Raw genomic sequence first — 72,089 nt, 5'->3', positions numbered from 1 at the left:
AGACATTCAGGCAACACTAGACATTAAACAAAGTATCCAAAAGTATCTCAGTGCATTTGCCTTTGATGAGGGGTTGCCTGTTCTTGCCTGTAACTTGAAAGCCACAAAACCAGACACCATGTCAACTGAATCAGAAAGTATTGAACATATAGAAGAGTACTGCCCTCAGTATCATGACATTTCTCCCCAGCTGTTTTATCAAAAGGAACTGAACGATTTGGTTCGCGATCTAAGACTTTCAGGAAACAGCAAGCTGAACTCTTGCAGTCGAGGCTCCTACAAGGGAACCTTCTAGTTCCAGGGACAAAAATTTCCTGTTTCAGATCAAGAGGTGCTTCCTTCGTTCAGTATTTCGATATGCAGGATTCATTGTGTGCCACCGTCAGGTGGCTAGCGGAATATGGATGTAGATGCAGATGTAGATGTAGATGTCAATGGTCTGATGATGGAGCTAGGTTTACAACATAATCCACAGTTGTGGTGACTGCTTATTGACACCAGTAAAACCAGTTTGAAAGTAATACTACGACATAATGGAAATGCATTCCCATCGGTACCTTTGGCTTACGCAGTAGACATGAAACAAACTTAAGAAACCATGGCTTTGCTGCTTGAGACAATCAAATATAAGGATCATGAATGGCAGCTTTGCTGTGATTTAAAAGTTGCTGCACTCCTTACAGGTTTACAGGCTGGATTCACGAAATACTGCTGCTTTTTGTGCCTTTGGGGCAGCCGTGACACCAAGAACCACTATACAGTCAAGGAATGGCCTATAAGGAAGTCATATGTTCCTGGAAACGTAAATGGGAACAATACCCCGTTGGTTGAGCCCCTTCATATCAAGTTGGGCCTTATCAAGAGCTTCGTAAAAGCTCTGGATAAAGAAGGTAAGGCCTTCAATCACTTAAAAGAAAAGTTTCCCAAATTAAGTGAGGAAAAGCTGAAGGAGGGTATATTTGTTGGGCCATGTTGTTGTTGTTGTTCTGGTCTTCAGTCCTGAGACTGGTTTGATGCAGCTCTCCATGCTACTGTATCCTGTGCAACCTTCTTCAACTCCCAGTACTTACTGCAACCTACATCCTTCTGAATCTGCTTAGTGTATGCATCTCTTGGTCTCCCTCTACGGTTTTTACCCTCCGCACTCCCCTCCAGTGCTAAATTTGTGATCCCTTGAAGCCTTAGAACATGTCCTACCAACCGGTCCCTTCTTCTTGTTAAATAAGAAAATTTCTGAAAGATCTAACCTTCGATACCAACCTCACAGATATCCAGTTAGCTGCTCGGTCTTATTTTAAAGGAGTTGTGAAGGGCTTTTTGGGTAACAGAAAATACAAAAACTATGTTACCTTTTTGAATGATCTGTTGGACAACTATAAGAACATGGGGTGTAGAATGTCGCTTAAAATTCACTTTTTACATTGTCACGTTGATTTCTTCCAGGAAAATTTGGGAGCCGTAAGGGTTGGGCGTGGTGACACTTTCACCAAGCCATTCTTACCATGGAACACCATTACCAAGGCAACTGTAACCGTTCAATGATAGGTGACTACTGTTAGGGTGTTATTAGCGAGAGTGATGAAATGGCAAACAAAAGAAGAGGTCGTCGTCACGTTTTTCTAATTTTCAAAAACCAAAGACGATTAAAGGTGAAAATATCTTCTGAACTAATTTGGACCTTTCATTGGCACATGCACATATATACTTAAGAAACAGTATTGATTTCAAACGTTTCAGAATGTGTATTTTTGTTTGACTTAATTGTGTCAATTTTCGGTATTACCTTTTTTATTATACTGTGTGTCTAGGAAATGTTGACATCATAGAGAAAACTGATTTTACCAATGTATTCAGCACCCCAAAATTAGGTAAAGGTACCCATTTACAAACCAGATGTAGAAAAAAAGTTTAAATTTCTTAACTTGTGTTATCAGTAATTCTTGTGATGAACTTTTCAACCTTTTTATCATCAGCTAGATTTAATATTTTACTACCTCTACTACAGCTACATGTACATGCATACACCGCAAGCCACCAGACGGTGCGCGGTGGAGGGTACCTTGAGTACCTCTATCGGTTCCCCCTTCTATTCCAGTCTCGCGGAGTTCATGGAAAGAAAGATTGTCGGTATGCCTCATGGTTTCTTCGCGAGATATACGTAGGAGGGAGCAATATACTGCTTGACTTCTTGGTAAAGGATGTTCTAGAACCTGCGACAAAGGCCTGTACCGAGCTTCTGAGCATCTCTCTTGCAGAGTCTTCCACTGGAGTTTATCTATCATCTCCGTAACGCTTGGAATCGCTAACATTTGAATACTAATTGTAGTATTCGCTATAGCAGTAGACTTGTCACATGTTTATATTTCTCAGATTTTATTGCAGAAAACTATAATGGTTTGTTCATTATTAACAGATGTTCTAAATCTTGTATTAATTTGATTAAACACTTTTGGATTTGTAGTTCCTGTATTCAGCTTATCTCCATTTCTGTAGTTAGTTTTCTTTTTATATAGTTGTACCATAGAATTAAGGGTTTTTGTTATATAAATGAGCTTACTAATATTATCAATATTAAAGGCTATTTTACAGTCAACAGAACACACTTTAAAATTATCAAAAAAACTTGATGTTATTTCTTTAATGTCAAATGACTCTTTTTTCGACAGCTTGTCCTGTTCTTCTTGCTCAAATAGTTTACTGATAAATGGAAAATCTTGTTTTCTTCTCTTTCTGTTCAAGTTTTCCAAAGACAACATCATCAAATTTTTAAAAGTAGTATATATTACTATATTTTTCCTACAGTAATCATGAAGTTGGACGAATGTGATCTGGTTCAATAGGTTTGGTATTTAACCACGGGAAAAAATATTAATTTAAGAAACGAAATGATTAAAAAACGTGAGAAAAAGTAGGTAAATTTAAGAAGAATTTTTGGATTGCAAGGCTCACTTAACATTTTGAGATTCTTGTATTACTGTGTAACTGGTAGATTCCGACTTGTGGTCTGGTAATTTTATGTGTTTGATTTTCAGTAGATGTCTTCTCCACACTTACAAACGATTTTGACATATTTTCTACATTTTTGGAGGTATATATTGCATCTACTTAAACGATTGTCCCTAACTGTAGGATTTAAGAAAAACAAACAGAATCTTTAATTTCTTGACAGTTTATACTGTTTTGGATTTTCGTTTTCACACTTACCAGTTTCATTGTTTTTCCAGGTTGACATTAATTTAGTGCGCTCATAGTTCATAACTGATTCTAAATGACCCATATAATATACGTGTGTCATATACTTTCCACATACAGATACAACTCCGCTATGCCTACTTGTTTGATAAATTTTAAGACGTTTTTACATATAGATATGCTGATATTTGTCCTCTGAATAACCATGTGAATGGAAGTCATCAAGTGACTTTTCCACTTCACAATGCTGGCATTTCTTGGACTTAACTGCTTATATTTACTACAAACCATATTTAGTAATAAATAAAAACAGTGTGTACTAAATATAATGGAATATCTAATGTTGTTACAACTGGTAACTCAAAAACCGGGAAATTGTAAATTAAAACAACATAATTATACTATCGAAGAATATGTAGTCAAGAGGCTTAGGCCTGTACAGTAGTATTTGAGGTGAAGTTTCCCAATTCTATTAAGTAAGTTCTGGGAAAGTACGAAGAAAAGGTACAGGCGACTTCCCTCCCTATCACAGTCCATTCCGAGCTATCGCTCTCTGTCTAAGAAACCCACAAAGATGAAAGACGTGGAGGTGGGTTCCTAACTCTTACAGAGACTTACACTCGGAGCGACGAAGATAACGACAGTGTGAACCAGATAAAATAGGAAACAGGCTCCGAGAAACGACAACTCACTACATACAGCACACCCCAAACAAGGAAAAAAAGAAACATTACTTACCATGTGTTCGAATGCGAGTGGAATGAACAGTTGAGAAATGTATGTAACACCAAGTGAGTACAGCTGCGCAGTGTCTCGCCAGTAGGTGGAGAAGGATTCCAGGCGAACCTGCATCTTGGCCTTGAGTGCTGGAAAAGAAAACATACGACATACTAGAGAACTCAATGGATCATATTTCTTGTAGAAGCACCATTTTCACTTTCTGTCTTCACCAGGTTACAGAACGTATTAAAGTAAAAATTTACTTTTTTGAAACAAGATCAATGCACAGTGCCGGAAGTGTTACAAGTTTTAGCATGGACACAATGACTAAACTTTACCAAACTCGTAGCACAGTATTTTTATCACTGTTGGATATATTGATCGAAGCTTCCTCCTTATGCGAACTTACTTTTAGTACTTTCAATACAGAAGCTAATAGGTTCCTATCTATGAAGAATCGTGTGGGTATGTGATGGCTGTTGTGTTTGGCTAACGCTGCTGGAGCTTTTCGGGGGTAGACTGCATCACAGAATGTCAGGAGGATGTGTGCATGCATTTTATCGCCATCTTTCTGACTTCGTACAAACAGTGGGTTGTAGTGCAGTGACTTGAGAACGTGTGACGAGACGTTGGGCCCAGACAACAATGTGCCAAGAAGACCACTGAGCACTGGGAATCGATAAATGGAAACTGCGTTGTGATCGGGAGTTTCTACTTGTCCTTTGCCACTGACACCATGCCACAGACGATAGAAACTAGGTTGGTGTAAAGACAGAGTCAACTGGGACACTGAGGGGCATTATTTGTTGTTCAGCGATGGATTTCGCTTCTGTTTGTGACAGTCACATCGACGCTGCTTTGTCCTTAGACGATCTGGTAAAAGGTCTCAGGAAGTAGTGATTCTCGAGACACATACCGATCTATGTCCTGAAGTCACGGAGAAGGAAGATATTGGATATGTCAATAGGACTTATAACCGATCTTTTACGTTAGGATAAATTTATTTTATTTTTTGTTAGATATTTTCGTTAAACAGCTGAATAAATTGTAATTAGGAATAATTTAATTAAGCAGAGTAGAGAACATAAAGTCAAAGAGATGTTCATTGGGCGGACATTGTCGTAACGTAACGTCTTTGCGTTCTTCGGTTGTTAAAACAAGTCGTTTGTGTTCCGTTCTGCTGTTCGGTCGTGCGTGTATCTGAAAGGAATTAATTCGGGGACTAGAATAAACTTTCACATAATAGTTACGATTCGATGTTCCGACACAAGGGGTTAACGTCAGTGTTAATTTGAATTGTGGGCGACAGGATTAGTTTTGACAGATACGTGAAAACGGACGTAACGAAAGTTGTTCGCATATCATCTTTGAACGTGACTTTTATTTAATTAACGATTGCGGGCTCATTAAAAGCTATTATCTCATGATTAGGATCAATCCCTCTTTCCTCCTAGATAGTGATCATTCATTAACATTTAGGTCATAAGAAAAAGGATTATTAATAAAAGTGATGTTAAATGACAATTACGTGTTATTCCTTTAGTGTGGAACCGACGTAATATCTCTGAAATGACATTGATATATAATTTGTGTTAAATACTGAACAGAGATAGGAAGTAAATTGAAATTAGTGAACATTTGATACTGAGACAATAGAAGTAGAAGCGCTTAAGGTTTCTCTTCTCTAAAATGGCAAAATAGGCACGGACTTTAACTCAATAGTCGACATTATGTATTGCAAAGACATTAGCATTTCATACTTATTTTGACGACGCGTTGTTAAATAAAGGAACGTTGAGTCTCTGTACGAGTAATAAACTTAAATCTAAAAACATAATTAATAAAAGCGAACTCCGCTTTAACAAACTGTATTGCGTGTCGTCATCGGGCAATAACTTCTCAACTCTGGAGACTTGTGTGGTGAAATTAGAAGTCGGGCATATAAAAAAAAACTTAAAAATCCACTCAAGCTACAGTGGAGTCGGCACAACACGCCGTGGGCAGCTATAGACTGGATTCAAATTTGTTCAAGAGAGTCTGAATGTTATCCAGAATATGACAAGAATGGTAAGCACTGTTGTCATAGTGTTCATGTGCATGGAATTAAATAGCATATTCCAGAAGAATAATGCACAATCGGTAACACTGTCTATTACCACCAGTATGTTTCCAGATAGCCGCACAAACATGGTCTGTGACTCCTCCTTGCCGCTGACCAGTTAACCTCTTCTCTAGATTCAGTTCTCTCAGTACTGTAATAGTATAAAGCAAAGCCGTTTTCTAGAATCCTGTACGTCTCATGAAGCGGACTGAAACACTTATCATTACAATTTTTCATTATAACTATTATTATCATTATTATTGTTATCAATAATATCGTTCCTCCGCAGCTGAAAGATTAGTGCGATGGACTGTCATGTGGAGGACCCAGATTCGATTCCCGGTACTCCCATGGATATTTCTCTGGTGGGAGGAGTGCAACTGGGTGCACTCATTCACGTGATGCCAACTGGGAAGCTGCTTGCCCGAGTGGCTGCGGTTCCATATCACGAAAGCTGACAATAGCAAAAAAGCGGAGCACTATCCCATTCTGTTCTACGCCACAACCCATGAAGACACTGGAAGAGGATGACATGGTGGTCGGACGGTACCATGGCCAAGACAGGACCTATTGGAAGGAGTTAATGTTTATGTTATTAGTCTCACTATTATTATGTCTACATCAAAAATTCAATTTTAATGATCATCTCTCATGTTAAATACAAGAGAGGGTCATAACATCCTAACCTTGCTAGTTAAATGCAAGCACACTCTAGAAAGTATTAGTTATTCTTAAGAGACGTAATACAAATACCGTATAACACTGTCTCTAGCGTTTCTCGACAATGGCCACAATTTGGAGACGAAGAGAGTCCATAAGCTGCTTTAGATATGCCATATTGAGCAGAATCCTCTCGATATTGTCCCATAAAACTAAAGTAAGCATGGGAAAAAGCAACCGAAGTTTCTTCCAATATAAGCACTCACCCTCGTTCTGCCAACGGCTTTGTTCAAATGTTCAAATGTGTGTGAAATCATATGGGACTTAACTGCTAAGGTCATCAGTCCCTAAGCTTACACACTACTTAACATAAATTATCCTAAGGACAAACACACACACACCCAAGCCCGAGGGAGGACTCGAACCTCCGCCGGGACCAGTCGCACAGCCCATGACTGCAACGCCATAGACCGCTCGGCTAATTCGGCTTTGTTAAAGAGGGCGCAGGTGAGGACAAATGTTCGGGTCATGGTCTTGCCCCTGGGTTGAGAACGTGTCCCTAAAAGGCGGAAGAATTAGCACTGACGAACGCGAGGAGGATGCAGATCGCAAAGGAAACCACTGCATTAGAGAAATGTAATGTAATCTTCAGGACTTGTGGCCTGTAAGTGAAAAGGTATCATGATAATGTCTCCGCTCGCAAAGATTCAAGAACCGTCGCGCAAGTGCATCTCTGGGAGGGACTTCCCAGAGGACACGTGACCGTGAGAAAAAAATTTAATAACCAATGAAACGAATCGGAGCGTGGAACGGCACATGTCTGAACGTGGTAGGGAAGATAGAAAATCTGAAAAAGGAAATGCAAACGTTCGGCCTAGCTATAGCAGAGTGTGGGAATGGGGCGGGGTGTGGTGGGGGGGGGGGGGGGGGGGGGGGAGACGACGAAGCGAAATGGATATAAAATGAGGATTTAAGGTCATCAAAATATGAGGTAACATCAATTAAAGCAGAAAGTAGTGTGATAGGTCCAGGATTCAGCATAGATAAGAAGGTGGGGCAGAGATTGAGTTTCTGTGAACACCTCAGTGACAGGATTGTTCTCACCAGTATCGACAACAAACCAACACTAATAACCATAGTTCAGGTTATACGCTGAGAAGAGTATAAATAGATGGAGATAGATTTTGAGAATGTTGAACGTGATTTGCAGTTTGTAAAGAGAGATGAAAGTTTGATAATGGTAGATCCGTGGTCTATGGGTAGTATCAGGATTGGTATCGGAAACATCCTCGGACCCGGGTTGCATGGGAGCACCTTGTACCCAGTTACTGTTTGATTTTTGAACAAAAATTATCACCAGTGACCACTTAACAAGTGACCCTCAATCTGACCACGGTCTTGAAAAGAGACTGGAGGAGCAAACAGGCGTTCAGGGCACTCTCTTGATCGTGTGATAATAAACTATCCTTAAAAGGTGGAAGAATCATCTATCATCGGTGGCATGAGAATGCAGATGACAATAAAAACCTCTCCATATAAGGTTTACCCACAAGACATGTGGTTTGTAACTGAAAAGTGGCATGATCATCTGTCCATTGGCAAAAGATTCCAGATGAGTCCTCTTTTCAGATCTCCAGGACCGTCAAGGCGGAGGCGACCATGCGAAAAAGATGTAATAATAAGCGACAAGATAACATTCTATGCGAGAAGTTCGAACGTGGTAGAGAAGCTAGCAAATCTGAAAAGGGAAATGCGTACACAAAGTCTAGATGTAGTAGAGTCGGTGAAGTGAAACGGAAAGAAGATAAGGACTTCTGATCAGACAAATGCATTGCAATATTAAAAGTTACAGAATAAGGTATAAATGGAGAAGAATTCGTTATGAACGAGAAGGTAGGGCGGAAAGGAAGTTACTTGGAATCCTTCAGTAATAGGGCTATTCTTATCAGATTCGACAACAACCCAATGTCGACAACAATAATTCAAGTATACCTGATTATGTTACAAGCAAAAAACGTAGGAGTAGAGGAAGTATAAGAGCACACTGAATGGGTAATTCAGTATGCAAATAGAGAAGAAAATCTAACGAGCATTGTGGATTGGAATGCCGCTGTAGGGGAAGGAAAGTAGAGAAGGTAGGGGGAGAATACGTGCTTGGTAGTAGGAGTGAGAGAAGAGAAACCGATTTCAGGTGGAAATAGAGCATAATATGTTCGAGGATCACAACAGGACGACGTATACTTGGTAAACATCTACAGACACAGAAAGATGCCAGGTGGAGTACATCATGCTCAGATAAATATTCCGAAATCAGATACTGAAGCGTAGGGCATACCCAGGAGCACATGCAGACTCAGGTGAAGATTTATTGACGATGAAGAGTAGACACGGTTTTAGGTAATCCCCTGCAAAAATAAGTGTGGATGGAAGTGGACTACCCAAGTACTGAGAGATGATGCGTTTGAAGTTCGCTAATGATGTGCTCACTGCGATCACGAGTCCCACAGTAGGCAATTGAGATGAAGAGGAGTGGACATCTGTAAAAAGGGAAGTCGAAAATATTGGACAGCAACGTAGATACTAGGAAAGTAACACAGAAGAAACCTTCAGTAGCAGAAGGAATATTGTAAATGACCAACGAAAGCAGGAAGCGCAAAAATGTTCATGGCAAACCAGCTACACAGATACATAAATCTCTTACGAATGAAATGAATAACAAGTGCAGGGTAGACAAGGCCAAGTGGCTGCAGGAAAAATGTGAAGAAATCGAAAAAGAAATGCTCGTCGGAAGGACTGACTCAGCGTGTAGAAAAGTCAAAGCAACCTTTGGGAAGTTATAAGCAGGGGTAGTAACATTTGAAGCCCACAGTTATACGCAGAAGAAAGAGCGGATAAGTGGAAAGAGCACACTGAAGGCCTCTGCGAGGGGTAGGAACTGTCTGGTGGTGAGAGAAAAAGAAATTGGAGGCGATAAGAAAGAGGTAGGGAATACTGTGTTAGAGTCAGAATTTAAAAGAAGACTTTATATCAAATAAGGCAGAAGGGATAGGTTAATATTTCATCATAATTTCTAAAATCATTGGGGAAGTGGCAATCAAACGACTATTCAAATTGGTGTGTAGAACCTATACATACAAGATATCAAACACATAATTCTAATGATAGCGAGAGCAGAGAAGTGAGAGAAGTATCGCATAATGTGGTTAGCTGTTGGCGAAGGCACTCGCGTCGGTCGTTTACTGCCACAGCCCATTAACACCAAATTTCACCGCATTGTCTTAACGGATACCTTCTTCGTACGTCCCACATTGATTTCTTCTGTTATTTCGCTGCGTGTTGCTTGTCTGTTAACACTGACAACTCTACACGAAGACCTCTGCTTTCCATAGTGAAATGAAGGCCGTTGACCACTGTGTTGTATGTGGTGAGACGTAATGTCTGAAGCTTGGTATTCTCAGCACACTCTTGACACTGTGGGTCTCGGAATAATAAATTCACTAACAATTTCTGAGATAGAATGTATCAAGCGTCTAGCTCCAACTACCATTCCGCGTTCAGAGTGTGTTAATTCATGTCTTGCGACCATAATGGCCTTTTCACGTGAATCAACTGAGTAAAAATGACACCTCCGCCAACACACTGCCATTTGTGCCTCGTGTACGCAGCACTACCGCTATCTGCACATGTGCATATAAGTATCGCATGACTTTTGTCATCTCAGAGTATGATGACTGCATAAGGACACCCAGGATCTCAAAATTACGGAAGAAAACTCATGCACCTGTTGTCTTAAGCCTGGAAAGAACAACTGACAGACTTGACAGATAATCTTAAGGCGCCCTGGTAGGCATGACATTTTATGTTATGGGAACGACGTTTAGCAAATTATGATGTACATAGTAGTGGTAATTTTAACGCGCCAACGCATCGCTCGTTTTATGCTTTATGCACTTGGAAATTCAATGGAAAGATTTTGTGTGTAGATGGCACAAGATGTTTGTAATAACCGTTATGAATATCTGAAGATGGTTGCTTAGTCTTAGCAAAACCGGTTATCTACAACAACGTTGTTATAGCGATCTTGGTTAAGAAGTTCTTCTTCTCAGTAATCCCTACAGATCGTCCCCACGAACTCAACCATCTACATAAGATTTTTGAAAGGATGCTACTCAGCGCATTCGTCCGTGCTATTTACAAACAACTCATTTCTCAACAGACAGGTTTTCAAAAAAGTGGTTCAAGTGGCTCTGAGCACTATGGGACTTAACATCTTAGGTCATCAGTCCTCTAGAACTTAGAACTACTTAAACCTAACTAACCTAAGGACATCACACACATCCATGCCCGAGGCAGGATTCGAACCTGCGACCGTATCAGTCCCACGGTTCCGGACTGCAGTGCCTAGAACCGCACGGCCACCGCGGCCGGCAGACAGGTTTTAGAGCAGGCAAAAGTGTCGTTGCACGAGTTCTCAACCTTTCTCGGGACATAGGTAATGGATCTGAAATGCTTCCACTGACCCAAGTGCTACATATGACACTGCCATATGCTATTGCAGAAAATGTTTACACTCAGAAGAGCTGCAAATATACCAGATGGATGTTAAGCTTGTCGCAGAATCATGGGATTTTTGTGGACTTTCGAGGTCAACAACACAGATGGAAAATACATGAAAACTGATTTCCGCGTGTAGACGTGCTGCCTCCATAACTGTTCAATATTTACACTAATCACCAGCCTCTCCCCCACAAAACATAAAGTTTTATCTATGCAGACGACCTTGAACTAAACTTCCAGGGTGGAACCTTCGAAGAGGTAGAACTCGCCCTCAATAGCGCTCTGAAGGAACTTGGTTCATACCGTAGGGATAAATACCTCAGGCCATGTCCATCAGAATCGCAACTTCGGCTTTGAATCCCAGGAATAAAAAAGGCTTCAAGGAAATTACGTGTCTCCTGCCATGAAACCGTCTGCGAACACTCTTTCACGTCAGTGTCCCTAGCGGTAACGCTGGATCGCTGCTCCATCGTCAAGAATAAAGTCAGTGCCAGAATTAACATCTTGAAGAAGTTAAAGGATACAAATTGGGGTGCAAAACCACAACTTCTTAGAACCAGAGCATTGGGTGTGTGTTACTGTGCTGTAGAATACGCGTATTAGGCGTGGTACAGGTCAGCTCATGCCAACATTGTGGAGCCTGCCATCAACGGAGCTTGCTGGTGAACTACCGGTTGCCTGAAACCGACCCCTGCTATCCTGGTATTTCAGCTCCAGGTATTACTCGAGAAGTCGCTGCTGATCTAGAATGACGGAAAGCTGAATGTTTTGAGGCCGATCCACTCTTTATCCATCAACAATCTTATCCTAATCTGAAATCATGGAAAAGTTTCCTTTAGATACCAAAGCCAAAGGAATTACCTCCAGATAATGCAACGTTTTCATTGTGAAAGTCTAAGCTCCAGGGCTGGATGGAGTCACGTGAACATCTTCAAGGCTGGCTACATCAAGGATTCTTAACCGCGTAAGAACTGATACCGGCAGGGCTAATTCATATCATAAAAGTCGTAATAGGACACCAAGTGGGAATATGGCCAACAACAAAGATATTTGTGTCAATGCCTTCTCTGCCAATTTTCATGCTCAAAACAACATTTATTGCTTACCAGTGACATTGCCCTAGGTGTGCCTCAGTTTTGGTGGCATGCTATCTGAATGTACATTTGGTTAATCCCTTTCTTTTGTTAATTTATTTTTTGTAATCAATGTGTGTATGACTGTGATTGTTATATAATCATATATGAATTTAATAGTATATGCAGTATTTAGCATGCTTCTGAAACGAGTAAATAAGAAATAAATCGCTTTTAAGTTACTTGGGTCCTCAATAGCTCTCCTCGCACATCAAATAGCAATGCTAGACTGGATGCAGCCAGCATCTTTGCTGTATGTTGGCATAACGCTAATCTTCGTGCATCTCCTCCTTCTCAGCCATACAGCTCTGGAACGAACTACTCTGTAACCTGCATCTCATCCAAAATCAGCTTGCATCCGAGAGAAGCTAAAAGTATTATCAGTTATCATCTCTTTATCCTCCCTCTCGGCATAACCCAATTGCCTTCCGCCTGTCCAACAGCGAACTAGTATTTCTGCCTTAATGTCAACAGTATCCTTGCTTTCCTCACCACTCTCTTCTCATGTTTTCTTCCTTTCATCTCATCGTATAATCTTATCCTTGCATTTTTCGCTCTTAGCTGACCACATAACCTCTTCTCCACAATGATACTTTCTATAGTGCTGTAATAATTTCACTTTGGGGTCACTACTCACATTCACCAAGAGCATCAAAAGAGACTTACTAAACTGTATGTTAAAATTCCTCGTATTTGTTACTGTGTTATTTATTACTATTACCGTTATTATTATTATTGTTCCAGAATGAGATTTTCACTCTGCAGCGGAGTGTGCGCTGATATGAAACTTCCTGGCAGATTAAAACTGTGTGCCAGACCGAGACTCGAACTCCGGACCTTTGCCTTTCGCGGGAAAGTGCTCTACCAACTGAGCTACCCAAGCACGACTCACGCCCCGTCCTCACAGCTTTACTTCTGCCAGTACCTCGTCTCCTACCTTCCAAACTTTACAGAAGCTCTCCTGCGAACCTTGCAGAACCAGCATATCAGCGCACACTCCGCTGCAGAGTGAAAATCTCATTCCGGAAACATCCTCCAGGCTGTGGCTAAGCCATGTCACGGCAATATCATTTCTTGCAGGACTGCTGGCTCTGCAAGGTTCACAGTAGAGCTTCTGTAAAGTTTGGAAGGTAGGAGACGAGGTACTGGCAGAAGTAAAGCTGTGAGGAGGGGGCGTCAGTTGTGCTTGGGTAGCTCGGTTGGTAGAGCACTTACCCGCGAAAGGCAAAGGTCCCGAGTTCGAGTCTCGGTCCGGCACACAGTTTTAATCTGCCAGGAAGTTTCATTATTATTATTATTATTATTACTGCTCCTATTGCTGTTATTATTACCAGTATCGTTAATGTTATTGTTATTATAACAATGTACAGCTCATGTGCTATGCATGTGGTAATGGCGATCCATCAAAGATGTCTGGTTACTTATGAGTGCCCTAATTGTATCAGGTATAATAAATGCATACAAAAATAAGTAAACAGAATGTGTCAAATTCCGCTATGGTTTTCAATCTACTTTTAACTATTTCAAAAGACAGTGAACGATTTATTATTTTCTTCCAGTTGATAGTGTCGGTTCTTCTGGGGTTTGGTGGAGCCCCGTGCCCTCTGGAGGACACGTGTGCCTGCAGGTCGCGATAAACTTCCAGACAGGGCATCAGGTAGCCCCTATTTGTCATGCTCGCTCCCTCCTCTTCACCCCCCCCCTCTCACATTTCAAACATGGTATTTTCGCTCCCAGCTGTGTCGTGCACTGGGACATATAGGCACCAGTATTACCTTCGAGCTCCAAGCGACCAGTTCTAATTGCGATACACTGTGTATGCAAATCTTACCGCTGTGATGCCTCTGGTGTTGCTATTGGATCTGACCCCTAAGCGGCCGCTAGTAACTGTGGCATGTCAAGTATAGATATCTTACAGTTGTGGTGCATTTGACACACCCATTAGCCTTGCGTCACAAATGGTGGCGCGTGGAGTGGAGGCATCTTACAGCTGTGGTGCATCCGGCACCCACATCAGCTCGGTGCCGCAAGTAGCTACTGCTAATAATCATCATCACGAACGAAAATCTTATAGCTGTGGTGTATCTGGTGCCTCTCTCATTTTGCCATCCCTAGCAGCCACTTCCAAGGTACATTTTGTATGGAAATTTTACAGTTGTGCTGCATCTGGGCCCCGCCTCACTTTGGCAACCCAAGCAGCTGCTACTAATTGTGACACATCGTGTCACAATTAGTGGCTGTTGTGGCACCTCATTCACCTCTCTCAGCTTGGCAACCCAAACGAATCTCCTATTGTGATACGTTGTGCGAAAGTACAGAAGTGATACAACTGGTGTCTCTTTCAGCTCCTTGGTCCAAGGAATCTTTACTAATTATGACACATGATGTATAAATATCTTAGCGTTTTTGTGCATCCAGCGCCATTATTATCATGATCCCCAAGCAGCTGCTACTTATTGTGACACATCATGTATAGAGATCTTGCAACTGTGGCCCGTCTGGTGCCTCTTTCAGCTTCACACAACTACTGGCCACTTCTAACTAGGATACATCCCGTATAGAAACTTTACAGTTGTGGTGCAACCACGGCCCTCTCTTTTGATGACCCGAAACAGCTGCTACTAATTGATACATCACGAGCATCTTACAGTTAAGCATACGGTCCTCTCTCAATTTGGAGCCCCTAGTGCCTGCTTCTAATTGTGGTGCATATTACAGTTCCGCCCCCTCTGGTGCCACTCTCAACTTTGTGGCCCAATTAATCGCTAATAACTTGTAAGGTGTCAAACAAATAACACACCTTACGTTGAATTCCTGAAACAATTCCGGTTAAATCGACTTGTCACACAACTTAGTTATGCGAAATTGTACGGATTTTACGGACAGGCAAATCGTATAAGAAAGTCAGCGTTTCGTGAATATAAGTACTCAACACTCACCACAGTAATTGCACACAAGTAATTTCCCAGCTCCGAGCTACGAGACGCAGTTATGAGGGAAGGAGAATTTTATGACGGCAACGCCCATCCCACGTTCTTTGAAACCTTCGCAGTGGGACATCTAGCGGACACAATGAAACGTCTGAGCCACTGCGCAGGCCGGTGGGAAAAGCTGCCTTTTCTCCTGCTTTTAACGACAACCCTTCGGAAAGCCTTTCTAGAGGAACGTGTTTGGAGATGGCAGATAAACGTCTGGAGAAATCCAACTCAAAACATTGGTGACTCACTATGGCCACCTGTATAAAAACCCGCATGGAAAGAATCTGTGTATATCAGTATTACATAGCAGAAGTCATACTCTGCCCCACGAAAGAAACGATGCCTGTGATAGGCTACAGAAACTCTAGTGGGTGGACTTATAACAAATACGAACGCTGATTGGCCAGAAATAAAACACTTGGACACCACCTTTGATATAGGCAAATTGTATAAAAAAAAATTGGCTTTTTCTCTTGCAGCAAATCGTCTAGTGTTAACTGTTAAGGAGATAGACTGCAAAGTCTCCTAGTACAGAGAATTGCATCGAGCACTGACAGTTAATTCTTGCGAGCAATTTGAGGGCAACGACGTACGCACTATTCCCGCCAACTAGCGTGTACAACGCCAATTAGCTGGGAACAACTAGGAGTCTCGGCTTCATCGAAGACGTAGGAAATGTGACAGACTGGTGTTTAACGGTCGAGAGAGGTTTAGAATAGATTCTCAGGTCCACAGCTCGCGCCGATAGCAGGCACTATGGCCGCCGACAGAAGATAAACACGCGCGCTCACGCTACGCCAGCAAGTGGTATTCAATTGACACTCAAAATTGCGGCCGTCTGCATCTCTTCAATCTTTTTCGTACATTCAACCATGACCTGTAGTTTTCACACACACACACATATATATATATATATATATATATATATATATATATATATATATATATATATATATGTGTGTGTGTGTGTATAAAAACAAAGATGATGTAACTTACCAAACGAAAGCGATGGCAGGTCGATAGACACACAGACAAACACAAACATACACACAAAATTCAAGCTTTCGCAAGGCCTTTACAAATGTCTGCTTGTGTCTGTGTATGTGCAGTTGGATATGGGTGTGTGTGCGAGTGTATACCTGTCCATTTTTCCCCCTAAGGTAAGTCTTTCCGCTCCCGGGATTGGAATGACTCCTTACCCTTTCCCTTAAAACCCACGTACTTTCGTCTTTTCCTCTCCTTCCCTCTTTCCTGATGAAGCAACCGTTGGTTGCGAAAGCTTGAATTTTGTGTGTATGTTTGTGTTGTCTGTGTGTTTATCGACCTGCCAGCGCTTTCGTTTGGTAAGTCACATCATCTTTGTTTTTAGATATATTTTTCCCATGTGGAATGTTTCCCTCTATTATATATATATATATATATATATACACACCGGCCATTTGACCATCATCTTCTGTGCGGATGCACAAACAGTGCCCGAAATCTTACGGGAATCGGCGGTAAAGCCGCATGTAATGAGTATGATGGGCAGGACATTGCCGGCACGGTAGCTCAGCGTGTTCTGTCAGAGGGTTAACTACCCTCTGTAACAAAAAAACTGAGTGAACACATCAATGGAGAACCTAAATGGGTGTCACCGGACGTCCGCCTCGATAAAATACAACGAACACTATAGAACAAAATGAGATTGAAAAAAAATAGTTGGATAGAGCGTCTGCCATGCAAGCAGGAGATCCCGGGTTAGAGTCCCGGTCGGATACACCTTTTCAACTGTCCCCGTTGACTTATGTCAACGCTTGCATGCAGCTAAGGGTATTCACTTCATTGTAATATTCATGATTGTCGCGTTTAATTGAAGCAGAAACGCGAGATATCCGATTTAACGAAAAGAACTGATCAGCCACTTCAGAGTCCTTTATACTCTAATGCTACTGAATTGTTTTAATTGTGTACTTCTTTTTTGACTCCTCTTTGCCGACTACCATCAATTATTTGGTTCTTTTCGTTGTACATTTTTAGCTTAATTGATATGCGTGGTCCCAACTGTATTTAATTCATTTGTATTTTATCGACTCCCAGACACTATGATCCACCATCTTACTATAAAAGAACCATAGAATAGTTAGGAATTTCGCTTCACAGTTGTGAACACCCAATATCAATATTTTACCATCCTGCATGTATTTTTGCTAACAATGCTGTCATGAAGTCATGAGTAAAAATAAATCTTAATAATGGAAATCTAAGAGTATCATTTTTGCTAACATATAGTCACGCCTGAAACAGTACACCAATTTGCTTCACAGGGAGTGAAGTGGAACAGACATTGAGATCATTGTCTGATTACATCACTGTCCGTACTGCTGCACTGTTCTGAACTCTGCGTGGTGAGATGGTGTCTTCCTAACTTGCTGGCCGTAGGTTCAACACAAATTCCTAAAACACTCACGGGACGTCCTTGCGCAGTTGTGGTAGGGAGATAGATCAGAAGCAGTCGCACACATGTTAGAAACTGAATTGGTCTTTTTTGAAAGGGCGTAAGTCACTACTTTGCCTACGTTGCGTTGTATAGTGGTTCATACATAATGAGAGTAGATCTATCATTTGTGTCTGAAAGGGCGTCTGTAACAAATTCGGTTGCCTTGTAACATCGAATTCTAAAATTACATTTGGTTTTAAATGGACATAAGTCACTTACGCACCTTTTTAGCAGTGAACAGTTGGTAATGGTCCAGTGACGTGCAAACTGATGAGGAGCTGACTGCCGAAATCATTTGTCTAATGAGTTTGCGGTATGTTTACTAAGAACAGAGTGTGTGAAAAGGAAGGGGTTTACAGTGACACTGAAGATGAGATAGGAAAACGAAGGACAGGGCAATATCTAATTTTGCTACGAGATCATGAAAATAAAAGTATCACGGTTGAAAGGCTAAGCCTACGGAAATGAAAATGGGAATCCAATTCAGTTTAAACGACCCACCGTTGTGTTACAGGTAAGCTGGTAATTTGGTTGTGCATCATCTACAGATTTGTGGGTTTGAACTGGTACTTGTTATTGTATCAAATTAACCTATATAGTACGTTACCGTCGGTGAACACTGTTGTGTTTTACATCCTTGCTTGCGTATTCTCCTAAACGTAATTACGTTCCCTTGTATTTTCCCAGTGCATGGAAATATGTACAGAACATCTTGGAGAGGACAATTGCATGGACATTTTTACAAAGATTTATGATATTTGAACTCAGAATTACTAACGTCTCTTCTTTCAAGGGCTGATAGATTGCACATTAGTGAAGCGGAGCTGTCCCAAGAAAATATGGACAACCGGTGGTGGTACAATCTTTTAGCTTCACTTACCACGTTTCAGTAGGCAGATCTCGAGAAGAGGAATGTACGAAAGCTTTCCTCGCGGTGTTTGATATCATTGAAAAGCGAAAACGAAGAAAAGGCAACTGAAGCTTGCTGGCGAAACCCCAGAAGACGAGAGAGGTAGATGAGTCCCCCCTCCTCCGTCTGCGATCAAGTGAGGGAGTGTGTTCAGTCCTTTCTCATTTCAATAATCACCCTCTTGTCCTGCAAAAATGTTTAAGATTAGATGTCAAAACGATGTGGAAGTTGTTCTTAGAGAAGCATCCTGATACCAAAACAGATTACTATTTCTATTGAAATTACTTCAAGATAAATTCAATTATCGATATGTGTGTGGCCTCATGCAGACACTACCTGTATGTATGAAAAGTTGAAATCGAATCTTACATCACCTCATCTCAATGATACCGCAAAACGGCAGCTGCGGCAGAACTCATGATACACCAGCGCCGAAGCAGAAAACTTCAGTATCCTCTCACTTACGGAAAACAAGATGAAGCCGAGAGAGAGGTGCATATTTTATCCATAGCATCTGACTATGTTCAAAATATTAGCCTGCCGAACGTACCAGCGTAGTATCTATTTTATTTGAGAAAGATCTCTCAGTGTTTTCTGCATTCACGACATAAAAAGCGGGCCAAACACTTTATATGTCTCCATGAAGCAACCGGTGGATCGGCTGCCAATGAAGTCTGTTCGTTTTTATTTGATTATGTTAAGTCCATCCGCGAAAATATCACAGAGTTTTGACTGTTTTCTGATAATTGCAAGGAACAGAACAAAAACCAGACGCTCTCTAGATTCCTACTTTCACTGACAGATTCTGGATCTTTCAGACTTATTGAGCAGTATATTTCAGTACGAGGACACACCTTTTTACCACACGACCGAGACTTTGGCGTCATTTCAAAGAAGCTTCCGCAAAATGACAGGATATTCACTGTTCATCACGTAGTACAGAACATTCAACAAAGTAGTACAAAACTCGAAAAATTTATAGTTGCGTACGCTGACACATCTGACCCTCTGGACTTTAAAGGCTGGTGAACATAATATTATAGGAAGACGACAATCTCAGAGGAAATAAGGAAAAAGCGAGGATGTGACAGATATAACTTTACAGTGAGTAGTTTCTTTCACTTTGTATATTCGAGTGCCAGAGTTGGGTTCATCAAAGGTTTGACGTGTATCAACAGGTTAGTTGGTCACACATTGTTTATGGCACATCAGCGAGAACCTTCAGACTCTGCCTAACCAGCAGAATGGATGCCAGTCACGTGAAAAGTGTAAAAAATTCAAGACTTAGGAAAGATGTAGCAGTACACTCGAAGTGAGCATATGCAGTTCTATGGGAAACTACTGACATGCAGTTAACGATGATTGACGAACAGTTCATCACTAGTGGAAGGACTTGACTTTTAATTGCATTTTCTAATATTTCTATGTGTTTCCTTCGTAAGTTTAACAGTATTGTGTTTATTTTCCGCGGCTTAAAGTAGTTTTTGTAATACTTAATGCACTAATGTTGCCAAATATCAGCCTTTTTCTGCATCTCCTTTCAATGACATAAAATTTCTTGAAAAGATAGGACATTTCCACATTTTAAATGGACATAACATTGTATGTATTTTTATTCATGTAACTATTAACAATCAATGAACAACAAAGATGTTCTTATTTCCTGGTATTTTTTTCCCACACTTTTAATCTTTCGTTCAGTTGGTTATATTGACTTAACCCCTTCTAAGAAATATCGATTGTTGTGATACCCATATGTACACATCTCACACTTTTGGTGCAACTGGAGCCCTTTGACCCTGTGCATCACAGGCAACCACTACTAATAGTGATACAGAATCTATAAATATGCTACAGATGTGGCGCATCTGCTGTCTCTCTCAGGGGCCGCTTCTAACTGTGATACGTCAGTATATAACTCTTACTTCTGTGGCGCATCATTCAACTTGCCGTCCCTAGTAAACACTTATAAGTGTGATATGTCATGTACAGAAATCTCATATACGTGACGCATCTGCCGCATCTCTCAACATATCGACCCTATTGGCCACATCAAATTGTAATATGTCATGTAATTGTTTTACTATATATATATATATATATATACGAGGGCGGTTCAGAAAGTAACCTCCGATTGGTCAGTGCGGGTTGTGGGGGGAGTAGCGACGCCATCTGTGCGTTCACGCACTCAACAGGTCAGGCGGCATCAAGCCGTGGTCGAGTGAACGTCGTACCTGCGCTAGTTTAGTTTTTGTGGCAGTTTGAAATGTGTGCTGCAATAGAAAACCCCGCCAAATGTGAAGTGCGTGCTGTCATAAGGTTTTTTACAGCCAAAGGATATTCTGCAGCAGCTATTCATCGTGAGCTTTGTGCCGTGTACGGACCAAGAGTTATGTGTGAAGGAGTTGTCCGTGAATGGGTACGATTATTTAAAAGTGGACGAGAAAACGTTCATGATGAAGAGAGGAGTGGTAGACCATCATTGGTGACTGACGAACTCGTTCAGACAGTTGATGCAAAAGTTCGTGAAAATCGACGTTTCTCAATGTCGGAGTTGTCTACTGGTTTTCCACAGATTTCTAAGACTCTCTTGTACGAGACAGTGACAGCAAGATTGGGTTACCGTAAGTTCTGCGCACGATGGGTGCCCAAAATTATTACTGACCACCACAAAACTCAAAGAATGGCCTCTGCATTAGACTTTCTGTCACGTTATGAGGACGAAGGAGAACCATTGTTAAACAGAATCGTGACCGGTGACGAAACTTGGATTAAGTACGTGAACCCTGAACCCTGAGACAAAAGAACAATCAAAGATGTGGGCACATTCAAATTCGCCTACCAAACCAAGAAAATCCTCGCAAGATTTTTCTGCCAGAAAACTGATGGCAACGGTGTTTTGGGATGCCAAAGGGGTGTTGTTGGTTGAATTCATGGAACATGGTACGACCATTAATCAAGACGTGTACTGTGAAACAATAAAAAAGTTACGACGGGCTATACAGAACAAACGCCGTGGTATGCTGACTTCCAGTATCGTTTTTTTGCACGATAACGCCCGTCCTCACTCTGCTCTCAGAACAACGGCCCTTCTTGAGTCCTTCAAGTGGGACGTTATCAACCATCCACCTTACAGCCCAGACCTGGCGCCAAGTGATTATCACCTCTTCATGCATTTGAAGAAATGGCTCGGGTCACAGCGGTTTGATGACGACGAAGAGCTCAAAGATGCGGTCACAGGCTGGCTCCAGGCACAAGCGGGTGATTTTTATGCAGAAGGAATTTCAAAGCTTGTGAAGAGATACGATAAGTGCCTCAATCGCTATGGAGACTATGTAGAAAAATAGTGCAAAGATGTAGTTGTAAGATGTATATATTAAAATATTTTTATTTAACTTGGTGTATTTTTTTAAATCAACCGGAGGGTACTTTCTGAACAGCCCTCGTATACATATATATATATATATATATATATATATATATATATATATATATATATATATATATATATATCGATGTATAATTGGTTTGTTTTGCAAAAACTATTTGTATTTTTACGCTGGGTCTTGCGCAGGGAAAACCATGTTATCGAGCGATAACATTGATAGGCCGTAGTGTTTAGGATCTTTGGTAGTATTAACTCTGCTGCGTGGAGTGTGGCGGAGGGCGGCTGGCTGGAGTAGGGCGGTGGATCAGGTGTGTTGACTGACGCTCCCGCGAGTCGCCGCGCTTCTGGGGTTTGGCAGCATGTAATTGCGCTCGACTTGCTGTGATAGTTTCTGGCACGGTGTCGCGGACAGGAAACATTAGCAGGCATACATCAAGAGCCCGTTTCGCCTGGTAGTGTCAGTGTCGTCGTAACTGCCGTCTACTTCACGTCTGCTGTGCAGCGTGCTACGTTAGTTTAAGTATTAACTGTACTTTTCTTACTTGTCGCTTCTTCTTCCGTGTGTTTTTGCTTTTAGGAAGCTTTAATTGTCGGGTGCTAGTAATAGTGTTCCATATATTTCGTGTTTGTTTTGAATACAGTCAGAGAGAGTCCCTTTAGTCAACCATAGTGTCAGTAGCGCTAGTGTTTGTTTTCGATACAGTCCAGAGACAGGTAGTACTATTTTCATTGTTTTCTACAAGAAGTGTCTAGCAACCACAGTTTTGTCAACTATCAGCTGCCTTTAGTGAATTAGCAGTCTAGTTAAAAGTTGATTAACTCTCTACAGTAAATTGATTTCCTAGGATGGATAGGATGTGTGACTGCTGTGTACGGATGTAGGAGGAGCTGGCCACTGTTCGCTAACAGCTGAACGTGTTGATGGCCGCGGTGAGCCGTCTTCAGGCTGCTGCCTCAGAGTGTAGCAGCAGTGGGGAGTCTGGTGCGTCGCATGGTACACCACAGGTGTTACATGCTACACCCACTGTCCCTGCTGTCGAGACATCTTCGCGGGTACTGGGCGCGGTTAGGCCACCCTCTCCCCCTAGGGGAGTGGCGGGTTCAGTGGCGTTCGCGTCGCATGAGGCGGAGGGTCAATGTGGAAGCTGGCCGTGTGACATCGCCCGCTCTGCCTGTGAGTGGACATGTGGCCGCTCCTTCAGCAAGGTCCGAGCAGGAACACGGGGGGAGGAGTTATTAGTTATTGGGAGCTCCAACGTTAGGCGGGTGGTGGAGCCCCTTAGGGAAATAGCGGAAAGGTCGGGGAAGAAGGCCAGTGTTCACTCTGTGTGTTTGCCGGGGGGGGGGGTCTCATACGAGATGTGGAGGAGGCCTTTCCGGCGGCGATAGAGAGCACTGGGTGCACCCTACTGCAAGTTGTTGCTCATGTCGGCACCAATGACTCCTGAGGTCTGGGTTCAGAGGTCATCCTCAGTTCGTACAGGCGGTTGGCGGAATTGGTGAAGGCGGAAAGCCTCACTCGCAGGGTGGAATCTGAGCTAACTATTTGCGGTATCGTTCTCAGAACCGATCGCGGTCCTCTGGTTTGGAGCCGAGTGGAAGTCTTAAACCAGAGGCTCAGACGATTCTGCGGAGATCTGGGGTGCGAATTTCCCGACCTCCGCTATCGGGTGGAGAAATGTAGGGTCCCCCTTAATAGGTCAGGCGTGCACTACACGCCGGAAGCGGCTACAAGGGTAGCGGAGTACGTGTGGAGTGCACATGTGTGTTTTTTAGGTTAGAGAATTCCCTCCCTAGACCCGACAAGACGCCTCCTGAGACACGGCAAAGTAGGAGTAGGCAAAATGCAACAGGGAATAACAATATTAATGTGCTAATAGTAAACTTCAGGAGCGTCTATAGAAAGGTCCCAGAACTGCTCTCATTATAAACATTCACAATGCCCATATAGTAATAGGGACAGAAAGTTGGCTGAAACCAGGCGTAAACAGTAATGAAATCCTGAACTCAGATTGCAAGGGGGAGGCGTGTTTATAGCAATAAGAAGTGCAATAGTATCGAAGGAGACTGACGGAGATCCAAAATGTGAAATAATTTGGGTGAAGGTCACGGTTAAAGCAGGCTCAGACATGGTAATTGGATGTCTCTATAGGCCCCCTGGCTCATCAGCTGTTGTGGCTGAGCACCTGAAGAATAATTTGGAAAACATTTCGAGTACATTTCCCCACCAATTTATAGTTCTGAGTGGAGATTTTAATTTGCCGGATATAGACTGGGAGACTCAAACGTTCATAGGTGGTGGCAGGGGTAAAGAATCCAGTGAAATTTTTTCAAGTGCTTTATCTGAAAACTACCTTGAGCAGCTAAACAGAGAACCAACTCGTGGCGATAACATATTAGACCTTCTGGTGACAAACAGACCCGAACTATTTGAAACAGTTAACGTAGAACAGGGAATCAGCGATCATAAAGCGGTTACTGCATCGATGATTTCAGCCGGAAATAGAAATATTATAAAAAGTAGTGAAATTTACCTGTTTAGCAAAAGTGACAAAAAGCAGATTACAGAGTACCTGACGGCTCAAGACAAAAGTTTTGTCTCAAGTACAGATACTGTTGAGGATCAATGGGTAAAGTTCAAAACAATTGTACAATATGCGTTAGATGAGTATGTGCCAAGCAAGATCGAAAGAGATGGAAAAGAGCCACCGTGGTACAACAACCGAGTTAGAAAACTGCTGGGGAAGCAAAGGGAACTTCACAGCAAACATAAACCTAGCCAAAGACTTGCAGACAAACAAAAATTACGCGAAGCGAAATGTAGTGTGAGGAGGGTTATGCGGGAGGCGTTCAATGAATTCGAAAGTAAAGTTCTATGTCCTGACTTGGTAGAAAATCCTAAGAAATTTTGGTCTTATGTCAAAGCGGTAGATAGATCTAAACAAAATGTCCAGACACTCTGTCACCAAAATGGTACTGAAACAGAGGATGACAGACTAAAGACCGAAATACTAAATGGCTTTTTCCAAAGCTGTTTCACAGAGGAAGACTGCACTGTAGTTCCTTCTCTTGATTGTCGCACATATGACAAAATGGTAGATATCGAAATAGACGACAGAGGAATAGAGAAACAATTAAAATCGCTCAAAAGAGGAAAGGCTGCTGGACCTGATGGGATACCAGTTCGATTTTACACAGAGTACGCGAAGGAATTTGCCCCCCTTCTTGCAGCGGTGTGCCGTAGGTCTAAGAGCGTAGCGTTCCAAAGGATTGGAAAGGGGCACAGGTCATCCCCGTTTTCAAGAAGGGACGACGAACAGATGTGCAGAACTATAGACCTATATCTCTAACGTCGATCAGTTGTAGAATTTTGGAACACGTATTATGTTCGGGTATAATGACTTTTCTGGAGACTATAAATCTACTCTGTAGGAATCAGCATGGGTTTCGAAAAAGACGGTCGTGTGAAACGCAGCTCGCGCTATTCGTCCACGAGACTAAAAAAAATGGCTCTGAGCGCTATGGGACTTAACTTCTGTGGTCATCAGTCCCCTAGAACTTAGAACTACTTAAACCTAACTAACCTAAGGACATCACACACATCCATGCCCGAGGCAGGATTCGAACCTGCGACCGTAGCAGTCCCGCGGTTCCGGACGGCACGCCTAGAACCACTAGACCACCGCGGCCGGCTCATCCACGAGACTCAGAGGGCCATAGACACGGGTTCACAAGTAGATGCCGTGTTTCTTGACTTCCGCAAGGCGTTCGACACAGTTCCCCACAGTCGTTTAATGAACAAAGTAAGAGCATATGGACTATCAGACCAATTGTGTGATTGGATTGAAGAGTTCCTAGATAACAGAACGCAGCATGTCATTCTCAATGGAGAGAAGTCTTCCGAAGTAAGAGTGATTTCAGGTGTGCCGCAGGGGAGTGTCGTAGGACCGTTGCTATTCACAATATACACAAATGACCTTGTGGATGACATCGGAAGTTCACTGAGGCTTTTTGCACATGATGCTGTGGTACATCGAGAGGCTGTAACAATGGAAAATTGTACTGAAATGCAGGAGGATCTGCAGCGAATTGACGCACGGTGCAGGAAATTCCAATTGAATCTCGATGTAGACAAGTGTAATGTGCTGCGAATACATAGAAAGATGGATCCCTTATCACTTAGGTACAAAATAGCAGGTCAGCAACTGGAAGCAGTTAATTCCATAAATTATCTGGGAGTACGCATTAGGAGTGATTTAAAATGGAAGGATCGTATGAAGTTGATCGTCGGTAAAGCAGATGCCAGACTGAGATTCATTGGAAGAATCCTAACGAAATTCAATCCGAAAACAAAGGAAGTAGGTTACTGTGCGCTTGTTCGCCCACTGCTTGAATACTGCTCAGCAGTGTGGGATCCGTACCGGATAGGGTTGATAGATGAGATAGAGAAGATCCAACAGAGAGCAGCGCGCTTCGTCACAGGATCATTTAGTAATCGCGAAAGCGTTACGGAGATGATAGATAAACTCCAGTGGAAGACTCTGCAGGAGAGACGCTCAGTAGCTCGGTACGGGCTTTTGTTGAAGTTTCGAGAACATACCTTCACCGAAGAGTCAAGCAGTATATTGCTCCCTCCTACGTATATCTCGCGAAGAGACCATGAGGATAAAATCAGAGAGATGAGAGCACACACAGAAGCATACCGACAACCCTTCTTTCCACTAACAATACGAGACTGGAATAGAAGGGAGAACCGATAGTGGTTAAAGGTACCCTCCGCCACACACCGTCACGTGGCTTGCGGAGGATAGATGTAGATGCAGATGTAGATGTAACCGTGTCGAGAAGAAGGCGCGCCAACATCCAGCTTCTGCAACAGCTACGGCCGACAGTAAGTAATTGTCCCCACTTCCTCGATCGGCGACTTCAAACCTTCAATCAACCAACAAGGACGACTGAAAGCACGTGAAGTTTTAGAACTGTATGGCAGACCTCAGCTTTTCAAACTATTCCATTAGCATCACTAAAATATAGCAACTTGGCATGAACCTTTGTTGCTCATTGTCCCAATTGCATTACCAAGCGGGGTCCCTTCCTTTTCTGAAACGAACTTGAGTGTCGTTGAAATTCAAACGCCAGATTAAACTAATATCATTCGATTTCACTGCTTTAATTTCAAAGTTCAGTTAAGGTATTCACAGCTGGCTACAATATTTGGATTACACAAGCACAAATTAAGAGTGCGAGTTTTGTAACCATATTTTAGCTTACCTGTGACTGCAGCTCAGCTTGGTACGTACTAAATTTTACTAATGTTAATTGTTCAGAATCATTTAATTCGAGTTCAAAGTTAAATCTCTTATTTCTAAATTGCGTACATTCAAGTAGCTTTTGAAATGATTGTTGAGGTAGCCCAAGACTAACCTTATATTATTGAATTTCCTAGTGGTTCAGAAACAAAGTTCACTATTAATTTCAGTCACTAAATTAACTTTCAATTTTCCGATTTTATTAATTCTTTTGCTAAATTAAGTTAGAGTGTAGAGAAATGTATTACTTCTGACAAACATTCAGTTTTCACACGACACGTGCCAACCTTCAGTTGCCACGCTTTTAGTGCTAATTATATGTGCGATAACCTTTCTTTTTCAGTTATTATAGTTGTAGTCCACAGGATTGGCGAACGTAATTTTCCACAAATCTCAAATATCTAATTAACGCCAGTTAATTGTTAACGTAACGATCGCACATTTACTTTCTTTACTAACTTGACCCCTTTTCAAAATTAATTTCCATCAGTTTCATTTGCATTTTTCCTTTCATTTAGATGTAACCATTTCCTCCCTCTTTACCGACAGATTAACTTCGGTGACGATTGCTTTTCCCAAATTTCCATTAGGTACACGCGGTTTAATTTTTACTGTCATTAAGGTAGATAAGTGAGGGGGAGGTTAAAACCCCCAAAAACAATCGTTTTTCGTATGAGGTGCATCTTGCTTCCACCTACTGCCAGGTACTCCGTATCAGCGACCTCAGTAGTCATTAGACATCGTGAGATAGCAGAATGGGTCGCTCTGCGGCGCTAACGGACTTCGAACGTGGTCAGGTGAGTGGGTGTCACTTGTGTCATACGTCTGTACGCGAGATTTCCACACTCCTGAACATTCCTAGGTCCACTGTTTCCGAGGTGATAGTAAAGAGGAAACGTGAAGCACAAATTCGTACAGGCCGCCCTCGTCTGCTCGGTGACAGATACAGCCGACAGTTGAAAACGGTCGTAATGTGTAATAGGCAGACATATATATATAGACCATTACACAGGAGTTCTAAATTACATCTGGACCCATTGCAAGTACTACGACAGTTTGGCGGGAGGTGAGAAAACTAGGATTTCATGGTCGAGCAGCTGCTCATGAGCGATACATCACGCCGGTAAATGCCAAGCGACGCCTCGATTGGCGAAAGGAGAGTAAACATTGGACGATTGAGCAGTGGAAAAACGTTGTGTGGAGTGACGAATCACATTACACAATGCGGCGATCCGATGGCAAGTTGCGGGTATATCGAATGCCCAGTGAACTTCATCTGCCAACGTGTGTAGTGCCAATAGTAAAATTCGGAGGCGATGGTGTTATGGTGTGATCGTGTTTTTCATGGAGGGGGCTTGCACCCCTTCTTGTTTTACGTGGCACTATCACAGCACTAACCTACATTGACGTTCTAAGCACGTTCTTGCTTTTCAATGTTGAAAAGCAATTCGGCGATTGCGATTGCCTCTTCCAACACGATCGAGCACCTATTCATAATGTACAGAGTGTGGCGGAGTGGTTACAGGACAATAACATCCCTGTGTTGGACTGGCCTGCACAGAGTCTTGACCTGAATCCTATAGAACACCTTTTAGATGTTTTGGAAGGCCGACTTTGTCCCAGCCCTCACCGACCGACATCGATACGTCTCCTCAATTTTGCTCTCCGTGAAGAATCGAGTGCCATTCGCCAAGAAACCTACCAGCACCTGATTGAACGTATTCCTGCGAGTGTGGAAGCTGTCATCAAGGCTAAGCGTGTGCCAACACCATATTGAATTCCAGCATTGCCGACGGAAGGCGTCAGTAAGTGATTTTCAGTCGGGTGTCTGGATACTTTTGATCACATAGTGTGAATGTGAAACGTCGTAACAGAAATCTTACATATGTTTCGCATCTGACACCTGTCTTAACTTGCACTCTAGTGGCCACTTCTAATTTTGATACGTCATGTAAAGCGATTTTACACCAGCGGCGCATCTAGCGTGTCTCAGCTTGGCACTAAAGTGCGCGTCATTTACGACGGCTGCCGAGTTTAGGTTCGTTCTGCGCATCTGACGTCACAAAACACAGTCAGCCAATGAACAGAGAACGACGTTGCCAGAGCTCGACTGCAGTGCAGAGCATGGACGAGTGTCTTCAGTTTTAGAAACGTTCAGTCATAAATAAAGTAATTGAACAAAAGCAATGTCTTGATAGCAGACTTTCTATAAAAGAAAGTTTGGAAAAATCATTCTTTATGCAAATTGCTTCATATTCTATTAATTAATTAAACCAAACAAGCAATAAGCCTCCTAATTCAGGGGATAGCAAGGAAATTCATTCTCACTAACCGCTTTTTCGCAATAAAGAACAGCAGTAACTGTTTTTTTCCTATCGTACTTCGACGAAAGCCGGCCGAAGTGGCCGTGCGGTTAAAGGCGCTGCAGTCTGGAACCGCAAGACCGCTACGGTCGCAGGTTCGAATCCTGCCTCGGGCATGGATGTTTGTGATGTCCTTAGGTTAGTTAGCTTTAACTCGTTCTAAGTTCTAGGGGACTAATGACCTCAGCAGTTGAGTCCCATAGTGCTCAGAGCCATTTGAACCAAACTTCGACGAAACGTGAGTAATTCATAGTCATACCAACAGTGTTTGTCGGTATTTTGAGTGACTCTTTAAAGTACTCCAGTATTTTTGTTGAATGACGAGCTGCGTTAGCGTAATGGTTAAGGTGGTTGGCTGCTAAACAACAGGTTCTGAGTTCAAGCCTTGTTCGATGCTTAATATTTTCTTTATTTAAAAACAATATCGAAGCGTCTTAATTCATGAATTTTATTCGTTTGAATGTAATTTTTTGAAATTTCTAGTGGCAACTAAAATCGACCATACAGAAAGTACACGCTATGGACTTTCACCCCTGCAAACTCTTCAAAATTTCGTGCAGTGGTTTACTACATTTAATGCTGCACAATAACTGCGCTGAACATCGAAACAAAATTAAGTCATTTATGGGCGGAAGGTATCAGTCAAGAAGATATGTAAAAATCAAATTTTTGGGCCAAATAGTCTTTGCGAAATCGAACGATAAGTGCGTCAAAGCAGTCGGAACACCATGTGTCTGCACAGGCGAACAGTGCAGTGATGACAAAATCACGCACAGCGCGGAATGCGGTGAGCACGTCTCTGTAGCAGCGAAAGGATTAATGCGGCCGTGGTGGCTTTACTTCATGAACTGCGCGCTCCCCCCTAAACGTAAGTTTGCGTACTGTACTATACTATGGCACTGCTTCTCTTGGCGCGTGCGCCGTTTGCAACTCGCAATGCAGCAGTCTCGCTCGTCTGGGCGGGCATGCGCGACCCACCAAGATAAAAGAATTGAACTGTAGTAGGGCCCCACTCTGATTGTGATACGTCATGTACTGAGATGCGTGTCCTGCCTCACTCAACTTGGCGAACCTTGTGGCCGCTTCTAGCAGTGATGTGTCGCGTACACGCATCTTACATGTCTGAAAAATCTGACGCATCCCTCATCTTGCTGCACCTAGTGGACGTAGCTAACAGTGATACATCTTGTACAGATATCTTACATTTGTGGCACCTGTGGCCTGTGGCACTCCTTTCAACTTGCCGTGCCTAGTGACTACATCTAAATGTGATTTGTCATATACAGAAATCTTACATCTGTGGCGCTTCTGGCAGTCCTCTAAACAAGACACAACCAATATCCGCTTGTAATTTCGATGCATCATGTACAGAGCTCTTACCTATTTGCCACATCTGGCACATATCTAAACTAGCCGGCCACAGCAATTTGCTACTAAATGTGAACAGTCATCTATGGAAGTATTGTATCTGTGGCGCATCTGGGTCTTCTCTCAACTTCGAGCCCTATCTCGCTGCTCCTAATTGTGATATGCCATGAATAGAGACCATACAGTTACGGGACATCTGGCAAATCTCTCAATTTGCCAGTACTGGTGGCCGCGTCTAAATGTGATACTTCATATGCAGAGATAGTAGATCTACGGCACATCTGGCAGCTCTCTCAGTTTATCACCACTTTTTGCGGCTTCTGATTGTGATACATAACATACAGGCGTCTTTCTTCTGTGGCGCATCTACCACATATCTAACCTTGCCGACCGTAGCAACCGCTACTAAATGTAATACGTCATGTACAAATATAACGAATTAGTTAGCAGTACAAGAAAGATCGGGAGAATGAGAACAGGCAAACGTTAGTAGAGAGTCGTGCTGCTGTAAAAAGAGCGATGCGCGAAGCATTCAACCACTACCATCGTCATACCTTAGCCAAAGATCTTGCTGAAAACCCAAGGAAATTCTGGTCTTACGTAAAATCTGTAAGCGGGCTGAAGGCTTCCATCCAGTCACTCACTGATCAATCTGGCCTGGCAACGGAAGATAGCAAAACGAAAAATGAAATTTTAAATTTAGCATTTGAGAAATCTTTCACGCAGGAGGATCGTACAAACATACCGCCGTTTGGGTCTCGTTCAGATTCCCGTATGGAGGACGTAGTGATAGACATCCCTGGGGTTGTGAAGCAGCTGAATGGGTTGAAAGTAAATAAATCGCCAAGTCCAATTCGGTTTTACAGAGAGTACTGTACTGCATTGGCTCCTTACTTAGTTTGCATTTATCGCGAATCTCTTGCCCAACGTAAAGTCCCAAGCGACTGGAAAAAAGCGCAGGTGACGCCTGTATATCAGAAGAGTAGAGGGATGTATCCTCAAAATTATAGACCAATATCCTTAACACCTTAACATCGGTTTGTTGCAGGATTCTCAAACATATTCTGTTCGAATATAATGAATTTCCTTGAGACAGAGAAGTTGCTGTCCGTGCATCAGCACGGTTTTAGAAAGCATCGCTCCTGCGAAACGCAACTCGCCCTTTTTTCACATGATCTCTAGCGAACCATGGATGAAGGGTATCAGATGGATGCCATATTCCTTGACTTCCGGAAAGCGTTTGACTCGGTGCCCCACTGCAGACTCCTAACTAAGGTACGAGCATGTGGGATAGGTTCCCAAGTATGTGAGTGGCTCGAAGACTTCTTAAGTAATAGAACCCAGTACGTTGTCGTCGATGGTGAGTGTTCATCGGAGGTGAGGGTATCATGTGGAGTGCCCCAGGAAAGTGTGGTAGGTCCGCTGTTGTTTTCTATCTACATAAATGATCTTTTGGATAGGGTGGATAGCAATATGCGGCTGTTTGCTTATGATGCTGTGGTGTATGGGAAGGTGTCGTCGTTGAGTGACTGTAGGACGATACATGATGACTTGGACAGGATTTGTGATTGTTGTAAAGAATGGCAGCTAACTCTAAACATAGATAAATGTAAATTAATGCAGATTAATAGGAAAAAGAATACTGTAATGTCTGAACACTCCATTAGTAGTGTAGCGCTTGACACAGTCACGTCGATTAAATATTTTGGCGTAACATTGCAGAGCGATATGAAGTGGGACAAGCATGTAATGGCAGTTATGGGGAAGGCGGATTTTGGGAAGATGTGGTTCATCTGTAAAGGAGACCGCTTATAAAACACTAATACGACCTATTCTTGAGTACTGCTCGAGCGTTTGGGATCCCTATCAGGTAGGATTGAGGGAGGACATAGAAGCAATTCAGAGGCGGGCTGCTAGATTTGTTACTGGTAGGTTTGACCACCACGCGAGTGTTACGGAAATACTTCAGGAACTCAGGTGGGAGTCTCTGGAGGAAAGGAGGGGTTCTTTTCGTGAATCGCTACTGAGGAATTTTAGAGAACCAGCATTTGAGGGTGACTGCACTACAATTTTACTGCCGCCAACTTACATTTCGCGGAAAGACCACAAAGATAAGATAGGAGAGATTAGAGCTCGTACAGAGGCATATAGGCAGTCGTTTTTCCCTCGTTAGGTTTGGGAGTGGAACAGGGAGAGAAGATGCTAATTGTGGTACGAGGTACCCTCCGCCACGCACCGTATGGTGGATTGTGGAGTATGTATGTAGATGTAGATGTATTTACATAAAAGAAATTTAATTTCTTTACCGGTTGCTCACACTTTCTTAAGGTTATGCCTATCGCATACTGGTAAAGAAATTACACTTACTTTGGCGACCGAGGGCTGTTATTGCTTTAATTTTATTTTCTAAACGGTCGCCAACCACGCAGCCATGTTCAAAACTTCTAAACATAAATGTCAATACTGTGGCGCATCTGTGTTGTCTGTCAATTTAAAACCTCCAGTGGCCACTTGTAAACTTGATACAACATACACACATCAGAAAAAGTTTTGCATCACCACCGTTCCCAGAACTCCTGAAGACAGACGTAGACTGTGGATATTGTAAAACAGATATAGTACCTTTGATTGTTCAGAGAAGTTACTAAGCCACCCAAAGATGTAAACATCCGTGCTTGAGCAACGCCTGTTAGACTGAGGGGATCTGACAGCGTATCAGTTCCAGTCATTCCACGAGGAAAGAGGTACACGGCTCGTGTCGTGTGTAGTACAACCATGCCTAGACGGTCGATAGCGCTGTTGGATGGCGTCCGCATTGTTACTTTGTGCTAGGAAGGGCTCTCAACAAGGGAAGTGTCCAGGTGTCTCGGAGTGAACCAAAGGATGTTGTTCGGACATGGAGGAGATACAGAGAAACAGGAAATGTCGATGAATGCCTCGCTCAGGTCGCCCAATGGCTACTATTGCAGTGGATGACCCCTACCTACGGATTATGTCTCGGAGGAACCCTAACAGCAACGCCACGATGTTGAGTAATGCTTTTCGTGAAACCACAGGACGTCGTGTTACGACTCAAACAGTGCGCAATAGGCTGCATGATGCGCAACTTCAGTCCCGACGTCCATGGATAGGTCCATCTTTGTAACCAAGACACCATGCAGCGCGGTACAGATGGTCCCAACAACATACCGAATGGACCGCTCGGTGTTGGCATCACGTTCTCTTCACCGATGGTTGTCATCGAAGGCGCCGTAACGGCTGTACGATACGTGATTGCCATCCTCCGACCGATAGTGCAACCATATCGGCAGCATATTGGCGAGGAATTCGTCTTCATGGACAACAATTCGCACCCCCATCGTGCACATGTTGTGAATGATTCCCTTCAGGATAACGACATCGTTCGACTAGAGTGGCCAGCATGTTCTCCAGACATGAAAACTATCGAACATGCCTGGGATCGATTCAAAAGGGCTGTTAATGGACGACGTGACCCACCAACCACTGAGGAATCTACGTCGAATCTCCGTTGAGGAGTGGGACAATCAGGACCAACAGTGCCTTGATCAACTTGTGGATAGTACGCCACGACGAATACAGCGATGCATCAATGCAAGGGAACATGCTACTGGATGTTAGAGGCACCGGTGTATACAGCATTCTGGGCTACCACTTCTGAAGGTCTCGCTGTACGTTGGTACAAAATGCAATGTGTATTTTTCATGAGCAATAAAAATGGCGGAAATGATGTTTATGTTGATCACTTTTCCAATTTTCTGTACAGGTTCCGACACTCTCGGAACCGAGGTGATACAAAACTTTTTTGTGTGTAGATAGAACTCTTGCATCTGTGCCGTATCTGGCACCTCTCTCAACTTCGCACCTCAAGTGGTCATTTCTGATTGCAATTTGTTTTGTACAGAAATGTAACACCTGCCTCTTCTCTCGAACCTGTGTCAATCTGACAAACTCTAGTAGCCGCTTCCAATTATGTTATATCACATACAGAAATCTTACATCTGTAGCCACTACCAATTGTGATGCGTCTCGAACGTAAATCTTACATCTGTGGTTCATCTGGCACATCCCTCAAATTGCCAAAATTAGTGGCAACTTCTGTGATACATTATCTACAGTGATCTTGCATCTGTGTCGCATGTGGCGCGTCTGTATACATGCCATGCGTAGTGGCTGCTTCTAATTGTGATACCTCACGAACGGATATCTTGATCTGGGGCACCTCTGGTTCCTCTCACAACTTGGCAACCTAAGTGGCTCCTTCTAATTATGATACGTCACAAGCAGAGATCACACATGTCTACCATATCTGGCATCTAATAAGAATATGTCACATGCAGTGATCTTTCATCTCAGGAGCATCTGCTGCATTTATCAACTTGCCGCACCTAGTGGCCACTTCTAACAGAGATACATCTTGTACAGAGATCTTACATCTGTGGTACATCTGACACATCCATCAAATTGCCGCGCGTAGTGGCCGCCTCTGAATGTGGTATGTGAAACACAGGAATCTTATATCTGGCGTGCTTCAGTCACCTCTCTGAACTTGGGGCAACCAGTGTCCGCTTCTAATTGTAATACATCATGTACAGGCATCTGGCATCTGTGACACGTCTAGCGTATCTCTCAACTTGCCGACTCTAGTGAGCACATCTCATTGTAAAACTTCTCTTGCAGAGATCTAGGATCTACAGTGCATCTGGTACCTCCCTCATGTTGACACCACTAGTGGCCGCTTTTTACTACGTTTCGTCATCTACAGAAATCTTATAGCTTTGACTTGGATGTCTCCCTTTCTTGTTGGCATCCCAAGCAGCAATTTGTATTGCTTGGGTCTTAAACTGGTCCTTAGTGCTGTCTAGATTATATCAGGGTTTCAAATATTTAATATAATCATGCTGAGTATCCCATTAACACTTTCATCTCCCGATACAACTGCTATTTTACAAGGCTGTATTTATACGTTTCCAGCTTGAGAAATACTTTGGTGTCATATTGCACCTCAACTGGTGTACTAAACCACACGATATATTTCGCACAGAAAACCTATGGTAGTGCCCCCTGAAAAATAGCAGGCAATATCACCACCGTCTGGTAACTCCATGTAATCTAGTGATAGACTTCAGCTGGATTTGGTGCACCTGTAGAAACTGATAACCTCTCCGCCTTCCAGAAAATAGATGAGATCTAGAGGCGGTTTAATGTACTGTATGTCAGCGTGGTTTCATGGGATGTTAATAGTTTGGTGTCTGATATGCTAATACGATGCTTCAACTGAAATTTGTTCCCAGTGTTCACGTTCATTATGAGGCTTATCAGACTCCATAAGTGTAATCTGGTTGCCAGCACATACTGATTTTTCTTGTAATTTTGTTATTATTTGTTCTAAGTTTGTTGCTTCCTATGTACAGGTTGAGGCATATAAAAGTGTCCCAGAGAACAAGTTCAAGGGCGCAAGGAAATACAGCAGAGGAGAGGAAATACAGTGCTAACTACACTATAGAAAAGGTTGAAAGTGACGATCATTCAAGTCTTGGCTCTTTTCGGCCATGGTCATTGTACGGTCTGCCATCGGGTTCCCCTAAATGTCAGGCAGCAGGCATAACAGCCACGCTATGAGGGAAACAAACCAACAGCCAAACAGGCGAAGACATCAGGTAAACACGCCGAAGATTCCAGTCGATTAATAGGAACCTTTCCTTGCAGAGGTCGCCGGGACACATCCGGCCACGGATTCCTACGCCGGGTTTCTATTGGCTCCAGCTCACTATATAGGCCCAGCCGGTCGAAGGCAGACCAGTCCCCACCCTCACCTACCTTGGCCTCACCATTGACCGTCACCTCACCTGGATACATCTCCCCTCCATCCAATCCAAAGCCCACAACCGCCTCCGACTCCTCAAACTCCTCTCTGGCCGGACATGGGGGTTGCACCCCTCTACCATCCTCCATACCTACAAATCCTTCATCCGTCCCATCCTCTGTTATGCCAGTCCTGCCTGGATATCTGCCCCCCCAAATTCTATCAGTCCCTCCAGATCCTTGAGCGTCATGCACTCCGCCTCGCCTTCCGTATCCGCCTCCCGTCCCCCACGCAGATCCTCTATGACCTCATTCCTTTCCCCCATCTGCTCCTATTCCTCGAACATATCTGCATACTCTACACCTCCCGCCGTCTTGAACCCCCTCACCCCCTGGTTGCTCCTCTCCTCTCCCATCCCTGCCCCCTGCCACGTCTTCACCGTCGTGTCCCCCCTACCCTCCATCTCTACACCCTCCATCTCCTTTCCCAAGGTGGCTTCCGTCAACTCCCCCTCCCGGATGATGCCCTCTCTCCCTCCATTTATCCTTCCTATCAACTCTGATCCTCAATCCCCCTCCTTTCCTCTGTCCTTTCCCTGGGCTCCCTCTTCCCCCCCCCCCTTCTGTCCTGTTTTCTCCCCACTACACCTCTCCTTACCTCCCTTCTCCCCCCCAGTCCTTTTGTATTCCCGTCCTCTACCTACCCCACTCCCTGTCGTGCCTGCCCCCCACCCCTCTTATGGGTCCTCATCCTCCTTCAGCTCCTTTCCCGGCTCCCCCCTTTGCTTTTACTCTCCTTTCCCCTCTTTTTTGTTTTCCCATCTTCTGTCCAGTTTCCCCCCACCTGCTCTCGACTGTGGTGTCACATTTGCCAACTTTTTAGTGCAGTGTTCCAGTGACTATTCAGTGTTGTTTGTCTTTCTCATGTTGCCAACAGAAACCATGCTGTCGCTAGGTGTGAATTTTATGTCCTTTGCGAACAGAATCCTGACTGTCGCCGTGTTTTTTTAATTGTCTATTGCTTTCCCTGTCTGCTTCGTATGTATTTTTATTAGCGTCATCATCCCTGTGTTGGTGTTTTAAGTTCCACGATTTCTTTTCGCCTTGTTACTCTCTAAGTCTCCGATTTTATCGCCTGTTTTTTATTATTTGTTCTCTTGATCTTTGTCACAAAATCTGTCGGCTGAAGAGCGGCATACTAAGCTGCTGCCAGCCCGCCCCCTTCGGGGGGAATTGAAATTCAATAAATGACAAAAAAAAAAGGCAGACCAGTCTTCGTCCGCTGCTAATGGCAACCGCTATAGCAGAGTCTCCGAGAAGATATCACACAAGCCGCTGTGCTGCACCGCCGATCGAAGTACCAGCCGACCGAGAGGAGCCACATCTCCGGCTAGATCGACGGACGTCTACATCTATTGTACAGCCAGCTATCGTATTGTAGAAGAACTTACGTTCAATAAACTGTTGGAGAATATAACAGTCAGCAAATTGGTGAAGGCGGATCGAAGCTGGATTGCTGGAATTGCTGCAGTCCCATCCGGAATGGTCTGTTGCAGTTCTTGAAGAAGGGCTGTTGCGATACACCTTAGGCTTGAGGGTTCCCCACACAAAGTAATGGCACACTGACAGATCCCGTGACCTAGGTGGCCAGCTACGGCAGCGACTCTGTCAGGCGTGAACACTGTGTAAATGTGAAACTTCTTGGCAGATTAAAACTGTGTGCCCGACCGAGACTCGAATTCGGGACCTTTGCCTTTCGCGGGCAAGTGCTCTACCAACTGAGCTACCGAAGCACGACTCACGCCCGGTACTCACAGCTTCAGTTCTCCCAGTACCTCGTCTCCTACCTTCCAAACTTTACAGAAGCTCTCCTGTGAACCTTGCAGAACTAGCACTCCTGAAAGGATATTGCGGAGACATGGGTAGCCACAGCCTGGGGGATGTTTCCAGAATGAGATTTTCTGGCAGAAGTAAAGCTGTGAGTACCGGGCGTGAGTCGTGCATCGGTAGCGCACTTGGTAGAGCACTTGCCCGCGAAAGGCAAAGGTCCCGAGTTCGAGTCTCGGTCGGGCACACAGTTTTAATCTGCCAGGAAGTTTCATATCAGCGCACACTCCGCTGCAGAGTGAAAATCTCATTCTGGAAACTGTGTAAATGTGCTCCGAGGTTCGGCCGATTGCATGGGCAGTTGCTCCATCCTGTTGGAGGTAACTGGAGGTCTTTCCCTCCTCCGTTAATGCTCCCACAAACGGCTCCAAAATGTGGGCTATGTAACGCGCAGAAGCCAGCGTCTGAAGAAAAAAGACGGGACCAATAATGCGGCGTGCAGACACTGCACACCAAACCCCAACCTTCTGATCGTGCAGTGGTATTCTCCACTGCCCAGAACCTTTGATTCCGTGAGTTGACATAACAAATCAGGTAAAACAAGGCTTCATCAGACATAAAAGAACAGATTCATGCCCAAGCCATTAATTGTCTTCCCAGTGAACACCCACTCATAAAACGGGAGGCGCTGAGGAGCATCTGCTGCTTTTGATGCATCAACAACAGGACTCGGTAGGGATGCACGTGCAGGTGCATGTGGAGTATTCGCCCGCATGATCGATGTGATATGGTGGTGTTTTGCGAGAGGCGTCGGGTTGATTTGGTAGGACCCTGAAGCATTTTCTGGTAAACCGCAGCCACATGTTCTCGTGTGCGGGCATGTTTCGCAACGAATTTTGACTTGTTCGAAAGAGATCCTGTCTGACTCCATTTTCGGACTAATAGTTCCACGGGCACTCTTTACCAGCACTTTGACACCACTGAACTCCACGGCAAACAACTGGCCACACCGTTTCTACGACTTTGCTGTCACGTAACTTCCTACAGCGCATAGCCGCTGCTCCACTGTGAGTACCGGAGCCCTCTTTGCACTGCTCCACTTACAATGACACAGCTCGCACTATGCTCGAATCGGTGCGGATTACTTGGCGAGAAACACGTGGCATGCGTGTCACAGCGAGTTGTTAAATGCGTACATTCACGTCCAGTCGCACCCACTCGTCCAGGCCGCTTTTATTTGCTCCATCCTGTATTTGATTACGAAACCGTTGTCGGCTCCGAAACAGTCCATAATCGACTAGAAATCTACTCAGAAGGAATCAGCTTGGGGTTTGGAAAAAGACGGTCGTGTCAAACCCAGTCTCCACGAGACTCAGAGGGCCATAGTCACGGGTTCCCAGGTAGTTGCCGTGTTTCTTGCCTTCCGCAAGGCGTTCGGTACAGTTCCCCACAGTCGTTTAATGAACAAAGGAAGAGCATATGGACTATCAGACCAATTGTGTGATTGGATTGAAGAGTTCCTAGATAACAAAACGCAGCATGTCATTCTCAATGGAGAGAAGTCTTCCGAAGTACGAGTGATTTCAGGTGTGCCGCAGGGGAGTGTCGTAGCACCGTTGCTATTCACAATATACATAAATGACCTTGTGGATGACATGGGAAGTTCACTGAGGCTTTTTGCGGACGATGCTGTGGCATATCGAGAGGTTGTAACAATGGAAAATTGTACTGAAATGCAGGAGGATCTGCAGCGAATTGACGCATGGTGCAGGGAATGGCAATTGAATCTTAATGTAGACATGTGTAATGTGCTGCGTATACATAAAAAGATAGCTCCCTTATCACTTAGCTACAAAATAGCAGGTCAGCAACTGGAAGCAGTTAATCCCATAAATTATCTGAGAGTACGCATTAGGAGTGATTTAAAATGGACGGATCGTATAAAGTTGATCGTCGGTAAAGCAGATGCCAGACTGAGATTCAGTGGAAGAATCCTAACGAAATGCAATCCGAAAACAAAGGAAGTAGGTTACAGTACGCTTGTTCGCCCACTGCTTGAATACTGCTCAGCAGTGTGGGATCCGTAACAGATAGGATGGATAGAAGAAATAGAGAAGATCCAACGGAGAGCAGCGCGCTTCGTTACAGGATCATTTAGTAATCGCAAAATCGTTACGGAGATGATAGATACACTCCAGTGGAAGACTCTGCAGGAGAGACGCTCAGTAGCTCGGTACGGGCTTTTGTTGAAGTTTCGAGAACATACCTTCACGGAAGAGTCAAGCAGTATATTGCTCCCTCCGACGTATATCTCGCGAAGAGACCATGAGGATAAAATCAGAGAGATTAGAGCCCACACAGAGGCGCACCGACGTCTTTCTTTCCACGAACAACAAGAGACTGGAATAGAAGGGAGAACCGATAGAGGTACTCAAGCTACCCTCCACCACACACCGTCAGGTGGCTTGCAGAGTATAGATGTTGATGTAGATGTAGATGTAGACTTGCTTATTACCTTAAACAAGATTTTCTTAGTAGCATACTATGGTACACTTTATTTGACATCAAAGTATTTCCATTTAACATAGTTACCCGTTCTGTTGGATGCGTCCGCCCAAAAATGGATGTATTGATAGTCATCACATCTTCTGCTGGCGACTATGGCAGTTGTGATGCGCTGAACGGCGTTCACTAACTGGGAGAGGACAGGACGCCGTACATGATCAGCTGTCAGCGATTCCGCGTTCCACTCCGTGTCGTTCAACCTGTTTTTTCAAAAAAAAAAAGAAAAAAAATACGCTTAGTTGATGTAAAAATTATACTCTGAAACTTTTTTGTAGTTTATAGAACGGAATAGTGAAAGCTAAACTCAGTTTACCGCTTCCGAAAATTTTTATGTTTTTCTTTGACAGGGGTGCGCGGGTCGTTAACAGATGATCCAAGATATTAGATAGAGTTATTATGACGTAAATTGTGATTGGTATTCTAGACTTCTGAAATTGGTTGCTGTTAAAATACAATAATACCTATGCAAATATTTCTGTTATTGGTAAGTCAGATAAACACTCCTGGAAATGGAAAAAAGAACACATTGACACCGGTGTGTCAGACCCGCCATACTTGCTCCGGACACTGCGAGAGGGCTGTACAAGCAATGTTCACACGCACGGCACAGCGGACACACCAGCAACCGCGGTGTTGGCCGTCGAATGGCGCTAGCTGCGCAGCATTTGTGCACCGCCGCCGTCAGTGTCAGCCAGTTTGCCGTGGCATACGGAGCTCCATCGCAGTCTTTAACACTGGTAGCATGCCGCGACAGCGTGGACGTGAACCGTATGTGCAGTTGACGGACTTTGAGCGAGGGCGTATAGTGGGCATGCGGGAGGCCGGGTGGACGTACCGCCGAATTGCTCAACACGTGGGGCGTGAGGTCTCCACAGTACATCGATGTTGTCGCCAGTGGTCGGCGGAAGGTGCACGTGCCCGTCGACCTGGGACCGGACCGCAGCGACGCACGGATGCACGCCAAGACCGTAGGATCCTACGCAGTGCCGTAGGGGACCGCACCGCCACTTCCCAGCAAATTAGGGACACTGTTGCTCCTGGGGTAACGGCGAGGACCATTCGCAACCGTCTCCATGAAGCTGGGCTACGGTCCCGCACACCGTTAGGCCGTCTTCCGCTCACGCCCCAACATCGTGCAGCCCGCCTCCAGTGGTGTCGTGACAGGCGTGAATGGAGTTACGAATGGAGACGTGTCGTCTTCAGCGATGAGAGTCGCTTCTGCCTTGGTGCCAATGATGGTCGTATGCGTGTTTGGCGCCGTGCAGGTGAGCGCCACAATCACGACTGCATACGACCGAGGCACACAAGGCCAACACCCGGCATCATGGTGTGGGGAGCGATCTCCTACACTGGCCGTACACCACTGGTGATCGTCGAGGGGACACTGAATAGTGCACGGTACATCCAAACCGTCATCGAACCCATCGTTCTACCATTCCTAGACCGGCAAGGGAACTTGCTGTTCCAACAGGACAATGCACGTCCGCATGTATCCCGTGCCACCCAACGTGCTCTAGAAGGTGTAAGTCAACTACCCTGGCCAGCAAGATCTCCGGATCTGTCCCCCACTGAGCATGTTTGGGACTGGATGAAGCGTCGTCTCACGCGGTCTGCACGTCCAGCACGAACGCTGGTCCAACTGAGGCGCCAGGTGGAAATGGCATGGCAAGCCGTTCCACAGGACTACATCCAGCATCTCTACGATCGTCTCCATGGGAGAATAGCAGCCTGCATTGCTGCGAAAGGTGGATATACACTGTACTAGTGCCGACATTGTGCATGCTCTGTTGCCTGTGTCTATGTGCCTGTGGTTCTGTCAGTGTGATCATGTGATGTATCTGACCCCAGGAATGTGTCAATAAAGTTTCCCCTTCCTGGGACAATGAATTCACGGTGTTCTTATTTCAATTTCCAGGAGTGTATATTGTTAGTTCTTTAAATTGTTCTACTGTTGTAATCGAACTTAGGTAACGCACAGGTTTAGTTTTTTTAGTAACTGTTAACATTTTACCATGAGTGAGAAGTGTGGGCTTTATCGTAGGTTTGTGAGTAGTGGGTTACGGTGAGATATTTGTTCAAGGCATTTTCATTGGGGGGATTGCAGTGGGGAAGCCACTGGGAATTCTCGCGAGACCCTCTTCTTAAAATGCAGAAGTTGGAGCAGAAATAAGCTGATAAAGGGGCAGGAGCGTAAGATGTGAGCCCTTCAGGTGGAGTTTCAAAATGTAAAGGAGGAACTAGATAAGTTGAAGAGGGTAAGGGCGCTGGGGCATGGGGACTGACAGTTGGTAAGAAGGCAGCTAAGAGGAGGACATATTAAGGCAGTTCTGCTTTGCATGTAACCAAAAGATTTTACCAACTGTCAGAGTTTAATGGAGAGGAGCCTGTGGTAGATGTAGGTGTAGGAATCATGCAGAAGTCCTCAGTTGCAAATTCTACCGGAAAAAGAAGGTTCCGCTGCTAGGTAGTTCGCATGGTAGAGATGTGGGCTAGAAGTTGTAGGAAGTGTTGTGGGACTCAAGTCCAGTATTGTGAAGCATAGAACAGGATTGGCTCAGGTGACTGTTAACGTGAGAGAATTATGTAGGAGTTTTACGAAAGAGGATCAGGCACTGAACGTGGGTAGAGCTGGAAATAGTCTTCTTGCGACTGTTTCAGCGTCATGATCGGCCTCATCTTAACGCTACTGCTAGGCATGTTGACATGGGGCTTGACAAGGCGCTGGTGACGGGGAGCATGGCTCACATTGCAGTCGTGCGTATTGAGTCTAGCACTAGATCGCGTTTCACTAGGCATTGTCTGCATCTTAATAGGCATGGAGAGGGGAGGCTGGAAAAACTTACAGGTGACAATGTAGTGGGTGGTCGGACCACTCACGTGAAAGTTCCTGTAGTAGTTGGTGGCTTTAAAGCTGCACCTTTTTTTTAGAGTGAAGTTAGCTGATATCCTTACTTAAAGGAAGTCCCTCCAACAAAGGAACCATCTTCAAGGGAGGTCAAGTATCCAAGTAGTGAAGGCATTAGCATGTTTCATCAAAATATAGGAGTTATTAGAGATAAAGTTAGTGGAATGTTTATAGATGTTGACTCTGACACTATTAGTATATTGGAGCACCAATTAAATAATTTGGCAATTCACAGGCTTCCTTTACCAGGATACAAATTAGCTGGCTGCTTTTATGGAGGTTTTTTTGGGAGTGGGAAAAGGGCCACGTACGTAAAAAACAGTATTCAATTTGAGCCTGTAGACGTATCATGGCACTGCAATAAACAGGTATTTGTATGTTCTGCGTGGGAAGCTGAATTTTGTGGAACTAAACTTCTAATTGTTGTTGTTTGTAGATCCCTTAACTCTGACTTCAAAACATTTCTGATGAAGCTAGAGAGGACTCTTGGTTCAATTTATAGGAAGTACCAAAAATTTGTTACACATTGTGACTTCAATATTAACTTTGTATGTGACTGTGCAAGAAAAAGGACGCTAGTAGATCTCCTAAATTCATATGATCTGATGCACATTGTATTTTTCCAAACCAGGGTGAAGGGGAATAGTAGCACACCCATAGACAGTATTTATATTGCTTCTTCATTATTAGATGGACATTCTGTTAGTTAAAGGGTGAATTACCTTTCAAACCATCGCGCACAAATTTTAACACTAAAATGCTTTTGTACTCAAACAAATGTTATTTATAATTACAAGCTAATCCAATGGCAACACAGTGTCTTTTAAACCTCGTTAAGATACGTGTGTGGCAGGATTTTTATAGCGCCAATAACATAGATGACAAATATTTACCACATTTCTTATGCTCTTTGGAAGTTGCTTTCCATTAGAACGTTCTAAACATGGTACTAGCAGTAAAAGGAAGACTAGATGACTAACTAATGGGATAAGGATATCATGTAGAACAAAGTTTGAATTATATCAAAATGTTAGAAGTAGTCACAATCGAACTACAGTAGCCCATTACAAACAATATTGTAAGGTACTAAAAATGTTATTAGGAACGTCAAGAGTATGTGGTATGCAAATAGAATAGCTGATTCACAGGATAAAATTAAAACGATATGGTCCATTGCTAAGGAAGTGTCTGGTCAGCAGCACAAGGTCGACGATATTTTCAGTTCGTAGTAAAAGTATTTCTGTTACTGATAAGTCAGATATATGTACAGCATTCAACAATCACTTTCTTAGCATTGCTAGTGAATTAAATAAAAACTTAGTTTCCACAAGGGATCATAGAACTCTCCTGGAAAATGCCTTTCCGAGACTGATGTCTGAAATATTTCTCTGTGATACTGCAAGGGGGAGACTGAGTCAATACTTTTGTCGCTGAAGACTAAGGACTCTCATGGATGTGATGGAACAACTAGCAGAATATTAAAGTACTGTGCTGCACATGTTAGCTCTGTAATTAGCCAAATTTGTAATTTTTGCTTTAAGAATAGCCAATTTCCAAAACTATTAAAGTACTCAGTAGCATAGCCGCGCGGTTTAATGCGTTGCTTCCCGAGCAGGAAGGTGTGCCAGTCAAATGGTTCAAATGGCTCTGAGCACTATGCGACTTAACTTCTAAGGTCATCAGTCACCTAGAACATAAAACTAATTAAACATCACGAATCTGCCAGGCGGATTGGTGTCGAGGTCTGGCCAGCCTGTGGATGGTTTTTAATGCGGTTTTCCATCCGCCTCGGCTACTGCAGACTGGTTCCCCTTATTCCTCCTTAGTTACACTATGTCAGCGATTGTTGCGTAAACACTGTCTCCATGTACACGTACACCATAATTTCTCCACCACGCAAACATTGTGGGGTTACACTCGTCTGGTATGAGACATTCCCACCATGGTGGGGGGTCGTTCCACTCTGAGCCGAACCTCACAGTAACCCTGGGTTCGGTGGGGGGCGGCAGTGAGGTGGGTGGACTGCTGTGGCCTGTTTTGGGGTTGTGAACCAATGAGTGCTACCGGGGGGGGGGGGGGGAGGGGCAAGCCTTTCCGTCCTTTCTAGGTCCCCAGTTCAATACACAGTACACGCAAGCGCCCACACGCACACGGGCACTCAGTAGTGAAAACGCCTCATAAAAAGCGAGAAATGGATAATGTAGACAATTTTGGACCTATTTCTTTGCCACCAGTGTTGCTAAAGTTGTTGAAAAGGCTTGGTATGTAGGAATAATTAATCATTTTTAGTCACATAATTTGCTATCAATTGTACAGTTCGCGTTTGGAAATGGTTTAACAAGTGAAAATGCTATACTGTTTTTTCTCTTTGAGGTACTGGTTGAAGAATAGGTTTATAACGCTAGGGATCTTTTTTAATTTAACTAAGGCGTTTGATAATTTTGATCACAAAATATTGCTCCAGAAGGTTGACCATTATGGAATATATGGAGTAGCTCACAACTTGATCACCTCTTACTTTAACAACAGGCAGCACCAGGTCTTTATCCACAGTGTTGAGAATTGTTGTGACGTGGGGTCTGAGGAGTCATGGTCAAATAGAGGGAGCCACAGGGGTCAGTACTGGGATGGCTCATCTTCCTTATTTATATAAATGATATTCTCTGTAGTAATACAGGTGATCCTAAAATGTTTCTGTTTACTGATGACACTAGATTGGTACCAAAGGGTGTTGCGTGCAACATTGGCCTTGTTTCAAATAGTACAGTTCATGACATACGTTCATGGCTTCCAGAAAATAAACAAATGCTAAATCACAGTAAGACTCAGTTTTGACCATTTCTAACATACAATCAACAAAATCCGACGTTTTGGTTTCACAGAATGGGCATATGATTAGTGAAGCTGAACAGCTCAAATTTCTAGGTGTTACATTAGATGGTAAACTGTCATATGAAGCCCACTTTCAGGACCTTGTTCAAAGGCTTAATGCTGCCATTTTTACTATCGAAGGCTATCTGAAGTAAATGATAGTTCGACATGAAAAGTAGTGCCTATTTTTCATTCGCTGATGAAGCATGGTACTACATTTTGAGGTTACTATTTCCACTCTCCAAGGACACTTCTGACTCTGAAACGGGCGATTCAGGCCATAAGTGATGTAAATTCGCGAACCTCTTGTTAACCCCTGTTCATTAGTCTGGGTATTCTGACACTGGCCTCTCAATATAAGTCTTTACCGTCGTTTCTTGTTATTAATATTAGCTTATTCCCAAGAGTTAGCAGCTTTCACTGAGTTAAAAAAATGGCTCTGAGCACTATGCGACTTAACTTCGGAGGTCATCAGTCGCCTAGAACTTAGAACTAATTAAACGTAAGGACATCACACACATCCATGCCCGAGGCAGGATTCGAACCTGCGACCGTAGCGGTCACGCGGTTCCAGACTGAAGCGCCTTTAACCGCACGGCCACACCGGCCGGCCACTGAGTTAATACTAGGCAGAAATCTAATCTGCATTTGGATCGCTCTTCCTTCACTCTTGTGCAGGAAGGTGTGAAGTATACTGCTGCATCCATTTTCAATAAGCTAAAGGAATTCAAAAATCTTGGCAGTAATCCACATGCTTTCAAATCGAAACTGAAGAGTGTCCCCATGGATTACTCCTATTCTGTAGCGGAGTTTCTTGAAAAATAAACCTGATTCCTGTGTTATACTGTTAATATCGTTTACATAAACTTATTGTTCATCTTTCTTGGGTTCATTAAGATTTAGCTGTTATTATTTTAATGTTGTAATTCCATGTACTGACACGTTCCATTACCTTGGAGATTTCCTCCTCAGTTTGTTCCTACGGAGCTAGACGTGTAAAATAAAAAATAGACCACTCATACAAAACTCCGACAGGACAACGAAAGGACCTACGAGGGGACAACGGAAGGTTCTAGATTAAATTAAATTAAATTAGATTAGATTAGATTAATTATTCATTCCATAGACCCATAAAAGAGGGAATCCTCCTGGGTGTGGAACATGTCAGATGAACAAATTAGAAAAATGTAATTAGAAAAACTTGGGTTTCATTAATTTTAATTATCCTCAGTCAATAAACAATAGAATTATGTACATGAATTAAGTTTAAAATTCTAATATTTACAGGTTCAATGCTTACATCTGCTTTCATTAAATCCGTCATTCAGACATTTGCTAGTTTCCTGGCTATTACAATCAAGTATTGCCAAAAATGAAAGTAAATTATTCATTTCAGTGATCCTCAGTTAAGAACAGTCAGATTATGTACAAGATTTAAAGTTAAACTTCCACTATTTACAGACTTAAGACTTACATCTGCTATCCATGCATCCATCGTTCACACAGTAGATAGTTACTTGGCTGTTACAACCAAGTATTGTCAAAAATTAAAGTATAATAAATTATCATTACAATGGTCTACTGCACTTGCTGAGAAACCCATGGATGGAATAGAAGGAGTTGGCCAGCAAAAAGTTTTTTAAAGTTATGTTTAAATTGTGCCTTGTCTGAAACTAAACTCTTAATGGTTGCTGGTAACTTATTGAAAATATGCGTTGCTGAATACTGGACTCCTGTGTGGGCAAGAGTAAGTGATTTTAAATCTTTATGTATATTGTTCTTAATCCTAGTATTGATACTGTGTACTAAGCAGTTAGTTGGAAAAAAGAGATGTATTATTTACAACAAACTTCATTACGGAATAAATATACTAAGAAGTTGTGGTTAATATGCCCAGTTCTTTGCATAGGTTTCAACATGATGTTCTTGGATTTACACGACTCATTACTCTTATTATACGCTTCTGTACTCTAAAACTTTTTTTCTCTGTTTGTAGAGTTACCCCAAAATATGATACCATATGACATAATGGAGTGAAAATAAGCAAAATATGCCAGTTTTTTTATATTTATTTCTCCTATGTCTGACATCATTCGCATTGTAAACACAGACTTGTTTAGGCATTTTAGCAGTTCGTTAGTATGTTGCCCCCAACTGAATTTATTATCAAGTTGTAATCTCAAGAGTTTTACACTCTCAACTTCTCCTATTTCCATCTCTTCATATTTTATACACACACCAGAAGGAAATCACTTTGCAGTTCTGAACTGCATATAGTGGGTCTTTTCAAAGTTGAATGACAGTGAATTGGCTGTGAACCACTTATTAACGTCAGTAAAAATTTGATTAGCTGCCCTTTCTAAATTTACATTTGATTTACTATTTATTGCAATGAGAGCAGGAGGATCATTATTATCGTCTGCCTTTACAGAACATACACAATCACATACATAGTGTATTCACAGATTAATGTTTATATTTGATAACCATATCGTGGCACTTGGTGTCACTCTATGAAAGTCTTTCAGACCGACTTCATCAACATGGAGAGGGCAGTTCCCCACACTGTGTCTCACTGTCTCCTTCTTGGCACCAAAGTCGCATGCGGAAGTTTCACGGAAACGCCATTTGTTCAAGATGTGGCCACGTCTCCCTGGTGCTTGTCGGACGTGGTCGAGTCTTGGGCATTTGCACGACGATTATTATCAAACACTTGCCACCTTTTCCACTGGGTTTTGAAACAAATGGGCTTTTTGGGTATATGTCCATACCAGCTCATTCCAGTTTTCAGTGCTATCGAAAACTTCCCTGACTCGAAGATCAACCCAAATTGGTCTGCATGACTTAAGGAGTACGGTTAGCGGATTGTGGAAAGAGCTACTTACAGCTGAGTTCTTATGAGACTCTGCATTCTTAAGAATTAACTCCTTGGCAGCTTTCTTTCAGTAGTTTGTAGGGACAATACTGGATAAAAAAAAGGCAACTACTGAATGGGAGTTTATCTGGCATTGCCATTAATCGTCCTCATCGTCCCGCTCTCTCTTATTTGTATGTACGCTGTTTCACCATGCAAGGGGACAATATACTGGACCTGCGTTCACATGCCAAATTGCAGCACTGCAGAGTGTACTTGCATTTGCTTCGCAATCGTTTCCAGAAGTCCTGTGCAGTAGAGTAATTATTGAGCCAAACTTCTTTGACAAGTTTGTGAGTGTTGCATAAACGACAGTGACGGATGGGGGAGACACCTTTTTATTTAGGGCAGTAGTTGTGTGTAACTTTGATACCATCGGATAGCACATGTAACCTTGTGTGTATCTCTGTGGTATGGAGATGGACCGCTGTGGCTTCTATTTTTCTTGGGCTTGGCAGGTGTCTCTACTTGCAACTGTACCCATGCAGTACGATGTCATCTTAAGGGGCTACGTCGATCCAGACATAACGAAAATTGCTCCACACGATCAATTTGGCTACTAGGCATCCGTCAATATGCCCAGCACCCTGGTGTGCGAAAAAATTGTGCAAGAGAACAGTGGCTGTGGAGCTGGAGATATGTAGCGGAATTCTGTTCACAGGCCAGAAAAACGCTCTTTGAAAGCTGTTTTCCATGAAAATATTTTATGTACGATATTGGAACTAACGGACAACCTGGGTGTTTGACTGATGGGATAAGGATAACAAGTAGAGTAAAGTGGGAATTATACGAACACGTTGGAAATAGGCAAATCGAAATGCAATAGCCAATTACTAACAACACTGTAAAGTGCTTAAAATGTTATTAGGAAGGCAAAATCATGTTATATGCAAATGGAATAGCCGCTTATCAGGATAAAAATAAAATCATATGGTCAGTCATGAATGAAGTGTCTGGCAAAGAGCGCGAGACCGAGGACACGAAGTCAATACGCAGAAAACACGTTTTTGTTACTGTTAAGTCATACCTGAGTATAGTATGTAACAATCACATTCTCTATATAGCACATGGGTTAAATAAAAAACAGATTATACAGGGAATCATTTAACTTTCTTAGAACAAGGCTTCCAGGCCCGCTATGTGAAATACACCTCTGTGATTCTGACAAGGGGAAAATTCAGTCAATAATTAAATCGCTGACAGCTAATGACTCTCATGAATGTGATGAGTTATATAGCAGAATACTAAAGCACTTTCGATTATTTTTATTTTTGCAGGAGCCACAGTCATGGTAAATTTTTTGAGTGATGCTGCCCCCGTTTGGCTGTAATAACTTTTATTTTATTGTTGTACAATCCATATCCCGATCTTAGGCCATTTACAAGTACAAAAACTTATTTATATGTCAAAAGACATAAGATAAAAGTTATTAAAGTGAAATGGGGCAGCGTCATTTAAAAAGAAAATAAAGTAAACTAAGGCACTATGTTGGATATATTAGCCCAGAAATTAACCACAGATGTTATTTTCCCTGAAAGACCAATTTCTTGCTTTCTGTGTTTGCCATAGTTCTCAAAAAGTTGTTCATGTAAGAGTAATCGATGATTTCATTTCACATAATTTGCTGTCAAATTACAGTTTCGTTTTGGAAATGGTTGAACAACTAAAGATGCTATATCTCTTTACTCTGTGAGGCACTGGACTGAGTAAACAAAAGGTTTGCGAACAATAAGTGTCTCCTATCTTTTAACTCAAGTGTTTGATTATGTGGATCACAAAATAAAACTGCAGAATTAGGACCATCATGGAATAAAAGTAGGTAACAATTGGTGCCTCTCATACTTCAAGAACAGGCCAAACGACATTCTCCTCAGTACTGAGAAGAGTTTTGAAGTGGACTCTGGTTGGGGCTTGGTTAAGTGCGGGGTCCCCCAAGGGTCAGTGCTGGGCCCACTATTGTTTTTTATACACCCAAATGCTGTGCTTTCTCGCACGATAGATGACTCTAAAATAATAATATTTCTGCTTCAGTGGTTCACAGGCGTTGCGTCGGATAACGATGCGGCAGATGCGTAAATATTCCAACGAGACAGCTGCTCCTTAGCTTCAGGTACGTACTGACGTGTTGTTGCAATGGTTCGCCCATGCTTGAGCTGGCTCGCTAGGAAAACGCAGGCGCCAAAGAATGGGGCCGTAACGTAATCGTAGACGAATCATAGATGATGACGACATGCAATGCCCCCTGCCGGAAGACGGGGCACGGTCTCCGCATGCACGACGCGGGGAAGCCCAGTCGCAAGTAGTTACCCAGAGGGCAGAGTGTTGGCGCACAATTCAAGTGTCGCCGTCTGTGTTTACTCGTCGGATTCTTTTGTCCGCGGCCGATAATGCCTTAGTCCCGCCGATGGCCGTTCCTGTGCCTTGCAAAATTGTAAGCAAGCAAAGCAGAACATCAACACTGAAGACAGGAAAGCGTTCCGTTCCGTCCCCCTGCTGACAGGGGAAACGCTACATTTCTTACTCTTGTAACACCTTACGTAGGTAAGATGACGGATTTACTGCATGGATTAGTTTATCGTCGTCTGCACAAGGATCCAATTGATGCAGTTCAACAGAAGACATGGAAAGTTTCCATCGTCGGTCACAAAAATCGATATTTTAAATAAACTAACCCCTGAAATGATTAAAAATCCCCCTTTTCAAGTCCAGCCAGTTCCCTGAAAACCTTAAAAATTGTTTAGGAGTACAAGCGCAAGTTCTACCACGGCTTTACGCGCTGCTTAAGATACGCAACGAAGGGGCTCCGCTTCGCCCATTCTCAGCAATGTGGGAGCCCCAGCATACAGGATGTCCTACATAAATCCGACATGGCTCACGACCGACATTCAAGTAACAATGAAGTAACTAAAAAATAATAGATAATAATAACGTTAAAATCATGTACACTGATGGCCATTAAAATTGATACACCACGAAGATGACGTGCTACAGACGCGAAATTTAACCGACAGGAAGAAGATACTGTGATATGCAAATGACTAGCATTCGCACAAGGTTGGCGCCGGTGACGACACCTACAACGTGCTGACATGAGGAAAGTTTCCAACCGATTTCTCATACACAAACAGCAGTTGACCGGCGTTGCCTGGTGAAACATTGTTGTGGTGCCTCGTGTAAGGAGAAGTAGTGCGTACCATCACGTTTCCGACATTGTTAAAGGCCGGATTGTAGCCTATCGCGATTGCGGTTTATCGTACCGCGACATTGCTGCTCGCGTTGGTCGAGATCCGATGACCGTTATCAGAATACAGAATCGGTGGGTTCAGGATGGTCATACGGAACGCCGTGCTGGATCCCAACGGCCTCGTATCACTAGCAATCGAGATGATGGGCATATTATCCGCATGGCTGTAACGGATCGTGCAGCCATGTCTCGATTCCTGAGTCAACAAATGCGGACGTTTGCAAGACAACAACCATCTGCACGAACTGTTTGACGACGTTTGTAGCAGCATGGACTATCAGCTCGGAGACCATGGCTACGGTTTTCCTCGACACTGCATCGCATACAGGAACGCCTGCGATGGTGTACTCGACGACGAACCTGGTTGCACGAACGGCAAAACGGCATTTCTTCGGATGAATCCAGGTTCTGTTTACAGCATCATGATGGTCGCATCCGTGTTTGGCGACATTGGAAGCGTGTATTCGTCATCGCCATACTAGCGTATCACCCGGTGTAATGGTATGGGGTGCCATTGGTTACTCGTCTTGGTCACCGCTTTTCAGCAGGATAATGCACGACCGTATGTTGCTGGTCCTGTACGGGCCTTTCTGGGTACAGAAAATGTTCGACTGCTGACCTGGCCAGCACATTCTCCAGATCTCTCACCAGTTGAAAACATCTGGTCAATGGTGGCCGAGTAACTGGCTCGTCACAATACGCCAGTCACTACTCTTGATGAACTGTGGTATCGTGTTGAAGCTGCATGGGCAGCTGTACCTGTACACGCCATCCAAGCTATGTTTGACTCAATGCCCAGGCGTATCTACGGCGTTATTACGGCCAGAGGTGGTTGTTCTGGGTACTGATTTCTCATGATCTATGCACCCAAATAGCGTGAAAATGTAATCACACTCCTGTTCTAGTATAATATATTTGTCCAATGAATACCCCTTTATCACCTGCATTTCTTCTTGGTGTAGCAATTTTAATGGCCAGTAGTGTAGTTACCTGTTCATAAGAGATGCTGTCGGTAGTGGCCTTTGGCATCCAAGCTTAGCTGACTTCGTGTAATGACGGTAGCAGCAACACGCTTTAATTCTGCAGGCGTGATGTTGTAAATGTCTCTAGTAATTTTTCGTTTAAAATCGTCTATTGCGCAAAAATTGTCAAAAATCACAGCTTTTTAGTGTCCCACATAAATAAAAATCACACTGTTCAAAATTCGAGGATCTTGGGGCTAGAGGCCTCTACTGAGAAATCTGTCTTCAAGTATCACGTTGGTAATCTGGGCCATACTTTGGTTGGACGCGTTAGCGGTTGCTCGGTCTTGTTGGAATACCGTATAAAGCTTCTCTACTTCTATCACTTGTGCATAGAAAGAATCAAAGACCTCTAGATATCTGGCACTGTTTAAGGTGTAATTGAAAAACATAGAAACCAATAATTCGCGTGTCGGACAAACCGTAACAAATGTGTAACTTCTCTGAGTGAAAAGAGTATGTGGGTTGTCCTGCGACAAGTATCTGCGATTCAGGGAGTTTACATAGGCTGTTAAATGAAATCAGGCCTCATCTGATATGAAGTAAAGCAAGGGATCCAAGTAACCGGTACCAGATGATGTTAGTAGCCAGTTACAACAATGAACTCTTTGTTTCATGATCCTAAGATTTCTTGCACCACAGTCACACGATAGGCTTTTAATTTCATGTCTTTTAGTACACGATGACGCTATGTACGAAGTAAACCAACCTGCTGTGATAACATCCTTACCGACTTGTAGGAACTTCTCGTAATGTCCATGCGAATTTTGTCTATAGTTTCAGGGGTCCTCGCTGTAGGTCGCCTGTTCTTCTGAATGTTCTACGGGGATCCTGCGTCCCTGCATTTCTCGCACAGATCTTGAATAGTGGTGATCGTGATGAGTTTCCTACCAGGCTACTTCGCCAGAAACATTTCTTTACATTCCCTGATGGAGCTAGTCTGCATATAACCCTCCAAACCATCAATTCGCTGTTCTAATGCAAACTGCCCCATTTCTGTAACAACGCAACAATACGAGCTTCTCACAACGTCTGCCAGCACGAACACACAGCTTCACTCAACATGGCGATAAAATGCAGTGTAGCCAACTTTCTTGATTATCTCCCCCCCTTTTTTTTTTTTTTTTTTTTTTTTTGTCTGGAGACTGGTATGATGCAGCTCTCCATGCTACTCTATCCTGTGCAAGCCTCTTCGTCTCCGAATAACTACTGAAACCTACATCTTTCTGAATCTGCTTAGTGTATTCATCTCTTGGTCTCCCTCTACGATTTTTACCCTCCACGCTTCCCTCCAATACCAAACTGGTGATCTATCAATGCCTCAGAGCTTATCCTATCAACCGATCTCATCTTTTAGTCGAGTTGTGCGACAGATTCCTCTTCCCCCCAATTATTCAGTATTCCTTATTACTTACGTTATCCACTCGACTTTAAAAATTTCTCTTCTTCAGGAACGCTAACCAGTCTACATTTTATATCCTCTCTACTTCCGCCAGCATCAGTTATTTTGCTCCTCAAATATCAAAAATCATTAACTACTATAAGTGCCTCATTTCCTAATCTAAATCCCCCAGCATCACCTGATTTAATTCAACGACATTCCATTATCCTCTTTTTGATTTTGTTGATGTTCATCTTATATCCTCCTTTCAAGACACTGTCCTTTCCGTTCAGCTGCTCTCCCAGGTCCTTGGTTGTCTGTGACAGAAAAAAACCGTCGTTTGCAAACCTCAAAGTTTTTATTTCTTCTCCTAATATTTTAATTCCTTCTCCAAATTTTTCTTTTGTTTGCTGTACCTCTTGCTCAGTATACAGATTGAATAACATCGGGATAAGCTAAAACCCTGTGTCGCTCCCTTCCAATCCACTGCCTCGATTTCATTCCTCTCGACTACAATAACTGCCATCTGGTTTCTTTACAAATTGTAAATGGCCTTTCGCTCCTTGTATTTTACACCTGCCACCTTCAGAATTCCAGTCAACATTGTCAAACGCTTTTTCTAGGCCTACAAATGCTAGGCACGTAGGTTTTCCTTTCATTCTATGCAAAGTAGAGTCATTAATGCCTCATGTGTTCCCACATTTCTCCTGAATCCAAACTGATCTATCTCATGGTCGGCTTCTACCAGTTTTTCCATTTGTTTGTAAAGAATTCGTGTTAGTATTTTGCAACCGTGACTTATTCAGCTGGTAGTTCGGTAATTTTCGCACCAGTCAACACCTGCTTTCTCTGCGATTGGAATTATTATATTCGTCTTGAAATCTGGAGGTATTTTGCCTGTTTCATACATCTTCCTTACCGGATGGAAGAGTTTTGTCATGGTTGGTTCTCCCAAGGCTATTAATACACTCCTGGAAATGGAAAAAAGAACACATTGACACCGGTGTGTCAGACCCACCATACTTGCTCCGGACACTGAGAGAGGGCTGTACAAGCAATGATCACACGCACGGCACAGCGGACACACCAGGAACCGCGGTGTTGGCCGTCGAATGGCGCTAGCTGCGCAGCATTTGTGCACCGTCGCCGTCAGTGTCAGCCAGTTTGCCGTGGCATACGGAGCTCCATCGCAGTCTTTAACACTGGTAGCATGCCGCGACAGCGTGGACGTGAACCGTATGTGCAGTTGACGAACTTTGAGCGAGGGCGTATAGTGGGCATGCGGGAGGCCGGGTGGACGTACCGCCGAATTGCTCAACACGTGGGGCGTGAGGTCTCCACAGTACATTGATGTTGTCGCCAGTGGTCGGCGGAAGGTGCACGTGCCCGTCGACCTGGGATCGGACCGCAGCGACGCACGGATGCACGCCAAGACCGTAGGATCCTACGCAGTGCCGTAGGGGACCGCACCGCCACTTCCCAGCAAATTAGGGACACTGTTGCTCCTGGGGTATCGGCGAGGACCATTCGCAACCGTTTCCATGAAGCTGGGCTACGGTCCCGCACACCGTTAGGCCGTCTTCCGCTCACGCCCCAACATCGTGCAGCCCGCCTCCAGTGGTGTCGCGACAGGCGTGAATGGAGGGACGAATGGAGACGTGTCGTCTTCAGCGATGAGAGTCGCTTCTGCCTTGGTGCCAATGATGGTCGTATGCGTGTTTGGCGCCGTGCAGGTGAGCGCCACAATCAGGACTGCATACGACCGAGGCACACAGGGCCAACACCCGGCATCATGGTGTGGGGAGCGATCTCCTACACTGGCCGTACACCACTGGTGATCGTCGAGGGGACACTGAATAGTGCACGGTACATCCAAACCGTCATCGAACCCATCATTCTACCATTCCTAGACCGGCAAGGGAACTTGCTGTTCCAACAGGACAATGCACGTCCGCATGTATCCCGTGCCACCCAACGTGCTCTAGAAGGTGTAAGTCAACTACCCTGGCCAGCAAGATCTCCGGATCTGTCCCCCATTGAGCATGTTTGGGACTGGATGAAGCGTCGTCTCGCGCGGTCTGCACGTCCAGCACGAACGCTGGTCCAACTGAGGCGCCAGGTGGAAATGGCATGGCAAGCCGTTCCACAGGACTATATCCCGCATCTCTACGATCGTCTCCATGGGAGAATAGCAGCCTGCATTGCTGCGAAAGGTGGATATACACTGTACTAGTGCCGACATTGTGCATGCTCTGTTGCCTGTGTCTATGTGCCTGTGGTTCTGTCAGTGTGATCATGTGATGTATCTGACCCCAGGAATGTGTCAATAAAGTTTCCCCTTCCTGGGACAATGAATTCACGGTGTTCTTATTTCAATTTCCAGGAGTGTAGTTATAATGGAATGTTGTCTACTCTCGGAGCCTTGTTTTGACTTAGGTCTTTGGATGCTCTGTCAAATTCTTCACGCAGTATCATATCTCCCATTTCATCTTCGTCTACGTACTTTTCCTTTTCCAAACTATTGCCCTCGAGTACGTACCCCTTTATAGAACTTCTATATACTTCTTCCACCTTACTGCTTTTCCTTCTTTTCTTAGGACTGGTTTTCCATCTGAGCTCGTGATATTCGTACAAGTGGTTCTCTTTACTCCGAAGGTCTCTTTAATTTTAATTGTATTCCTTTTCGCCTGCTCCATTTACTGCAGTTTTAGATTTTCTCCTTTAATCAATTACTTACAGTGTCTCTTCTGTTACCCAAGCATTTGTACTAGCCCTCGTCTTTTTACCCACTTGATCCTGTGCTGCCTTCACTGTTTTATCTCCCAAAGCTATACCATTATTTTTGTACTGTATTTCTTTCCCTTCTCTTGTCAACTGTTCCCTAATGTTCTTTCTGAAACTCACAAAAACGTCTGGTTCTTTCAGTTTATCCAGGTCCCATCTCCTTAAATGCCTGCCTTACTGCAGTTCCTTCAGCTTTAATCTACAGTTCATAACCGAAAAATTGTGGCCAGAGTCCACATCTGCCCCTGGAAATGTCCTACAATTAAAAGCTGGTTTCTAAATCTCTCTCTTACCATTATTAAAATGGCTCTGAGCACTATGGGACTTAACAGCTGTGGTCATCAGTCCCCTAGAACTTAGAACTACTTAAACCTAACTAACCTAAGGACATCACACACATCCATGCCCGAGGCAGGATTCGAACCTGCGACTGTAGCAGTCGCGCGGTTCTGGACTGCGCGCCTAGAGCCGCTAGACCACCGCGGCCGGCTTTATTATAATATATCTGAAACCTTGCAGTGTCTGCAGGCCTCTTCCACGTATAACACCTTATTTCATGAGTATGAAACCTAGTATTAGCTATGATTAAGTTATACTCTGTGCATAATTTTACCAGGCGGATTGCACTTTGGGAAAACATTACAGAACAGTACCGAATTCAGATATCTGGAAAGGGATTGCCAAGGGGGAGGTGACAACGAGAAAAAGACAATAACCAAAGAGAGGATAACGTCTTACGAGTTTGAACGTGGCAGGGTGCTGTAAAATCTGAAAAGCGAGATGCAAAGGCTCTCGATAGCTATAGTGTGGGTCGGTGAAGTGAAACGGAAAGCAGACAAGGATTTCTGGTCAGATCAGTATGGGGCAACATCAACAGCAGCAGAAAGTGGAATAATGGTAGTAGGATTTGTTATGAATATGAAGGTAGGGCAAGGAGCGTGTTATTGTGAACAGTTCAGTGGTAGTGTTGTTCTCATTAGAATCGTCAGCAAACCAACACCGACCTCAACAGTTCAGAGTACATGTCGACGTCACATGCTGAAAATGAAGTGACAGAGAAAATACATGAGTATGTAGAACGGGTAGTTCAGTACATTTAAGGAAGATGAAAATCTAATAGTCATTGGGGCCTGGAGTGCACTTTTAGGGGAAGAAATGAAAGAAATAGTTACGGGCGCTTGGTAATAGGAGTGAGAGCGGAGAAAGACTAATTGAGTTATGCAATAAATTTCAGCTTTTAATAGGGAACACTCTGGTCAAGAATCACAACAGGAGAAGGTGTATTTAAGAAGGCCTGGATGATGATGATGATGATGATGATGTTTGGTTTGTGGGGCGCTCAACAGCGCGATTATCTGCGTCCGTACAAATTCCCAACCTTTCCTCAGCCCAATCTCGCCATTTTCATGAATGATGATGAAATGGCGAAGGCCTGGAGATACGGGGAGCTTTTAGTTAGATTACATCATCGTCAGGCAGGAATTAAAAAATCAGATATTGCATTACAAAACGTACCCAGGAGCATATATAGACTCAAAACACAATTTAGTAATGATGAAGAGCAGGCTGAAGTTTGAGACTAGGCAGTAAGAATCAATGCCCAGAGATGCGGGATTGGGAAATACTAAGGAATAGAGAGATACGCCTCAAGTTCTCTAAAACTATAGATACTGCAGTAAGAAATGGCTTAGTAGGCAATTCAGTTGAAGATGAATAGACATCTCCAATAACGGCAATCACAGAAGGTGGAAGGAAAATCATAGAAATGGCTCTGAGCACTATGGGACTTAACATCTATGGTCATCAGTCCCCTAGAACTTAGAACTACTTAAACCTAACTAACCTAAGGACATCACACAACACCCAGCCATCACGAGGCAGAGAAAATCCTGACCCCGCCGGGAATCGAACCCGGGAAGAAAATCATAGATGTTAAAAAAGTAACTGCAAAGAAAATATGGGTAACACAAGAAATGCTTCAGTTGATCGATGAAAGAAGGGAGTACAAAAATGTTCAGAGAAATTTATGAATACAGAAATGCGAGTCGCTTAGGAATGAAATCGATTGGAAGTACAGGGAAATTAAAGGGAAAGAGCTGCCTGAAAATTGTGAAGATATCGAGAAATTTATGATTGTCAGAAGGACTGAATCAACTTATAGACAACTCAATACAACCTTCGGTAAAATTAAAAGGAAGGTTGGTAACTTTAAGAGTGCAATGGGAATTCCACTGCTAAATGCAGGCGAGAGAGGAGACAGGTGGAAGAAAGTACATTGAAGTCCTCTATCGGCCGGCCGCAGTGACCCGAGCGGTTCTAGGTGCTTCAGTCCGGAACCGCACTGCTGCTATGCTCGCAGGTTCGAATCCTGCCTAGGGCATGGATGTGTGTGATGTCCTTATGTTAGTTAGATTTAAGTAGTTCTAAGTCTAGGGGGTTGATGACCTCAGATGTTAAGTCCCGTAGTGCTTAGAGCCATTTGAACAATTTGAAGTCCTCTATGTGGAGAAATACTTGTTCGACGACATGACAGAAGAAGAAACAGGAGATAAGGGATCCAGTATTGAATCAGAAGTTAAGAGAGCTTTGGAAGACTTAAGTTCGAATAAAGCAGAAGGGATAGATAAATTTCCATCAAAAATTTTAAAATCATTGGGCTGATGCAACAAAAGGACTATTCACGTTGCTGTGCGGAATGTATGAGTCTGGAGATACACCACCTGGACTTTCGGAAAAATATCATCCACACAATTCTGAACAATTCTAACAAGTAGGAGAATTATGTCTCAATCAACTTAACAGCTCATCCATCCAAGTTGCTGACAAGAATAATATACAGAAGAAAGGGAAACAAAATTTATTGTGTATTAGAATACTGACTGTTTAGGACAGGTAAAGACACCAGGGATGCAGTGCTGACGTTGCGGTTGGTACTGGAAGCAAGACTGAAGAAAAATCAAGACACGTTCATTGGATTTGTCGATCTAGAAAAAGCATTCGACAATGTCTACCTGCGCAGGATGCTCAAAATTCTGAGGAGAATAGCGGTAAGCTATAGGGAGAGACGGGTAATACACAACATGTACAAAAGCCAAGAGGGATAGTAAGTGTGGAAGACGAAGAACAACGTGATCCGATTGCAAAGCATCTAATACAGGGATGTAACCTTTCGCCCCTACTGTTCAATCTATTTATCGAGTAAGCAATGACAGGAACAAAGGAATGGTTCAAAATTGGAATTAAAATTCAAGGTGAAGTATATCAATCACAAGATTCGCTAATGACATTTATAGTCTCAGTGAAAGTGAAGAAGTACCTGTTGAATGGAATGAATGTGCGGTACCGGAGGGGAAAGGAATATATGGGAAACACTGACGAGAAGAAGTGGCAGGGTGATAGGACATCCGTTTAGACACCGTTGAATCACTTTCAGGGTACCGCAGGGAACTGTAGAGGGTAAGGCACCAATTGGAATACATCCAGAGACACGGAATTTCAACTCAGAAAGACATGACATCATTGGCCGTACTAAGGCATCGTCGGCCGCTGACGAACGAATCTGAGTCAGGTTGGGAACTGAGTTTCAGACAGTTAACTGACGTGCAGTTGTCTGCTGGGCCGTGTTTTGCGGACGCACTCTTCCCATGTCGCGCATGCGAATACTGTGGCCCGTTTCTCCAGCAGGGGCCTCTGGATGTCTGTATCCTCTATGATTCGTCTACGGTGATGCTGTGGCCTCGGCTTTTAGCGCCTGCAATTTTCTAGCGAGGCAGAGTACATACTGGCGAGCCACTACATCAACACGTCAGTAAGCACCGGAAGTTTACAAATCTTTAACATATTGCAGCTTGTCAGCAACTGTGAAATGTACAGAAAATAAACAATTTTTTCAGCCTTCAGTTGCAAGGCAATTTTTACTCGTTTACCTAGGTTTCGATTCCAGTAATGGAATCTTCTTCAGAACAAAAAATTAAATTATTTTGAGAGCCAAACACTGGTCATGTCACAGATTACAAATTAAAACAATAAAGACGCGTAATCATAAGATTATGTCAGTCAAAATTAAAACCATTAAGGCGAACGTAGACGGAGCTACGCCAGCCAGAAATAGGGACCACACGTGAGCGGCTCGAAAACTCAAACCTAGTAGATAGCGTCGGAAGTTCCATGCGGCTTTTCGCGAATGATACTGTAGTATAGAGAGAAGTTGCAGCATTAGAAAATTGTAGCGAAATGCAGGAAGATCTGCATCGGATAGGCACTTGGTGCAGGGAGTGGCAACTGACCCTTAACATAGACAAATGTAATGTATTGCGAGTACACAGAAAGAAGGATCATTTATTGTATGATTATATGATAGCGAAACAAACACTGGTAGCAGTTACTTCTGTAAAATATCTGGGAGTATGCGTGAGGAACGATTTGAAGTGGAATCATCGTATAAAATTAATTGTTGGTAAGGCGGATACCAGGTTGAGATTCATTGGGAGAGTCCTCAGAAAATGTAGTCCATCAACAAAGGAGGTGGCTTACAAAACACTCGTTCGACCTATACTTGAGTATTGCTCATCAGTGTGGGACCCGTACCAGATCGGGTTGACGGAGGAGATAGAGAAGATCCAAAGAAGAGCGGAGCGTTTCGTCACAGGGTTATTCGGTAACCGTGATAGCGTTACGGAGATGTTTCGCAAAGTGGCAGACTCTGCAAGAGAGGCGCTCTGCATCGCGGTGTAGCTTGCTCGCCAGGTTTCAAGAAGGTAAGAGGGTGCTTTTCTGGATGATGTATCGAATATATTGCTTCCCCCTACTTATACCTCCAGAGGAGATCACGAATGTAAAATTAGTGAGATTCGAGCGCGCACGGAGGCTTTCAGACAGTCGTTCTTCCCGCCAACCATACGCGACTGGAACAGAAAAGGGAGGTAATGACAGTGGTACGTAAAGTGCCCTCCGGCACACACCGTTGGGTTTCTTGCGGAGTATAAATGTAGGTGTAGAATGTAGCTTGTCTAGCTCGAACGGGAAAACCGGATGGCGCTGTGGTTGGCCCGCTAGATAGCGCTGCAATAACTCAAACGTATATTAACTGCGTTCTTTTTAAATAGGAACCCCCATTTTTTAATTACATATTCGTGTAGTACGTAAAGAAATATGAATGTTTTATTTGGACCCCTTTTTTAGCTATGTGGTAGATGGCACTGTAATAGTCGCAAACATAAGGCTCACAATTTTAGATGAACAATTGATAACTGGTAGGTTTTCTTCAAATTAAAACACAGAACGTAGGTATGTTTGAACATTTTATTTCGGATGTTCCAATGTTATACATGTACCTTTGTGAACTTATCATATCTGAGAACGCATGCTGTTACAGCGTGATTACCTGTAAATACCACGTTAATGCAATAAATGCTCAAAATGATGTCCGTCAACCTCAATGCATTTGGCAATACGTGTAACGACATGCCTCTCAACAGCGAGTAGTTCGCCTTCCGTAATGTTTGCACATGCATTGACAATGCGCTGACGCTTGTTGTCAGGCGTTGTCGGTGGATCACGATAGCAAATATCCTTCAACTTTCCCCACAGAAAGAAATCCGGGGACGTGAGATCCGGTGAACGTGCGGGCCATGGTATGGTGCTTCGACGACCAATCCACCTGTCATGAAATATGCTATTCAATACCGCTTCAACAGCACGTAAGCTATGTGCCGGACATCCATCATGTTGGAAGTACATCGCCATTCTGTCACGCAGTGAAACATCTTGTAGTAACATCGGTAGAACATTAAGTAGGAAATCGGCATACATTGCACCATTTAGATTGCCATCGATAAAATGGGGGCCAATTATCCTTCCTCTCATAATGCCACAAGATACATTAACCCATCAAAGTCGCTGATGTTCCACTTGTCGCAGCCATCGTGGATTTTCCGTTGCCCAGTAGTTCATATTATGCCGGATTACGTTACCGTTGTTGGTGAATGACGCTTCGTCGCTAAATAGAACGTATGCAAGAAATCTGTCATCGTCCCATAATTTCTCTTGTGCCAAGTGGCAGAACTGTACATGACGTTCAAAGTCGTCGCCATGGAATTCCTGGTGCATAGAAATATGGTACGGGTACAATCGTTGTTGATGTAGCATTCTCAACACCGACGTTTTTGAGATTCCCGATTATCGCGCAGTTTGTCTGCTACTGATGTGCGGATTAGCCGCGACAGCAGCTAAAACACCTACTCGGGCATCATCATTTGTTGCAGGTCGTGGTTGGCGTTTCACATGTGGCTAAACACTTCCTTTTTCCTTAAATAAAGTAACTATCCGACGAACGGTCCGGACACTAGGATGATGTCGTCCTGGATACCGCGCAACATACATAGCACACGCCCGTTGGGCATTTTGATCACAATATCCATACATCAACACGATATCGACCTTTCCCGCAACTGGTAAACGGTCCATTTTAACACGGGTAATGTATCACGAAGCAAATATCGTCCGCACTGGCGGAATGTTACGTGATACCATGTACTTATACGTTTGTGACTATTACAGCGCCATCTATCACAAAGCGAAAAAAGTGGTCCAACCAAAACATTCATATTTATTTACGCACTACTCGAATATTTTTAAAAAAACGCAGTTGATATCCGTTTGACCTATGGCAGCGCCATCTAGTGGGCCAACCATAGCGCCATCTGGTTTCCCCCTTCAAACTAGACGAGTTTCGTTCTTTCTAGCTTTTTCGTTTGATGCTTATTTTGTGAGATATTTGGCCCGGTCACTATCAGTGGACCACCCTGTATACATATATTGTGAATGGGAAGGGTTACCACAGAATATAAGCCACATTTCATGAACGAATGAAAATGGTTTAACTTGACTAATTTTCGTGTTGGACTATAACTTACTGCAGACACTGTTCTAATGGTAAACATAGCAGCACTCACTTTTTGAACAAGTATCTATCTGAACGCCTAGGAATTTTGATTTTTGAGGCTCATTAATCATAAGACCATCATTTGTACTCAAAATATCAGTTTTAATTTAACTGTGAGTCAGAAACTGTGAAAACTGTTCTTACTGTGATTTAGTATCAATTTATGTTTTACAAGCCATGAACTTATGTCTGCACTATATGATACATTGTATGTGGTTCACTCAGCTTCTTTCACTACTAACATGGGGAAGGCCTCAGACACGGCCAACCGATTCGGCTCAAATTTGGCAGGTCGCTTGCGTACAACCTAAAACGAAGGCCTCTAAGATATTTTGGGTCAACACTCCCGCAATTTTGAGAATATCACCCGAAAGGTTATGACGAGCAACCTCATTTTGTTAGTTATAGTTCGTTGCAATTGTTCGTGGCGGACGTCCCCCGACGCCCGTTGAAGTTCATTATTGATCCATTCACTCAGTTTTTTCATTACAGAGCGTGGCTTACCAGCTCACCGAACACACTGAGCTTCCGTGCCGTCTACCTTGGCCGTTGCGCCATCGGCGCAGTCGGCGAAAAGCGTTTACCATGTGGGTACAGAAGTGACATTTGTAAAAGTTTCTTACCTCGATGCGTTTTCGGACCCCATACCTGATGATGAAAAATGCTCTATTTACAATTATCTATCGATCCCGCCAATTCAGAGTCGATTGCTTGTCACAACCTTTAGGGGTGATTTTCTAAAAATCGCGGGGGTGTTGACCCGAAATATCTTAGATTCCTTCGTTTTAGGTTGTACACAAGCGGCCTGCCAAATTTGAGCTGAATCGGTTGGTTGTCTCTGAGGCCTTCCCCTTGTAAGCTAACGTGATCAGCAAGCAGAAAAATCAAATCAAATCTGTGTGAATTCCTAAGGGATCAAACTGCTGAGGTCATCGCTCCCTAGACTTAAACTAACTTACACTAAGAACAATACATACACCCACACCCGAGGGAGGACTCGGACCTCAGGCGGGAGTGGCCGCGCAAATCAAAGGCATGGCGTCTCAGACCGCGTGGCAAACAAAAACATTAATGTGCTGTCTGAGACATTTCTGACATGATTACTGCTTAAGTGGTTCACGGCCGTTGCCTCGGATAACATTGTGAAAGCTGCACAACATTTGAACAAGCCAGCGGCTCGTCGTCTTCAGGTATGTATGTATATATGTATGTATGTATTGAACTGGGGACCTAGAAACGACGGAGAGACTTCGTCCCGCCGTAGGCTACAGTGGTCCACAACAGGCCGCAGCAGTCCACCCACCCCACCGCCGCCCTACACGGTACCCAGGGTTATTGCGTGAATCGGCCCCCACTGGACCAACCTTCCCCCCTCGCCGCCCCTCCCCCCCCCCCCCCCAACTCCACGAGAACATCTCATAATAGACAAGTGTACCATAAATGTTTGCGTGGTAGAGTAATTATGGTTTACACGTACATGGAGAACGTGTTTGCGCAGCAATCGCCGACATTGTGTAACTGAAGCGGAATAAGGGGAACCAGCCCGCATTCGCCGAGGCAGATGGAAAACCGTCTTCAAAACAATCCACAGGCTGGCCGCCACACCGGACCTCGGCACAGATCCGTCGTGCGGATTCGTGCCGGGGACTGGCGCGCCTTCTCGCTCGCGAAGCAGCGCGTTAGACCGAGCGGCTAGCCGGGCGTGCTTCAGGTGCTTAAAATAAACAATTTTTTCAGCCTTCAGTTGCAAGGTAATTTTTACTCGTTTATTTAGGTTTCGATTAAAGTAATGGAATCTTCTTCAGAACAAAAAATTAAATTATTTTCTTATATATATTGTGATAAACAATGGCCCCATAACACTCCCCTGTGGCACGCCAGATGTTACTTTAACGTCTGTAGACGTCTCTCCATTGATAACAACATGCTGTGTTCTGTTTGCTAAAAACCCTTCAATCCAGCCACACAGCTGGTCTGATATTCCGTAGGCTCTTACTTTGTTTATCAGGCGACAGTGCGGAACTGTATCGAACGCCTTCCGGAAGGCAAGGAAAATAGCATCTACCTTGGAGCCTGTATCTAATATTTTCTGGGTCTCATGAACAAATAAAGCGAGTTGGGTCTCACACGATCGCTGTTTCCGGAATCCATGTTGATTCCTACAGAGTAGACTCTGGGTTTCCAAAAACGACATGATACTCGAGCAAAAAACATGTTCTAAAATTCTACAACACATGGAAGTCAGAGATATAGGTCTATAGTTTTGCGCATCTGCTCGACGACCCTTCTTGAAGACTGGGACTACCTGTGCTCTTTTCCAATCATTTGGAACCCTCCGTTCCTCTAGAGACTTGCGGTACACGGCTGTTAGAAGGGGGGCAAGTTCTTTCGCGTACTCTGCGTAGAATCGAATGGCTATCCCGTCGGGCCCAGTGGACTTTCCTCTGCTGAGTGATTCCAGTTGCTTTTCTATTCCTTGGACACTTATTTCGATGTCAGCCATTTTTTAGTTTGTGCGAGGATTTAGAGAAGGAACTGCAGTGCGGTCTTCCTCTGTGAAACCGCTTTGGAAAAAGGTGTTTAGTATTTCAGCTTTACGCGTGTCATCCTCTGTTTCAATGCCATCATCATCCCGGAGTGTCTGGATATGCTGTTTCGAGCCACTTACTGATTTAACGTAAGACCAGAACTTCCTAGGATTTTCTGTCAAGTCGGTACATAGAATTTTACATTCGAATTCACTGAACGCTTCACGCATAGCCCTCCTTACGCTAACTTTGACATCGTTTAGCTTCTGTTTGTCTGAGAGGCTTTGGCTGCGTTTAAACTTAGAGTGAAGATCTCTTTGCTTTCACAGTAGTTTCCTAACTTTGTTGTTGAATCACGGTGGGTTTTTCCCGTCCCTCACTGTTTTACTCGGCACGTACCTGTCTAAAACGCATTTTGCGATTGCCTTGAACTTTTTCCATATCCGCTCAACATTGTCAGTGTCGGAACAGAAATTTTCGTTTTGATCTGTTAGGTAGTCTGAAATCTGCCTTCAATTACTCTTTCTAAACAGATAAACCTTCCTCCCTTTTTTTATATTCCTATTAACTCCCATATTCAGGGATGCTGCAACGGCCTTATGATCACTGATTCCCTGTTCTGCACTTACAGAGTCGAAAAGTTCGGGTCTGTTATCAGTAGGTCCAAGATGTTATCTCCACGAGTCGGTTCTCTGTTTAATTGCTCGAGGTAATTTTCGGATAGTGCACTCAGTATAATGTCACTCGATGGTCCAGATGGCTCTGAGCACTATAGGACTTAACATCTGTGGTCATCAGTCCCCTAGAACTTAGAACTACTTAAACCTAACTAACCTAAGGACATCACACACATCCATGCCCGAGGCAGGATTCGAACCTGCGACCGTAGCAGTCGCGCGGTTCCGGACTGAGCGCCTAGAACCGCTAGACCACCACGGCCGGCTGTCACTCGATGCTCTGTCCCTACCACCCGTCCTAAACATCTGAGTGTCCCAATCTATATCTGGTAAATTGAAATCTCCACCTAAGACTATAACATGCTGAGAGAATTTATGTGAAATGTATTCCAAATTTTCTCTCAGTTGTTCTGCCACTAATGCTGCTGAATCGGAAGGTCGGTACAAGGAGCCAACTATTAACCTAGCTCGGTTGTTGAGTGTAACCTCCACCCATAACAATTCACAGGAACTATCCACTTCTACTTCACTACAGGATAAACTACTACTAACAGTGACAAACACGCCACCACCGGTTGCATGCAATCTATCCTTTCTAAACACCGTCTGTGCCTTTGTAAAAATTTCGGCAGAATTTATCTCTGGCTTCAGCCAGCTTTCTGTACCTATAACGATGTCAGCTTCGGTGCTTTCTATCAGCGCTTGAAGTTCCGGTACTTTACCAATGCAGCTTCGACAGTTTACAATTACAATACCGATTGCTGCTTGGTCCCCGCATGTCCTGACTTTGCCCCGCACCCTTTCAGGCTGTTGCCCTTTCTGTACTTGCCTGAGGCCATCTAACTCAAAAAACCGCCCAGTCCACGCCACACAACCCCTGCTACCTGTGTAGCCACTTGCTGCGTGTAGTGGACTCCTAACCTATCCAGCAGAACCCGAAACCCCACCACCCTATGACGCAAGTCGAGGAATCTGCAGCCCACACGGTCGCAGAACCGTCTCAGCCTCTGATTCAGACCCTCCACTCGGCTCTGTACCAAAGGCCCGCAGTCAGTCCTGTCGCCGATGCTGCAGATGGTGAGCTCTGCTTTCATCCCGCTAGCGAGACTGGCAATCTTCACCAAATCAGATAGCCGCCGGAAGCCAGAGAGGATTTCCTCCGATCCATAGCGACACACATCATTGGTGCCGACATGAGCGACCACCTGCAGATGGGTGCACCCTGTACCCTTCATGGCATCCGGAAGGACCCTTTCCACATCTGGAATGACTGCCCCCGGTATGCGCACGGAGTGCACATTGGATTTCTTCCCCTCTCTTGCTGCCATATCCCTAAGGTGCCCCATTACGCGCCTGACGTTGGAACTCCCAACTACCAGTAAGCCCACCCTCTGCGACCGCCCGGATCTTGCAGACTGAGGGGCAACCTCTGGAACAGGACAAGCAGTCATGTCCGGCCGAAGATGTAGTTTTTTCGTTTGACGCTTATTTCGTGAGATATTTGGCCCGGTCACGATCAATCGACCACCCTGTATATATCTCTCAGAAACGGACTCTTCGGGTAACATGTGGTGTGAGTTCGCGTACCTCTTGTGTACCCTGCTCAGACGTCTCAGAATTCTGACATTGTCCTCTGAATACATTCTTTTTAACGGCGTTTGTTGTTAATTGTACAAGATTATTTCCAAACATTAGCAGCTTTTACTCAGTTAATACTGCCCAGAAATCGAAACTGCAAGTGAATCGCACCTCCCCATGTAGGTCGGTGTCAACAAAATGTTCCGCACTCAGAGGAGGAAGTTTGTGATTGAAATTTCGTGAGACGTTCTCGCCGCAACGAGAAATGTCTTTGTTTTAATATGTCCACCCCAAATCCTGTATCATGTCCGTGACACTCTCTCCCCTATTTCTCGGTGATACAAAACGTGCTGCCCTTCTTTGAATTTTCTTGACGTATTCCGTTAAGTCTATCTGGTAAGGATCCTCCATTGTGCATCAGTATTCCAAAAGGGTAAGGACAAGCATAATTAGGCAATCTCTTTAGTAGATCTGTTGCATCTTGTAAGTGTTCTACCAATGAAACAGTGTTTGGTTCGCCTTTCCCATAACATTTTTATGTGTTCTTTCCAATTTAAATTGTTCCTAATTGTAATTCCTATGTCTTTACTCGACTTTACGGGCTTCAGATTTCATTGATTCGGTGTGTAACCTATGTTTAACGGTTTAACGGTTTCCTTTTAGCACTCATGTGGATGACCCCACACTTTTCATTATTTAGGGACCACTGCCAATTTTCGTACCATACAGATCTCTTATCTAAATAGTTTTTCAATTGGTTTTGATCTTCTGTTGCCTACTTGACGATAAACGACAGTGTCATCTGCAAATAACCTAAGAGGGCTGCTCAGATTAATTCACTTACGTAGATAAGCAACAGCAGATGACCTATAACACTGCCTTGGAGAACGCCAGAAATCGCTTCTGTTTTACTAGATGACTTTTCATCAATTGTTACGAACTGTGACCTCTCTGACACGAAATCACGAATCCAGTACTGTAATAGAGACGATATTCCATCAGTGTATAATTTCATTACAAGATGCTTATGAGGTACAGTGTCAAAAACCTTCTGGACACCTATAAATGCGAAATCAATTTGAAATAACTTGTCAATAGTGCTCAACACTTGGTGTGACTCAAGAGCTAGTTGTGTTACAGAAGAACAATGTTTTCTAAATCCGTCTTGACCTTGTGTTAATAGACCGTTCTCTTCGAGGTAATTCATAATGTTCGAAACAATACATGTTCCAAAATCCAGCTACATATGACATGGAGCTGTAATTTTGTGGAGTACTCCTACTGCCGGTCTTGAATGTTGGTACAAGGCCTGCCGCAGTGGCCGAGCGTTTCTGGGCGCTACAGTCTGGAACCGCGGGACCGCTACAGTCGCAGGTTCGAATCCTGCCTCGGGCATGGATGTGTGTGATGTCCTTAGGTTAGTTAGGTTTAAGTAGTTCTCAGTTCTAGGGGACTGATGACCTAAGATGTTAAGTCCCATAGTGCTCAGAGCCATTTGATTTTTTGTTGGTGCAACCTGAGCAACTTTCCAGTCTTAGGGTACGATTCATGTAAATTTTGTTTAATATGTTGTTAGCCTATTATGATATTCATAGATGAAATGTCGTCGGGCTAGGTGTACTGACTCTTTCTATGATCATGGGGATTTGCTCTGAGTTTTGTCAGCCGGAACTAGATCTAGATGCGTAAAATGAAAAGTAAAATAACGCCTGAAGTTCATCGTAGAAGAATGTGGAGGAAACCATGTACCAACGCAGGTCTCATACATGAAGCGGCACGGGCTCAGTTGGGTTGGGTCTATCATATTTCGGGCTGTCATGATGCACGGATATTTGATACGTCTCATCGATATCGATGACAACTTGAGTG

This window comes from Schistocerca americana, chromosome 8 (assembly GCF_021461395.2).
Source record: "Schistocerca americana isolate TAMUIC-IGC-003095 chromosome 8, iqSchAmer2.1, whole genome shotgun sequence".
In the NCBI taxonomy this organism is placed as follows: domain Eukaryota; kingdom Metazoa; phylum Arthropoda; class Insecta; order Orthoptera; family Acrididae; genus Schistocerca; species Schistocerca americana.
The sequence above is the reverse complement of the archived record's forward strand: the minus strand, read 5'-3'. Positions refer to the sequence as shown.